Source organism: Nelumbo lutea, chromosome 6 (assembly GCF_056320005.1).
Source record: "Nelumbo lutea isolate HS-2025 chromosome 6, American lotus-T2T, whole genome shotgun sequence".
Classification (NCBI taxonomy): domain Eukaryota; kingdom Viridiplantae; phylum Streptophyta; class Magnoliopsida; order Proteales; family Nelumbonaceae; genus Nelumbo; species Nelumbo lutea.
Window position 1 is genome coordinate 59,777,902 of NC_142689.1, and position 72,089 is coordinate 59,849,990.

General features: G+C 39.9%; 1 protein-coding gene, 1 long non-coding RNA gene and 1 other non-coding gene across 3 annotated transcripts; 2 read left to right on the forward strand and 1 right to left on the reverse strand.

Moving 5' to 3' along the window:
* Window positions 1-628: 628 nt before the first annotated feature.
* Window positions 629-9,707, forward strand: LOC148849117 (uncharacterized). The gene is made up of 3 exons (XR_016100274.1): window positions 629-1,172; window positions 8,921-9,099; window positions 9,211-9,707. It is a non-coding gene; the product is annotated as an uncharacterized LOC148849117 (long non-coding RNA).
* A 13,539-nt stretch (window positions 9,708-23,246) lies between these two features.
* On the forward strand, window positions 23,247-23,759 carry LOC148849118 (uncharacterized). Its single transcript, XM_088951390.1, has one exon. The coding sequence runs from the start codon at window positions 23,247-23,249 to the stop codon at window positions 23,757-23,759; it is 513 nt and encodes a 170-aa protein (XP_088807516.1).
* On the reverse strand, window positions 23,505-23,611 carry LOC148849119 (small nucleolar RNA R71). Its single transcript, XR_016101561.1, has one exon. It is a non-coding gene; the product is annotated as a small nucleolar RNA R71 (small nucleolar RNA).
* Window positions 23,760-72,089: the final 48,330 nt, after the last annotated feature.

Here is a 72,089-nt window from a genome sequence, read left to right on the forward strand (position 1 = left end):
AATTAGTGTTACCATTATTATCACTGTTATTTCTATTATTGTTATATTATTATTCTCGTTGTTAACATAAATATTATTACCAATTTTTGTTTAGAAATAATGTTCTTGTTAACAGTAATATAGGTAACCAAAATATTATTTATTGTTATTTGTTGGTATTATCATTATAGTAAATGATATTATAACTTCGTTAACAATATTGTAATTTGTATTCAATGTCAAAGATTTTATTATTATTATTATTATTATTATTATTATTATTATTATTATTTCTTTGCTATTAATATAAATATGTTGATGACTTTAAAAGGTAGTTTTAAAGTTTGTTGGTAATGGTTAATAGTCAAGGGAAAAGTGGGGGAAGCTCCCACTACAAGAAAAACGGCTTAGGCCGGTGGTTTTCTTCCGGCGGCCTTATCTAATGTTGGAAAAGATAAGCAAATTCGAACAAAAAACGACCCTTTTAGGAGCTGGCAGTCAAATTTTAATTAAAACAGGGATCATGTAACACACCACGCATCCCGGCATTTTTTATTGGCAAATAAAATTAAAAATAATAGCAATTGAGATATAATTTTTAGGGGTCCCGCCAAAACAGTTAAGTTGCGCCAAGAGAGGGGTCGTTAATGCCAAACGACGAATCCCTCGCTGAAAAAATCTTGGGTTCCATGAATCTCAATGCCATTACCTTCTTGGTTTCTTTGAGAATATACATCTTTCTTCAATTCCTCCACCAATTCAGAGAACTAAATCCCTAATCTCATGCCATTATCTTCTTGCTTCTTCGAGCCTATATATCCTCCAATCTTAACCGAATCAGAGAACTACTTCGTGTCCTTCATTCTCAATGCTAGAACTGTGAAGCGATTCGGAGAATTGTGAAGAGAGGAATAGTTGAAACCCTGAACATAGAGGTTGATTTGAATTCTGGACTGATTGAAAGTGGTCGATTTGATCGAAGCCACGAATAGAGAGGTCGATTTGAATACTTGACCGATTCAAAGAGGTCAATTTGAAGCAATGAACTTCTGAATACCCCACCGTTTTGAAGATTTGAAGCCAGAGAGTTTGTAGTGTACACAGAGAGTTCAATCGAATACGCACCGTTTTGAAGAATTAAAGCCAGAGAGTTTGCGGTGAAGACAGAGAGTTCAATCGAAGCTTCATTCCTGGTACTCAATTTGAATTTCTGTCTACTGATGCTTGTGTGAATTGAATACATGTGCTTATTTATTTGGTTAATTAAGGTTGTTTAACCCATAATAGTAAATGTGGATTCTAGAACCCCTGTATATGTTAGTATCTTGCTTTCATGAAGCCATGTTTTAGATATGCTTGCCTTCATTATGTTTTTGAAATTTATCTTGACTTTAAAAATGTATGTTTAGAAATGCATTGCAAAATATTTATTATTGAATAGAGATAGAGCTTAAGAGTTGCACTTTCACCTTTCATTTAATTAAAATAGGGATTGATGGCAAAAAACTACTTAATGCAACTCATTTATTTCTTTGCCCTACAAGTCCAGCTTTTACTTTTAGTGCGATGACTTACCATGTTTGAGTAGATCTGTGTTTAAAACAGGTACTGACTAGCTATAGGATCAATACTACCATGAATAGGCAAGACTGGTCATTTATGATGCAGATAACAGGGAAAAACTATTCCCAAAAACAAATGAAAAATCAATTAGATATAGTAAAAAATGAGTGGAAGATATTTCATAAATTTATATGCACCAATTTGGGTTGGGCCTCTATAAACGAAATATTCATTAGTCGAGATGATTATTTGAAGGTATAATAAATGTTTACTTTAAAAGTCATAAATTAACAATAATATATTTTATTTTAGGTAAAACCCTAAATAATGATGTCATTATGTCATATAGACATGTTTTGATGCGTCGTAGTTTAGGTACAAGGTCTCCCCATGTGGTAGACTTGCATCATATTTGGTGGTATGGTTGCTTATGGTGACTACAATTGGTCACCTGGTGTACTATACCGGAGGTGGGGCCTTTAACTCATCAATCTTTGAATGGTGACCAAATGGATGATTCATTTTTTAATGAATCACATACACAAAGTGGAGGCCTCCAACCAACTCCTACTCACTTGAGTAGGAACCTTCCTAAAGACTCAGGTGAGAGTAGCGCCTCTTCTAAGAAGCAAAGGATCATAGGGGTGCACAGATTGGAAGAAACCTGGAGAGAATTGCATTTTCATTTGAAATTATGGCTACTCAGAGGGTTGCCAGAGAAATGAAAGAAATTCCAAAGGCTGGTCTCTATAGAACAGTGCATGAGGCTGCTAAAATGAAATCCTTGGAATGGAAGAGGGGAATCCTAGCCATTTGAATTTTCGATATTCTTTTTTATTTTTCATCAAACGAATGGCATCTTCTTCTGAAAATCCTAGCTATTTTTAGCATCATATCGGGGAATCTCATTGCTATTACTCAAAACGTATGCTTGCATATTCTTCCATAGGTCAAATCGGATATATAATTATTGGAATAATTGTTGAAAACTCAAATGATGTTTAATTTCTTATTTTTCTCCTTGAACATCTTTGGTCTTATTTTGATTATTTTAGTTTGGAACTGATGTTGATTAATGCACTATTGATATTACCAATTAATGCATGGTGTGCTTTACTTTTCATCTATATTTTATTTTTTGTATTAATTTGCAATATAGTGTTAATGATGGATACCGATAGGAACATTGAAAGGGAGAGTGACTTGGTATCAGATATAGAGAGACAGGAACCGACATGGGTATGTTATGTGATTAGACAACAGATACTGATAAGGGGATGGTGAGACAACATATCTGGTTCACAAGAAATCTAAATACACCATGGACTGCACAATACTTTGAAGGAATGTGGCCTCCTCGAAGATAGCCGAGATGTTACAATTGAACAACAATTAGTCATTTTCCTTCGTATTATTGTACATAATGAGAGTAATCAAATAACGTGTTGATGGAAGTAATTAAACTTTTGTTGACTAACATAAGTCCTTCTAAGTTTTAACTTCAACACTATTCACCCACACATCAAACACAATCCAAAATACTAGCCCTACTTTTAAGGTAACCTGTACACACTATGTTTTTATTTAACAATAAAACAATACATGCCATTCAGCATGCCTCTACTTCCTCTATTCCTCCCTTGCCATTTATCTATTTTCTAGTCTTTCTAGAATTTTTATTTTCAAAATTGGATAAAATTAGTTGAGTAACCAATCAATTTTAAGTTTTTAATACTTTCATCTCTCCTAATTAATTCATCATTAATTCTCTCTTCTCTTTCTGATTAACTCCTTATTAATCATTCCATTAACTCTCTCTTTCTCTCTCTCTCTCTCCAAATAACTCACTCCACTAATTCTCTCTCCTCTCATTTACTCTAATAAATTTCTTAAAATTTATTTACTCTTTTATTTTTCATTTTTCTTAGGGTTGATTTTTAATCTACCCTAGGCTTGAGTCCACCTAGCCCATAAACAAAGAACAATTTAAAAATTAGTTAATTAAAATATCTTAAATAATTTTTTACTTTAAGGGCTACACAACGGGGACTAGTGCATCCCCCAACCCAAGTATAGGCAAGATTCAATCCCGTGTCTCCGCTACGACCAACAGGAGACCTTACCAAACAGCTGATTGGCACCTTGCTCATAAATAATTACATCAAAAAAATAGTGAGAGAGAAATCCTATAGGCCTCTTCCATTATTAGCCTATTGTATACCAATGAAAGAGAGAGAAAGAGAATTTTTATTCTCATCCAAATTCCATTTATCTCTTTCATATCTTGAAATGAAAATGGGGCAAAGACCATATTCTCCATCCCTAACCGTGATCCCTACTAAGGATAAAAATGACCCTCCACCCCTTATTCCTAATAGAGATGGGTACTTCATCAAGGAACCTAACTCCCCAAAATTTTTAAGTTAAAACTATTTTTAAAAAATAGATTCTTAAAATAAGGATTTTTTTAAAATATAAAAATATTTTAATTATATCTATAATCGGGGTTAGTGCATGAAGAATTCACTCCCCCATCTTCGCCTCCATCCTCAGTTGTGTATCAATATTAATCCTCGTCTCCACCAAGATAATCTCCATCCCCAACCTAAGATGGGGTGGAGGAAGCTGAGTTCCTGATGGGATGGGGAACATTGCCATCCCTATTCATATCCAAATCCTATTAATTAGTTAATTTTCACAAAATATATAATTCGAAACCAAATAACTAAAATTAATAAAAAATATTAAATTTTACAATGTTTTTATCTAGCAACTATTAAAAATTAAGAAATTAGTAAAAATAGTAGCTCATAAATTAAAAATTAAAATACATTTGAATTCTATTTAAAAATAAATAATACTGATATGGTAATTAAAATAATAAAAAAGTAAAAAATTATTAAATACAATAAAGCAAACACGTTGCATTCCATATAAAAATTATAAAAATTAATTAAAATAATAAAACTAATAATGACCTAATTATAAATGTCATAAGACTCCTACATAGGGTTATTTTTAACTTAGTCTAAACTCAAATAGACCTACAAATTTTTGAGCTAAAGAAATTATTGTCTTCCAAGCTTCATCTAACTAAGATCTAACCAACTCCACACATAATGCAAACAATAGGACGATAAACATATTGGATTCAGATTAGATCTAGTTGCATCCACATCCACATTCGATTATGAAATCTTTAGATTTGCATTCACATTTGATTATTATGTCGGATTTTGGATCATATTTGGATTTAATTTGCAACCACCTTATTATGTTTAAAATGATAAAAAAATAAAAAAGTTAAAAAATATTTTTAAAATATATATGTATAATAAATGTATAAATCCGACTATTGGATTTTCACTTTAGTTGGATTGGATGGGTTGAAATCCACAATACAATCCAACTATTAATTCGATGCAAGTTCTAACATCTAAGTCCAGGATAATCAAATTTTGAGTCAAATCGTCTATTGGATTTTCATAGTCCATTGACAACCCTGGCAGGCAAGGACTAAGCTAACCCCTAAGCTCAACTTAGAAGCTATATACAATATATTTAGGTAACAAATTTTATACAAATATATAGGTATATCTTATCTATTTATATAATAAACTAAAATTAAATAAACAAATTAATTTATAAAAACATCATAGTTTTACAATTAACACAGGCAAGCATGTCCCTAGACAAATATTATTACACTTGGGGTGTGGGCCATGATGTGCTAGGCAACCTATAAAATTGTTAATACACTATTAAAATATTGCATGCATGGGATCTTTTATATTTTTGGTTCATTAGGCTAAACAATGGGGTAGCCCATCCCCATAGCTCCTTCAGGTTCAATATTAATAATTTTTATGTAAAAATAGTTAAAAACCTAAAAATAATGTGTGCACGTGTTATGCTCAATTTGGTTCAGCCTAAATATGAATGTCACATTACTCTTAGGAGTGAAACTTACAGGGGTGGGTTAAGTTGAGGATCAACTAAAGCTTGAAGTCTTAAACCTTGAGCTCAATCTTAGATTAATTTAAATATGACTATAACTTAATTTTATATTTATTAATATTTAAGTAACATTTACAAAACACTTATAACATTTAATCATCAATAAAGTAAAATAAATAAAATAAAACACTAATGGATAATATAGAAGACAAATATTTTATGGGAAAATTCCAGATAGGTACCCTGTACTTTAAGCATAGTGCCAATTTAGTACCCCAACTCTAAAAAGCAACAATCTAGTACCCAAACTTTTGAAACACGAAATTTAGTACCTAGCATCAGTTATGTATATCATGTGATCTTGTGTGTGATTTAATATTTTAGAAAATATCAAAATTACCCTTAAAATAAAATACTATTCATTATCTTCTTTTTCACGAAAATAAAACACAGATCCCAAACTCTCAACAGTCCAGACGAAAACCCAATCTATTCGTCGCTCGCAATCCTCCAAGAGCCCAAAATAAACGAAGGGAAAAACCCAAACTTCTATCAGAGTCCGGTTCTGCTCCTCTTCTTCTTCTACCTCCTGCACCACCTTTTCTTCTTTCTCTTCTTCTTCTACAATCGCAAATACCTTCATAGAATTCGACCACACCCAAAAGAATTCTAACAGCAGCAACACAGAAAGGATCAAGGAAAGCCCAAGAAGCCGAATGTACCAACTTCTGTGCTAAGTACTGTGTTCATTAAAAAACACATTGCAAGTACTGTTAAAAAACAACGGAGAATGACGGTATAGAGGACTGCTTCAAAGTTAAAACCCCATTTCAATTTATTAATTGGGGTAAGGGGCTAGAAGGTAGAGAGGCAGACCTGACATCTGGCTCAATTGCACAAGACTCTTTGACATCTGATTTGAGCAGCCCCATTAATCCTCTCCATCTGTTAACCCTCGCTCTCTCTCAATTCAAACTTAACCCGAAGCGGAGAGTGGACTGCTTCAAAGTTAAAACCCCATTTTCAATTTATCAATTTATGGATTTATATATCAGTTAACCCCACCCACTGACAGATTGGATGTGCCAACTCAATTTCGGCGAGCAACCATCTCATGAAGCCGACGCCTAAGGCAGGCCTAGCGAACCGGAACCGGAGTTTCTTCCAATCATTCACTACCCATCTCTCACCACCATGTCCGAAGACACCCAAAAATTCTCAGTTTCTCTGTCCACAGATGAAGAGGACAGCCTGTTCTTCAACCTGCCCGACCTATTCCTGGACCTCAGCAGCAATCAAATCGACATGTTTCGCTTCTGTTCGCCTTTGCTTTCACCGGGAGAAGCCGACTTCGGATTCCAAATGGAGGAGCCATTCTTATGGAAGTATTAGGACTACTAGCTAGAAGTAGAAGACGCCCCTAACCCAACTTTTCCCTCTGTCCCTCCCATCCATGTACACTACTTTCTGATTTTTACCACATTTGAGCACCAAAGCTACTCCTCTGTCCAAATCCACAGAAACCCAATTCAGGAAACAGCTCGTTCCATTTAGGAAATTGGAACCTCTGCGTATTGGGTTTGTTGTGCCGTGCTACTCAAGTCCAGATGTCCACTTTTTTTCTGTTTTTTTTTTTTTCAGAAGATTTATTGCAGGGTTTGACAGTGGAGGGGAATTCTCCATGTCTCCATGTCTGATTTGCTAACAAGCGCAGAGGCCATGGAGTAATAGATTCTTACACCATTGCAGTGATCAGACGGCACTGGCCGGCAATCTTTGTTCTGTATACTGACTGGAAGACGTTCTTACCTTCACCAAGTTCTCTGTGATAGTGTGAATATGATCTTCATAGGGTTGATTTTGATTTTAGCGGATAGGTTGATAAAGAAAATTAGATGATACTTCAATCTTTTTCATGTGCCATTTAACGATTCATTAACGGCAGGTATCAGATTGTTGCATTTTGAAAGTTGGGGTACTAGATGTAGTGTTTTAAAGTTCAGTACTAAGTTGGTACTCGATTTAAAGTACAGGATACCTATCGGAAAATTTCTCTTATTTTATTAAATAATTAGTAACAATTTATTATTTTTGTTAAAACTTAATAATATAATTAATCAAAATTACTAAATTACTAAATTATTTTTGTAACAAATTACTAGAATAAAAATTAATTATTTTAAATAACATTGCATGTTTCTTATAATAGTTATTAGTTTCCATTTTCACTTTTCTTTGACAAATCTTGTGCATTGCATGGGTCCTGCTAGTAGGTATATAAAATTGAATGTTTATTTTATAAATGGTATAGGAACCATCAATGGGACACACATGTCTGTGTGCATCTCTACTGATATGTAAACACCGTACCATCACAAGATGGGGCCTTGCAAAACTAATTTATAATTTGAATGTGGATTCATGTGTAAAACTAATTTATAATTTGAATGCTCAAGCAAGTACTACGTTGTGGATTCTGCCTACCCCAATATAATTGGCTACATGGCACCATATGATAATACACAATATCACTTGCCTAATTTTTGAAGGGTGGATGGACCACAACTAAAAAAGAGTACTTTAACAATGCTTATACCTTAGTTAGGAGTGTCATTGAATGGTGTTTTGGTGTGCTAAAGGCTTGGTTTCCTAGTTTGAAGAGTATATGCCATGCTATTCATTGAAGACATAACAATTGATAATTAAGGCTTGGATGGAAATACATACAACTTCATTAATAACAACTAGAACACCAACTCTCTATTTTATGAGTTCAAAAATGATGAAGAGTTTAAGGTATTATCTCCTTCTAGAACAAGTGTGGAAGATTGCAAGGAGGTTCCAATTGCTAGTGTGGCTCAATAACAAGAAATGCAAATGCTTAGGCATCAAATTGTAGATGCATTATATGTTGATAATGCTCAACTACCATCAAGGAGGTGAAGGTCAACATAATGTACATTTACACAAGAAATACCCATTGATTGTTAAACATGATCTTTGTCTATATTTTTTTCTATTCACTATACATTGACTAGGTTTTGTGTTTTATGGAACATAGGTAGGTACACTATTGGAATGATTTTAATATTGTGTTTATTTAATTGATAATGATATATTTTACCTCACTACAGGTGTTTAATGGTTGGTAGAAAGTATTTTGTAGTGTTTGTTGGTCTTAGTACAATACCTAGGCTGAGTGCAATGTACATATAGGTTAATCGATACAATGGTGTAATTTTTTACTCATACAAAACATGCGAGGAAGCAGAGTATCATTTTTGGTGATTCAAGCTAAATGTATCTCCAAATGAGCCACTTTTCGTAGACAAATTTATGTCCAAATTAACCATTTTGTATTGGGCATCTATGTGTGTTATGCTAATTGGTTACTGATGGTGTGCGATTTGGATACTCCTAGCTGGAGGGCGATTCGAACTCTAGATGGACGACGAGCTGGTTCGATCTGCAAAACAATGTATCAGAGAACCCGAGGTAGCTAATCCGACGAGGTTGCTCCAATGCTTAAGTCAGTAATTATGCTGTGAATGCGAGCTGAATGCTTGAGAGCTTGAGTACTAGTGAGTAGAGTAATCACAGGTATCTTTGCTTTGAGGTTTTGAGTCTTTATATACTATAGTAGCCGTGGGTTTTACGAAAGAGCTCTGAGTTCTCTGGGCTGTAGAGATAATGTTGGTTCCGTTTTTGAAGGATAGCAGTATGTGGATGAGGCTTACCGTTTACCTCCGATTCAGGCGGGACCGGGATGAGTTCTTATCGTGATCTCGGGAGATTCAGGATCTGTTGGCTCATCATGACCCCAAGAGATTCGGGATCTGTTGGGGAGACCATTGGAATTGGTTATACGACGCTTTGGCTTTTTAGCTCCAAGTTGGAATTTCGATTCTTTAGTCCCGAATTGGATCGTATGTCGAGGTGCCTCTACGCAAGGCGGATTTTGGGCCGAGGTGGCTGGGTACCCAAACTATCAATGTTACGAATTGAGCTTGCCTAGCTGAGTTGTCATCCTTCAATCAGATTGTGCCTACGTGTCCCCTTCTTGTTAGGTTGTGCCAAATCACCCTTTATCAGTTACATTGGGTGAGATGTACATGTCTAAGTAAGATACAATTTTATGAAATTGACAACAAACATCCGTAGTATTATGTTATTGGAATGCTTTATATTGGGAAATATGTTTTAGTTATTTTCCTCATGTTTCATTGATTTTGCAATTATATTTTGTAGATTTACAGCTTTGAAAGTACTTTTGTAAAAGTACTTTTTTGAAAGTAGCTTTTTGAAAATTACTTTTTGAGAGTAATTTTATGTAAGTACTTATTGATTGTATTTTCGTAAAAGTGTTTTGTGAAATTACTCTTGGGAAGTACTTACAATTAAAAGTATTTTTAAAAGTAATTTCATAAAAGTACTTTTAAAGAAGTACTTTTGTGAAATTACTTTTTTGAAGTACTTTGGAAAATTACTTTTTATGAAACTAATTCAATGAAGTACGTTTTATAGTAATTTTCTAAAAGTACTTTCTAAAAGTAATTTTACAAAAGTACTTTATTAAAATAATTCTGTGAAATTATTATTATTATTATTATTATTATTATTATTATTATTATTATTATTATTATTAGTGACATGTGGGCCCATGTCACTAAGCAGGGGAGTGGTTCACTAAGCAGTGTAACAACTTTTTCTTTTTGATTAAACTGAAAGGTGCTAAACACGCTTGGTGGTAGCACATCCCCAAAGATCACAAAAACATAGTCGAACTAGGAACTCAAGAGCACACACTCAGCAATGATGTTACTTAATCTGCACGACGGATCCACTGTTTTCTTTAGCCAATCGATGATGAGCTTCAAATCTCCTTCAATAATGGGGAATCCTTGAAGTTGATGGCAATATTCAGCTCTTCCCAAGCCACCCAAGCTTTAGCAATGTTGACGGAGGCAAAACCGGTGCAATTCACCTTCAGGTCATGCACCAACCCACACTGATCTCTAGCAATACAAGAAAAGGAGCACCAACCTTCCGAGATACATGAGGCATTGAAGTTGATTTTAATGGCCTCTTTTTTGGGGCTTTCCACACAATAGTTCTCCACCCTTTATGGGGTTTAATCGATTCATCATTAAGATAACAGAAGATTATTTTTATTCTTCCATATATACCACCAGAGAATTTCAAATTTTTGTTTGCCTAGAGGGTCAAGAGTAGGGGTGATCATGGACCCGAATCGGGCTTTGCACTTATGATAAGGGCTATAATTTAGGCCCGGGCCTGGCCTGGCCTGGGGTTTTGGGCCTAGAATATAAACCCTATTTCAGGCCTATACGGGCCCAGGCTGGGCCGGACTTGATTCTAGGCCAATGTCTTTTATATATAAAACATTACATGTCTATCATATTTTATATTAAATAAGATAATATGCATATAAACTTATTTTATATATTATATAATATAAATTATTATATATAATATAAATTATACATGTAATGTTATAATATTTATATATAAAATATATAATATAATGTAAAATAACATGTACACATTATACACAAAAATGTGTAAGTTTAAATATATGCAGACTGGGCCAGGCCCGGACTGAACTTCCTAAGCTTAAAGTATTAAGCCCAAACCCGGACCTAAAATTTGCGGCCTAATGTGGGCCTAGGCCCAGGTCAAGCCTGAACACAAAACCCAAACCCAAACCCAAAATTTTCTAACTGAACTAAAATGATCACCCCTAATCAAAAGCATCCTCAATACTGGAACTGAAAAGTCCGGGTTTGCACCCATCCAAATTTATTTAGAGTATCTATAGTTTAAAAATAGATGATTTAAGTCTTCTTCATCCCTATAGTGATAACAAGCACCATCGATACTAAACCCCTTTAAGAATAAGATTATTTTTCGTAGGTAGTTTATCACTGAGGACCATAAAAAGAAAAACTTTAATTCTGGGGGGAATGCACAATCTCCAAATTTTATTTAGCATTTTATTTCCAATGCCAGTACCTCCATTGAATTGGCATTTCTCTTTATAAGCAGATTTGGTCAACAAATAGTCATCAAGAGAAAATCTCCACAAAATCTTATCCTCCTCTACGTACAACGGAAGGAATCAATATATGTTTAATTCTATGCCAAGCCGAATCAGGAACCAACAATATAATAAGATCTCATTCCAAATATTCCTGCCTTTGTCAAACATTGGCAACCTTCATCTCATTATTTTCTATACTACATTACTACCAAGATTAATTTCATCAATAAGAAGGGAATTCCAGGTCCAAGTATCATTAAGTTAATACTTTCATCATTGCCACCCCACACCCCGCTTAATGAGGTCTCGGGCCAGAAGAATGCCTCTCCAAGCCCACCAGATACTTTTATTTGGAGAGACCTCCCACAAAATTTTCTTTCTCAAGTATATGGTTGTAACCACTTTAACCCACAAATTGTTTTTATCTATCAGAATTTTCCAGCGAAGTTTAGCTAGAAAAACTTTATTAACCCATTTGAGATTCCACCCCATGCATTTGGGGTACAAACTCTTTTCCAGTTTAAGAGGTAAATAGGCTTTCTCCCATTGGAACTAGACCAAATAAAATTTCTCTGAATTTTCTCAATGTTTCCAATAACAGTGTTGGGGAATTTAAAAGATCTAATAACAAACTAGGGGATCATGCCTATAGCCAGGTTAACCAAAGTAAGCTTCCCCACTAGTGATAGGGAATTTTTCTTCCACTCCATAAGTTTATTAGAAACTTTACCAATGAGAGTTTTAAATAAATCCTTAGAGACCCTCCCATCAATGGATGGATAATTGATTATGGATGGAATGTGGAGTTTCCACTTGAATTTTTCGGAAATGGGAATTTCAGAAAATCTGGGATTTAAAAACAAAAAAAAAAAAACATTTTGATTTTCTTGGTGACTCGTTTCCAGTGGGGATGAGATTCTTAGGGTCTGGGAACAAAGGTAAAGTGTGGGAAAGTGTTAGGCACCCCACATGCACCCCGCCGTTAAACTGACTTCTACTTTACCAAATTTCCAAGGATGATTTAGTAATTCTGGGGCCTCCTTTTAGTTTACCGAAACTAATACACATTCACTAAACATGGTAAATTAAATAAGCGGGAAACACAAAGTTAAACAAAATTGAACGAGAAACTAACTTTAAGGCAAGCTAACAATTGCAACAAATAATTAAATGATTGTCTAGAATCTAAATGGTGTGAATGAATATTTATGCAAAAGAGATAATTGACAGACTAAATAAAATAAACCTAGCTAAGTGATGAGCAAGAATCTAACTATTCAATTTTAATTAAAATATGCAAGGGAAGACAAGCTACCTAAAAAGGGGTTACGCTAGATAAAGAGAGAGTAAATGAATGTAAACTAAGATAATGTTTTATGAAAATAACAAGAGGATGAAAAGGAAGTAATGAACTAACTAAGACAGATCATCTATGCCATTCAGGTGATTTAAACAATAAAGTAATGAAGGTTGTAACCTAAAAATTCTAATGGTGCTAACTAAATTGATGTGCATGAAAGGAAATTAAACCAAGAGAAGCTGAACAAGTGAACTAAAAAAAATGGATATTAAATGTTGTATGAGGGCTGTCCTAATTAAATTAACGGGATGGAAACCTATTTAAGCACATAAGACAATAAGAGATAGGTGGAAGTGATGAGGATCCCTATGGCTATACCATAGAATACACATGCTAATCTAAATGAGAGACAAAAACAAAAACTTTTACGCTAAAAGGGATAGTTAAAAAAAAATAAAGACATAGCTATAGACCAATTGAAGCACTTTTAATGAACTAAAGATTGAAATGCGTTAAGACACTAGCACTTACTAATATTTACTGAAACAAAGAAACAACAAAGAATTAAAAAGAAGTCGTAGCACTAAACAAACTAATGGCTAACATATATTGGAGACAAGAAATGAATAAACTATAACTAGAAACCGAGGTTTGTCTGTATGAAATAAGAAAGTACAACAATCAACTATTCAGCTGCTTGATTACTTAAGAAAGGAGAAATGACAAAGCAAAAAAATAAAATAAAACAAAAACAAAATAGAAACTAGAAAACACCATGCATGATTGTAAGAAAAAAGGACTCTACTTCTAATATTAAGACATAACAGATCCTATAATCAATAAAGAATACCTACTTGGGTGGTAAAAAGAAAGGAGGGCCGTGTACAAGCCCATTCATGCAATAAGAGATATAAGAGAATGAGTTTAACGTCTTCGCCCTTACTACAATACTCGGAAAGGCTCTTCAACCATTCTTGGACCGTTCTTGGGTGTGATATGTGGCCCAAGTTTTGGAAAACATGTTGAATGATGATCACTTTTCTGCTGCACTGTTGTTGCTTCAAGAGAGCTTCAAGTTTTCCTTCTTGAATAGAGGCATGACTTCTTTTTTGGCTTCAAACTGATATGGGGAGATTGTAGGAACGTTGGAGAGTGAGTGGGGAGGCTTTGGGACATGAAGAGGGGTATTCTCTAAGATAATGGAGGTAGACTTCTCTCCCTAAGCTAGATTTTGTGTCTTGAGTGTGAGAAAGGGGATTATTTATAGAATTTTTAAGAGGGGAATGGAGGACTGAGATAAGAGATCAATTGATGATGTTTAAAGGATTTTTAGAGGGAGATTGATTGAGAGAATGGACTATTAAGACAGCTTTGATAGATATCCTCTCAATCAATCAAGACAATGAATGTAAGATTTTACCAATTTATCGGAGGATCTTAGCTGGTTAAAATTTAGATTTTAACATGATTCTAGAAGTGGGAGAAAGGTTTAATTGTGGGATGCCCTAGGTTTGAAGTTAGTGTGAAGAGGATTCTAGACAAAAGGCTCAGATCGAGTCTAGCTTCAGGTCTCAAGATGGAGGGGTTAATAGTGTCAAAATTGGACAATCTTAATACCGTTGGACTCAAAATTTTGAGTTCTATTCATCTACAAGGTTGGATTTCAAATTTCATATGTGATATGATTCAAGATAAAAAATGATCTTGATTAGATGATCGGAATCAGTTCTAGCTTCGGGTCTTGAGATGAAGGTATTAATAGTGTTGGATTTAGGTGATCTTGGTGTTATTGGATTTAGATTTTTGGGCTCTCTGTACCTATGCTTTTGGATTTTTGATTTGACGTGAAATGAGGTTCAGGATCAAAATGACTCTGATCGGACGATCGAAATCAGTTCCAATTTTGGATTTCTAATTTGACATGAGATTAGGTTTATGATCAAAATGACTGATTGGATGACCGGAATCGATTCCGTCTTCGGGTTGTTGGATGAAGGGGTAAATGGTGTCAAATTCGAGTGATCTTGGTGTCCTCTAATTTAGGGTTTTGGGATCTATGTATCTATGGTCATAGATGCCCCAACTTTTGTAAAATTTCAAAAATGCCCCTAGATCGATTGGGAGGTTAGCTGAAGCATGCTTGAATCTCGAAGTACTATAAAAAAAAAATTGAAGGGTGCAAAAATGAAGTGTCCACAGTTGCCATAATTTTTATAGTTTGAGGGGGATATTTTTAGAAAAGCTAATGGCTGATTTAGTAAAATTTGGAGATTGACCAGAAGCCAATGCAAACTTATCCATAATTTCTTTAATTTTTAAGCATGCATTAATTGAGGTTCTTGCAAAAATAATGTAATCATCAACAAACTAGAGGATAGGGATTGGTGGACTATCCTTCGAAATTCTACACCTAATAAGTTTATCTCCATAATTAGCTTCCTTTTCAAGATTACAAGCAAGGGCTTCAGCACAAAGGATAAAGATGTAGAGAGATAAGGGATCTCCCTTTCTAATACCTCTAGAAGCTTTAATAATTTTGAGCAGAGATCCATTAATGAATGGTTGGAAGGAAACGAATCTAATGCATTCCATAACCCAAGTCACCCATTGTTTATGAAAGCCAAATTTAACTAAAACTATCTCTATGAAATTCCATTGCAAACGATGATAGGCTTTTCCCATATCAATTTTATAGGTTATAATCCCTGTTTTACCTTTTTCTTTTCATAAAGTGCATCATCTCATGAGCAATAAGAATATTGTTTGTGATTTGTCTATTCGGGACTAAAGCACTCTAGTATGAGGGAAATGATTTCATCTAAATATGATTTATTCTGTTGAATAAGACTTTGGAAATAATCTTGTAGATCACATTACATTAGTGTATTCAACCCGTTGTTGATCCAACCAGTTGAACCACTCAAACCATCACTCGGTTAAGATTCCGGGTCTGGTTTGAACAAAACCCAGAAAAGGTCAAAAAAATCGTCTGACCTAAATGGTTGAACCGTTGACCCATTTGACCTAGTAATCGAGCTGCGGGTTGTATACTAACTGCATTTGCAAACTTTAATAGGCCATAACTTTGCACTCCAATGTTCGATTGATGTGATTTTTTTATTTTGGGTAACTTTTTGAGATCTATGCGTAGGTGCCTTGCCTCCTTATTTTTTCCAAGATAATCCTTTTTTGGCCTTAAATTACAATTTTTAATATTTTTTACAAATAAAAAATTTAAAACTGAATTAAAAAACATATATTAAATATAAGACATTTCATATATTATATGTAAAACATAATTATATATTATTTATTGATAAAATACTTGTTTATACATACCTGTACACATATATGTACATGTATATACATATACAGATACATACATACATACATACATACATACATACATATATATATATATATATTTCCATATGGCTGATGTGGCATGGTGTGACCCGTTTGAGTTGGCCAGTCGAACTAGTGACCCGGCGACCCAAAGGAAAAAACACTTTGGCCTCTAGATCGGTTTTTGAAACATTGCATTACACAAACTGATTGGTCAATAGCTAGTTATTCACAGTTTTAGGATTCTCAGTTCTGGGAATCAAGGTGATGAAAGTTCAATTTAGAAATCTATTCATCTTCCCTGAGTGGAAGAAAGCCTTAATAGCATAACAAATTGAGTCCCCAATCACATTCCAATTTTTTTTTTTTTTTGAAAAAGAGAGCATTGAGGCGATCCGGCCCGTGGGCTTTCATGTCATTAATTATTATAAGGTTTCTATAAATTTCTTCATCAGTGACCTCCCTAGTAATCTCGAGATTAATCTCATCAATCACACAACATAACCCTTATTATTTATGGAGTGACATGGCATAGTAGTATTTGAATCTTGCCACATGGCATGCTGACATGGTAATATTAAAAAAGCCATAGACATTGAAAATATAATATATTCATAGTATTTAAGTTGACAAAAGTAGCTCCCAAAGTCATACATTATCATGCCACATGGAGTTCTTTTAATGCCTTCACCTATGAGTTAGTATCCTTTATATAGGGTGTTGGGTATTGGATCTAAATTGTGTTGGTACCATTGTAATTGAAATACAACTTCTTCATAGGTGTTATATGAGCAAAAAATAAATAAATAATTGCTCTGTTAAATCTATGCATTTGGGCATTGCACTCTGCCCATGTAAAATAAGTTCTTGGTTGGCACCGTTTGATTACAACACAATATTTTTCCATTTTAGTACCTATAAACACACAAACACATATTCCATCAAAATGGGATGGAGGTTTTAAGTAAAGCTAGGACCCAGGTTCTCAAAACGTCAATGAAGCATTAGCTGAGAGGAAGGGTAAAAAATCAAGATAAAGTTGTGTGTCATGGCTAGCAATTGCATTCATCTAGTCATGAGTATCATAAACTCTAAGGCTGCGTTTGTTTGCGATACAAACGCCAAACCAGGGTATTTATGTATTCTGATTCATGTTAGTGAGCGTTTGTTTGGCATACATAACTGCATCGATTAAGAGGGTAAAATTGTTTTTTTCTGACAGCTTTGTTTCATTTCAAGAATGCATTATTGCATCGACTTTTTAGATGCAAACTTGCTCTCTCTGACTGATGATGTAAATAGGGTATATGTTTGTGCTGTTGTTTGATGAAACGAAAATAGTTGTTCGAAGGAGAGGAGATTTGCTGCATTATGTTCCCCCCAATGGTAACTTTCTCACCCCATCTCCGACCATGGCATGGTCGTCGCTGGTCGGAGATGGGGGTGAGATGTTCAGCTCCTCTTGTGTTTTGATATGCACGGATTGGCCATAGATGTCAGTCATCTTCTGCAGTAGTTCTTGAAAACATAAATCTCTCTTCACGCCAATTATCCTAGTTTGACCTCCGACATAGCTCAACATCCCATCTCTTGGTCTCGACAAAATCTTACCTCCGAAACTGCACAAAAACTTAACTTTCTTCCCCTACACCGATTCTTTGCCACCCTCATTGCTCGCCCGATCGGCCCCATTACCTCCAACCCGATTTCCAACATTTGGAAATTTAGTATACCCAACAGGCACACCACTAGCGATGCCAATGAGCACAAGCGGACGAGAACACCAAGCCATCATCGGATTCGCAAACCCTAACCCCACATACCCAATATCGGGAACCGTCGCCGCATAATACAGTGGTTGTCTAGACCCAGGACTACCAACATCACGAGCCGAATTAGGGAAAAATCCCTCGGCGTTCCTCCCTGTTGCCAAACCAATGGCATCATGTGACTCTTTGGCGACTGTCCGAGCAACATCTAACTGTCGGAGGTCTTTCTGGGTGGAGCTCTAATCAAACGCCATCAACAACAACAAAAACGGTAGGCACCAATTAAATGTAAGCCAAATTGAGTCGTTGAAGAAAAAAAATGCAGTGTTTTGCGGGTCCTAGGCTGGAATAATACTAGAGTCCCGGGTTCTTGGCTTCCATTTATTTAACATTCAAAGAGAGAGAGAGAGAGAGAGAGAGAGCACTGGATTGATTGATCAGAGAGAAAGGAAGAAGAATAAGAAGTGGAGTTCCGAAAAGGAGTGCACGATCCTCTTATGATGTGATCTTGGTTAGAATGGACAGTCCAAATTTCATCGAAGCTGGTTTGATGGTTATTTAACCGAAAGTTCAACACAGTGGAGAGTAGGCAGTTAGCGCATTTATGTATGCTCTCATAGATTGCATCGATGTCAACCAAATGTCAGCAAATTTGTACACTCATTTACCTCAATTCCTAACAAACAAGAAGAGTACAAAAAACGGATTAAGCTGTGAACCGACTTTACATTCATGAAGCAAGATGAAGGGCGTTTGCATTGGAAACAAACGCAGCTAAGGTACATTTTCTTGTAAAAGTGGTGCTACCCATAATATCTATAATTGTTAGTTGACCAATTAAAATGATAAATCAGTGTACAATATGAGTTAATGAACTTCATATTAGCATGGTAATTAATGAAACTGGGCCATCAACATAACCAAGGCAACTATAATTAAGAAAAGAAACTTGTATTAGTATAAAAAAAATGATAATTGTGAGTCTCAACTCACATTATTCTGTAGTGGAATGAGAAAAGCTTCTACCAGATAAACTCTAATCTAATCTTGTTATAATATTTAGTTTTAATTGGCTATAAAGTCTAAAGATCACCCTCTCCTAATTCTATATTTTGGGTTCAAACAGGAGGACTATTTGATCCATTTGACTTCTTGGGTTCAAAATACATGGATGTAAAGTACAGATGATCTAAGCTCTAACCTCATTCACCACCAAATATAGCTTATATAAATGCTTCTGACTTACTTCACTATATTTTTCCTATTAAAACGGAGAAGATTTGATGTGAATTCCATTTCATCCTCTTTGTTTTTTTCCTTCCTCCATGAAAAGAATTATACTAATATCTAGTTTTCCTTTTGTTTATTGCAAGTTGGTGGTTATATGTTGTGTACCAAGGTGGACTAGCATTTGCTACAGTGAGAGGAGCATGTACGAGGTCCCAGAGCACCAACTGTCCAGATCACTTGCACTTATATCAATTATTTCCTAGCTACCCATCCCCTTCCTAAATCAATGGGTTAACTTTTCTTCTTGCAAATTGAGTCTGAGCCAAAAGGATCTAGATTAAAATAATCTCTTTGATATTTTAAAACAATAGAGAATCAATTTTAGGCTACAAGAAAAAATTTAGTTACTTGTAACATCTGCAATATAATTCATTTTTCAAATCCTATGGACTTGGTGAGGCTTTCCCTACGAATATGAATATTTTGTTTGCCTCATTAGCAATACTAAGTGAAACAAATTCTTGAATTCTGATTTTGTTTTGAGGAACCAAAAACAAAAAAGACATTGGCTTAATTTTAAATAACAATAATTCATCTCTTTAAAACCACCAAAACAATGGTTTTCAAAACAAAATTAGAGAAATTCTGAAGATATGAATATCTATGGACTTTTTTTCTTATCCTTATCCTCAACATTTACGAATATTATTTATCCCATAATGAGTATTTTGCTATTTATGAGTATTCTTTGTCTCATAATCATTTTCTTCTTCTTATCCTTATCCCCATCTTTCTTTACAACTTCTGACAATATTCCATTTACCAGCTCTCATTTCTCACCATTTGAAGTTAGGATATTCTATTGGTAATAAGGAGACACTTGAACTAAGTTGTAATTAAATCTTATTATTTTTTATGCAAGCATATAAACACAATGTCCATTAGCATATAATGTTTGACCAGAAAATAACTAAACCAATCTACTTGAGAAGCAAAGAAGATATCTCAACTGGTTAAAAAGAAAAGATTTAAATATCTAAAGTCCTCCTAGAAAAGAGGATAAATGTACAAGTACCTGTCAAAAGATTCGTTCACACATAGAAACTGAAATCAAAGATTCAATAAGTTGAATAGATATGTACATCTACAAGTTTTTATGCACCAAAAAAAAAAAAAATCAAACATGTCAATCGAGTAAGCATCACAACGCATAAAACGGCATAAAAATCGGATGCATGTCCACAAACATGTTTAATCAAATAAGTAACAATCAAGAAAAAAAAAACAAAAAATAACACACAAATCTGGAACATTGATGTTAATGGGAGGAAAGTAGTGGAAGCCATGTTTAATCTGATGAAACCATGGGAAATACAATAGATTTGGAACAAACACATATCTCTTGCTAGATCTATAAACCAATGTTGGAGGGGTAAGATGATGGGATGTGAAAGGAGAAGAAATCAATGAAACACTATGAAAATGCTGCAAAAATAAAAGTAAAACGTGAAAGGATGTTGGGTTTGTACTTACCATTGCACGAAACCACCGGAAACGTCGCTAGAGAAATAACTTTTCGAGGATGTGTAGGCAGAGGACGAAGACCTAAGTCTGGTGTTCTAATAGCTTCGATAAAATTTTCTCACTTTACACACTTATTTTCTCTTCTCAGCAAGGCCTCACTATTTTGGTGTGACTCCGCATTCTCGCTTCTCGGATTCCACGTCCCTTTCCTTTCTATTCTAATCATAGTGTTGTTTCATGCAAAACAAACACCAGAAAAGTGGAATGTTCCACCAATATGCTTCCCATCCTTTTCCTTTCTCAGCAACCAAACATACCATTACGAAAGCTAGGTTATTATTGGTTGTGGACTGCTTCGAAGGTATGGCCAAGAGGAGAGGGGTGGAGTATATAGAAACCCTCTTGCCTAATTGGTGTCCGAGAACCCACACATTTTTGGATGCTTTCAAGGAGTTTGGAATCTCCTGGATGGCTGTATAAGTTGCCCTATTTGTTTATGCTTCTTAGGTATCCATGTGATTGGTTCGACGAAACCATTCATCAAATATTGGACCGGTATCAAGTGTTTTCCTACATTTGCACCCCCTTTTGTCTTTATGTGGTTTGTCAAGCGTTTTCCTACATTAGCTAGTTTTCGTAGAAATCTCAATTGTTCAGGTGGAGGAGTTGGCGTCATTGGTGTAGCAATACCAAACCTTGATTCAGTTTATTGTGCTAACACCAAGACGTAGTCATGGCATGGCTGCACCACAGGTCAAGGAGGAAGTGGAATAGCCAAGGAAAGGAGAGAGTATGGTTGGGGAAGGCAGAAAAGAGGCTCCAACACAGCCAAGGAAGGTTGCCAAGAGAAAGCCTCTGACGCAGGACACGAGGCAAGTGAAAAAGAAGGTATCCAACACTGTGGAGAGTCAACCTTCAAAGAAGAAAGCATCGTCTCCCCAGCTATTAGAATTGGCACTAATTCTTCCCTATCCCACCAAGTGTCTGTGGTCATGGGTCATGACGTGAGGAGTTGATCCTGCCCCTGTGGAAGTGGCATCTTCTAGTGAGGAGGAGAGAGTTGGTGCTATCAGCGCCCCCCCCCCCCCCCCCAGCCAAAGTCTACACAAGAGCAAGCCAACCTTTGTAGGGACCTAGCTTGTGGTCCAAGGTGGTAGAATGAAGAAGATGACCTCACGGCCATGAATTCCAAAGGTACATTGTGGTTTTGTTCAAACTTATATGTATTGTTTCATTTTATACATTGCCAACTAAGCTTTTGTTCTATGTAGAGTATTACTCTAGCATGCAGTGATGTTGCAATGAAGAGTACTACTCCCCTCTTATTTCATCTAGGGTGTCCAGCCTGTTACAAGCCATTTGGTTCATCTCCTTCATGCTGAAATTCTTTCCCATTGCATATGCTACCCACACTAAAACTATTTGTATTTCAGCGGATAGTACTATCTTGTGTCCAGATACTAGGGAATATGAACTCACTTTTTCTCCCCTCCTAATTGAAGTTTTGTATGCCCATAGTGTGATAGATAACCTTTAGAGGGTAGGTTTGTACTAGTTTGTGAAGTAGTCAGTGGAAATTATTATGAATTAGTAGTAACCTTTAGAGGGTAGAGGGTAGGTTTGTTTTGCCTACTACATCTTCACCCAACACGTATTTGATAGATATAGCACATTTTCACATGTTTGGATGTGTTGTCAAGAATTGTTGCCCGGTAGAACATTAGATGTAGTATGTGGTTGCACAAGATATTTTGACCCCGGTGCATCGTTGAATTTCAGGAAATTGGGAATTTGGGACAATTTAAAGTTAAGAGAACATAATACATGGTGATATGGCACCAAGGGGAGAACTTTGGCCCACCAAGGAGAGAGGCCCAACCGCAGCCCTATGGGAGGCTCCAAAAGGCGGCTGACTTTAGTAGAATTAAAAAGAAGGAGGACTCTAAACAAAAGGCTGAAAAGAAAAGTATAAAAGAAAAAAGAGAGAGAGAAAATTAGGGTTCGACCCCTTGACACAAGAGCGAAGAGGAAAGTTCTAGGAGGAGGATCACAAGGCTGCTGAATGCGAATTGAAGAGGAGATTGAAGATTGATGCAGAAATCCTAAGTTGTCTTCTTCTTTGATTCTGCGAATTTGGTAACCTAGATTCAATTAGGGTTTAATGGTTTTTCTTTGTTGAATTTTTCTTTCTTTCTATTATGCGAACCATGATGGATGTTAATTCTGATTTTGTACAATATATTCATGATATGTGTGTATTAGTATCTTTATTACTTTGACTTGTTCAGTTTATAACACACAGAAGTGAAAAGGAGACCATCATCTACGATCTAGAGATTGAACAAACTCTCTGCCGCTACCTTAGAGCTTCTAAGCAAGAGAAAGCTGAAAGTACAAAGATGGCCGAGCAAAGGACTATGATGGACTATGCCAAACGACCCTCACCGGGGCAGCCTCGAGCATTGTGAGACCAGCAATAGCTGCTAACAACTTTGAGATCAAACCAGCAATCATTCAGATGATCCAGAACACAATTCAATTCTATGGCTTGGCTAGTGAAGATCCGAACACTCATATCGCCAATTTCTTGGAGATATGTGACATATTCAAGCATAATGGAGTTAGTGACGATGTTGTAAGGCTCAGATTATTCTCCTTTTCATTGAAGGACAAGGCTAAGACTTGGCTGAACTCTCTACCAGCTAGATCAATCGCATCTTTGGACGAAATGGCCAACCACTTCCTATCCAAGTATTTTCCTCCGTCCAGGACTGCAAAGATGCGGAATGATATAACTACTTTCTCTCGGCAGGACGGGGAATCATTGTATGAGTCATGGGAGCGTTACAAGGAATTACTGAGGAAGGTCCCTCATCATGGACTTCCCGTATGGCTCCAAGTTCAGACGTTCTACAACGGATTGACTGAAGCAAACAATACCATTATGGATGCTGCAGTTGGGGGATCCATTAATAGTAAGACCCCTGAAGTCACCCATGCACTTGAGGAAATGGCTGCAAATAATTATTAGTGGCATTCCGAGAAAGCCCAAGTTAGAAGACAACCTGGCCTTCACAATGTAGACACCTATACAATACTATCTGCACAAATCGGCACCCTCAGCAAGAAGATTGATGAGATGCAGTTGGCAGCCATGCATGTTCAAGCCATAGCCTGTAAATGGTGTGGGGGAGGTCATATCAACACCGAATTCCAAGTTGGAAATCAATTCATGCAATTCTCTAAGCAAGTAGATATCATAGGGAATTTGCAAAGGCAGTAAGGCAATCACTATCCTCGTGCCTTTAACCCCAGATGGAGGAATCACCCCAATCTGTCTTGGTCAAATCAAAATGCAGGGAAACCCTTCCCTCAAAACTTCACTCAGCCAGAAAAGAAATCTAATCTAGAGGAGCTGATGACCAAGTTCATATCAAGTGCGAAAATGAGATTTCAGAATCAAGAGGCATCAATCCAGAATTTAGAGACTCAAGTGGGGCAATTGGCACAAATGATATCCTCTAGAGTCCAAGGTACCTTGCCCAGAAATACAAAAGCAAATCCAAGGGAACAAGTGCAAGCCATTACCTTGATGAGTGGTAAGGAGATGCAAGAGGTGGAGAAGAAAGCAAAGGAAGAAGGAAAGATGGGCGCAACCTTAGGGACCGAAAAGAAGGAGGAAGAGCAGTTGGATTCAAGGAAAGAGACAAGTCAAAAGCCACAAGTGCCATTTCCCAATAGGCTTAAGCGACACAAAATGGAAAAGGAATTCGTAAGTTCCTTGAAATTTTCAAGAGTTTATATATTAACATTCTTTTTGTAGATGCCTTAGCCCAAATGTCACATTATGCAAAGATCCTTAAGGAAATCTTGGTGAAAAAAAGGAAACTGGAAAACGTGGCTACATTTGCATTGAATGAAGAATGCTCAGCAATCCTCCTTAACAAGCTGCCTCAGAAACTGAAAGATCCAGGGAGTTTTACTATTCCTTGCACTATAGGCAGTTAAAAGATTAATAAGGCATTGTGTGATTTGAGAGCAACTATAAATATGATGCCCTATTCAGTTTTTAAGAAATTAGGATTGGGTGAACCTCAACCCACTAGAGTTGCATTGCAATTAGCTGATAAGTCCATCAAACATCCTAGGGGAATCATAGAAGATGTGCTTGTTAAGGTTGACAAATTCATTTATCCCATAGATTTCATAGTGTTAGACATATAAGAGGACCTTGATGTCCCTCTTATCCTAGGGCGGTGAAAGAATGGTAGGATCCATCGTATGGATGCCATAAAGATTGTAGAATGGGAGGGCGAATTTCAAAAATTTTCCTACCTTCTTCCAACTGGGAATCGTATTCCCTAATTTAAGAATACAGTATTCAAGGATCCTACTTGAACCATAATCGAACCAGATCTAAACCAAAGATAAGGGAGGAATTATACCTGATCCAGAGAATAGTATCTCCCAAAGTTGGTGTTCATGCCCAAAGAGGACACCAAGATCCGCTCCTGCTGAAGATGACACAGTTGTATGTGGAGCGGAACCAGCAGAGTGCGTCCTACACACTGAATCATTCGCAAGAATCCTCTGGAAACTCTGAGCACCAAATCTTTTTAGTTCTTTCTGCAAAACCAATATCAAGAACTGCTATTTTGATTTCTTTCCTTCAAAGATCGAATCTTGTCAGAAAATGGCAGTGGCTGGAGGAGAACTCCTGAGATGAAGATGACTGAAATTGCTTCTCTTCTCTCTGGAGTGTGTATGAGATCCAATCTCAATTCGCAGGATGATTTCCTGCACACAAACCCAATGTTCGAATTTTGATCTTGTTCTCTCAGGGTTTCTCCTCTTTTCTTCTTAATTAAGAAACCTCCTAAGGAGGAGTTATCCCAATCCAAATCAGTATTTGGATAGGGGATGATCTTAATCCTATCTGCAGATTAAGTTAGCTTACTCCTAATCTTAACAAGAAGTTACCAGATTCAAATCTGATTTGAATTTGGTCTCCCAGAGTGGATAAGGTTAAAGGCCCAATCATTTTGCTAACTTTAATCTCAGATCTGCCCCATAAATGGGTGATCATATCAGCCCAGTTCGAAAGGGGCTTTTGGCCCATTAAGTGTTCAGTGCTTAACTTGTTTCCAATCTACTGCCCAGTTGGGCTTCTTTGTATGGCATGAGACCGAAGCATTGATCTACACAATAGCCACATGGGTTCAACCCAGCCTTTATTACAAGGCCTAGCCGAATTCACTGAGAAGCCCAGTGAACCCCTGAGCCTATCACATGGACCCTATGGGCCCAACACTTACATTAAGTGGTCCCTGGTCAAGCCATCTTATAGAAACCCAGGGACCGTGGGCAGGTGTAAGATTAGCCCATAAGGTATTATCCTAAATGGCCTTACACTTAACCTCTCAGCCCATAATGATCAAGCACTGCCCGACAAGAGAGGGCCTCTCCCTCGGCTACAAGGAACAGTGTTGCACTCTCCACTCACATGGATCCCGAGAATTAAAACCATTTGCAAACATTTTGAAACCGTACAAATATATATATATATATATATATATATATAAATTTTGAAAAAACAGAATTTCAATGATTGAAATCAACTGTCGGCAGTTTGGTTTCCATCAGAGAGAGTGCATTCCCGATCATTACCTTTGTCCGACAAAGGGGCTGATCCTATCACTATGATCACCCACTCAAATGAATTCTCAGACTGCCCCAACATGCCCAGGTTTTGACCCCTGCTAAGGATCTCACTAATTGGCATATCAAAGACAGCCCGATCCGACACCTAGTGAAGTGCCATAATCGAGTCTAGGGGTCGGGTGTAACTTTCCAGTTTTGCCCATCTGTCTCCAAGGTCCAGGGCAATACTGGAAATCTAGTTCCGTTCAAGGATTCGAGTAATCCCATTCTGCATGTGCCTTGGGTCTTACCCTGGTGGCCGAGACAGACCATCCCAACACTTAGCGGCACACCAGTACCAGCCTTGGCAGGATAAATCTCCACAAACTTATCCAATGGCTGTGAACATTTAAAACTAACACGAGTCTCAATAAGTGTCCAGTTTTAGGGTCTTACACAGAATTATACCAAACAACATGAATCAAACATGCACTTTATTTATTTACACTAAATATCAAAAATACATCAATTCAGATTGAAGCTAAGGGCATACAAAACTGTCTAACAACTCCCACTTGCACTTAGGTCCAATCTAGTACAAGCCAGAGTCCCACACTTTCCACATGTTTCTCAAAAACTTCTGTGTCAGTGGCTTAGTCAATGGGTCTGCCACATTATCCACTGATGCTACCTTCTGAATTAGGACGTCCCCTCTACCAATGATCTCCTATAGTACGTGGTACTTCCTCTCGATGTGCTTTGACTTCGAGTAGACCCGATGCTCTTTAGCTTGGGCGATCACTCCATTGTTGTCACACAACAACGGGATGGGTGTTGTGCTGGACAAAATCACTCCCAATTCATGTATGAATTTCTTCATCCACACGGCTTCCTTGGCAGCTTCACTTGCAGCAATGTACTCGGCCTCGGTTGTGGAATCTATAGTGGACCCTTATTTGTTGCTTTTCCAGCAAACAGCACACGATCCTATCATAAAAACATACCCAGATGTAGACTTCCTATCATTTGGATCCGACTGGAAATCGGCATCAGTATACCCTAGAACTTGAAGTGAACTACCATCGAATACCAGACAAAACTCTTTTGTCCTTCAAAGGTATTTGAGTATGTTCTTCACAGCAGTCCAATGCTCCTGCACTGGGTTGGCCTGGAATCTGCTTACCACACTCACCGCTTGAGCAATGTCTGGGTGAGTCCACAACATGACATACATGATGCTCCCTATGGATGAGGCATAGGGAACGTCTCTCATGCCCTCAATCTCCTCAGAAGTCTTGGGAGACATCTTCTTGGAGAGAGTGACTCCGTGCCTGAAAGGAATGTTTCCTTTCTTGGAGTTCTCCATGCTGTATCTTTTGACAATTTTGTCAATGTAAGCAGTCTGGGATAATCCAATTATCTGCTTCGATCTATCTTTCATGGAGAACTGCTGTGATAGCCATACCTTGACCGAAGTCAACATTCCTACATCATTCCCAATGAGTAGGATATCGTCCACGTACAACACCGAAAAGGTGATCTTATCCCCACTAGACTTCCTGTAAACATAGGGCTCATCCGGATTCTTCTCAAAGTCAAACACTTTGACGGTAGAATCAAAATGGATGTTCCAACTCCTAGAAGCTTGCTTAAGTCCATATATGGATCTATTAAGTTTATATACCATGTGTTCCTAACCAACAGCAATGAAGCCTTGCGGCTGCTGCATGTAGATATCTTCACTAAGATCTCCATTCAAGAACACGGTTTTGACATCCATCTGCCAAATCTCATATTCATGGTATGCTGCTACAGCTAGCAGGATCCTAATGGATTTAAGCATGGCCACGGGCGAAAAGGTTTCCTCATAATCGATGCCTTCTTTCTGAGTATACCCTTTCGCCACCAAACGAGCTTTGTAGGTCTCAATCCTGCCATCGGGGCCCTTTTTCCTCTTGTAGATCCATTTGCAACCAATTGCTTTTACCCCGGAGGATGGATCTACTAGAGTCCATACCCCATTGGTTTCCATCGAGTCCATCTCAGCTCTCATAGCCTCCACCCACTTTTGGGAATCTATGTCTAACATAGCTTCCGCGTAAGTTACGGGATCCTCCTCACTAGTCAAGGCTTCCACCAGGTAACTATCCTGGTCATAACCTTATCGGACTGGTGGCCTAGATACCCGAGTGGATCTTCTAGGTTGGTCACTACCTAGAACTTATGGGACGTCTCCCACTGCTCCTGAGCTCTTCTCATCAAGAACTATTTCCTGACGATGGGTGTCCAGGATGTATTCAATTTCTAAGAATTGGGCGTTTCGACTGCAGAACACTTTCTGCTCACTTGGGTCATAGAATAGATAACCCATCAAATCTTTTGGTTAGCCTATAAATAGGCACCGACTGGTTTTGGATTCTAACTTGTCCTTACTCGTTCTTTTAGGACAACCCCAAATCTTCAAGTGTCTTACACTTGGCTTCCTTCTGGTCCATAGTTCATGTAGAGTTTTCGGAACCGATTTGGTTAGAACCTGATTCAGCACGTAGATAGCAGTCTCTAATGCATATCCCTAAAAGGATGTGGGTAATTCTGAGCGTACAAGAAGTGACCGGACCATGTCCAACAATGTCCTATTCCTCCTCTCTGAAACACCGTTGAGTTGAGGTGTAGTAGGAGGAGCTAATTGTGACACTATTCCGTTGACCTTCAAGTAGTCCCTAAATTCGTCAAAGAGATACTCGCCACCTCGATCCGATCAAAGGGCCTTAATTTGTCTCCCTAACTATTTCTCGACTTCTTGTCTGAACTCTTTGAACTTTTCAAAGGATTCTGACTTGTGTCTCATTGGGTACACGTAACCATATCGTGAAAAATCATCTGTAAAGGTGATGACGTACACGTGTTGATTCCGTGTCCTAACACTCAGGGGACTACATACATCAGTATGAATTAGGTCAAGTGTGCCTTCACATTTTTCAGGATAACCATCAAATGGTCGCTTAGTCATTTTACCTTCGAGGCAAGGCTCACAAGTAGGAAGATTTTCTACAGTTAGAAAATCCAAAGGACCATCCTTTACCAGCCTTGTGATTCGGTCAACACCAATGTGGCCAAGTCGGTAATGCCAGAGGCACGTGGGATTTACTGTATCACGAGTTCTCTTCTTGGGATTTTTGACCGACGTAGTTTCGGTTAAGTTTGTTTCCAAAGAAGGATGTAGAACATAGAGACTGTTCTCCAGTTCCCTGCATGTGATGAATTTGTTATTCCGTTTAACAGTAATCATATTACTAAAATAAACAATATATCCATCAGCACATAGTTTAGAAACAGAAATTAAATTTCTTCTCAAGTTCTATACATAAAGACAATCTTTAAGTACAAGCACTCCTTCTCTAAAGACTAATTCTATGGTTCCTATTGCCGTAGCTACAACACTTGCAGTCATTCCCAAGAACAGTGTCACTTCTCCTTCACTCAATCTTCTGCTAACTTTGAACCCCTGCAGTGAGTTATACACATGAGTTGAAGCCCCGGAGTCAACACATCAGGACACAGAAGTAACTAACATATTAGTTTCTATGACACAAGTTTCGACGTTACCTTTCTTAGATTTCAGGAAGGTAGGACAGTTCCTCTTCCAGTGGCTAGTCTACTTGCAGAAGTGATAGACATCAGATACCATGTTCTTCTTCTGCTTCTTGGGCTTGGCAGCTTTCTTCTAGGGCTTCTTTGTCTTTCTCTTTTTCTTGCCCGATTTGTTAGCTTCAACAAGCATAACCACAGGCTCATCCTTCTTAAGTAGATCCTCAGCCCTCTGCAACATATTACTGAGTTCCTGGACGCTGACATTCAGCTTGTTCATGTTGTAGTTCATTGTGAACGCATTGAAGGAATAGCGCAAAGAATTCAGGATGGCATCCACTTGCGTGCCAAGATCTAGGCCGGATCCAAGGGCTTCGAGTTCGTTAATGTAGCCCATCATCCGAAGACAATGGTCATGAACTTTCTGCCCTTTGGACATCTGCGCGGTCATGAACAGTTTCTAGACCTTCTATTGAATAGAACAATTCTGCTCTTCATACATTGTCTTTAGACTATCCAATATGTCCTTGGCTAGTTCGATATGATCAAACTACCTCTGTATTGAGTTGTCTAGTGAGGAAATGACAAAGCAACGGGCTAGGGAGTTCTTATCCTCCCAATCTTGGTAGTCCCTCCTACGGGCCTCAGAAGCCCTATCACCCGGACGCTCCGGGGCAGGATTTTTCACCACCTTATCTAACTTTTCGGAAGTTAGGACCAACATAAGATTTTTGTACCAGTCGGCATAGTTTGGGCCCTTAAGCTTGTTATCATCTAGAATCTTTGCGAATTGATTGTTTGCTATTTTTTGATAAAATAGCAAAGACATTAGTCCACAACCTTAGTTTGATTGATGTTACCTACACAAATATGGTTTTTAATCTATGTTCCATTCCCTTTTGTTCATCTCTGAGATTTCCCTCCTTTCTTAGTGACGAAGACGGTGAAATGTCTTTGGAAATGTGGGAAATCACATAGGGTGCGTGAAGTCAATTGTTTCAGCTGCATAACCCCACCACCTTTCTATGACGGATCATATCCATTCATCAAATGAGTTTCCCTTTGGCCTCTGTCAAACAAGGTTCAGAGCTATTTTTTGGTAAACCTTTCTATCCAGTGAGCGCTCACCCATCATATTCAGGTTACGCCAAGGTACCATGAAAGAGTTCTCATTTTCTAGTGAAGCCCCTCCCACATCGGTCTATGACGCCCCTATCATCTTATGAAACACTCTGACAAATCCAACAGCAAATGGATAGCCCAATTTTATGGTGTGTTTCCTCATTACTGAAGGACCCATCATTGTGCTAATGACGGAAGGCCTTTAGAGAGTCCATCATATGAATCTCCCTATCACATGCACTCATATTTTCTAGAGGGAACAAATTTACGTCCTAATTCTAATTTAGGTCAAACCAGAGTAGCTCCCACTGACTTTCATAAAGTTAGATTTCTGGTGGGCCTTAATCGGTTAGGGTTTCCACACGTGTCCCTTTTCAGGGTTGTGGGGCCCACCAAGTAAAGAGGGGTCATCCAATGACATCAAGGGACACCATGGCAATGATGTGCATTCAGCCATGGTGTGCGCAAGAGCCACTACCGAGTCATCATGGGCCAAGTCCTTATGGCCCATGGTCATAGCACATCAAACATCCAAACATCACATGTAAAGGAAGAATTGATCCAATCAATTAACTGCTGTAAAGCCCATTGGATAGCCCATTTAAAATCTATAACATTAACAATTAACGTCGACTAGGTATATGGGCTGAATCACAGTTAGCAGTTCGGCCCATACAGCATTTCTCACAAGAGTGGGCTTTTGCAGGTGGGCCAAATTAATCCATGCAATTGAACATAAGGTTTGGAACTACAAGAGGGAGAAAATGGACTGAAAACCATCCCCTTCAAACCCTAGATTCAGTCCAAACAGTTTTGGTCCAATCTAGTATGAAATTGTCCGAAACTAATTTTTAATTCAAGAATTAATTCATGAAAGATCTGAAATTAATAATTTTGATTTTAAATAATTACAAACCAAATATGGACTATTCGCACCACCTGCAAAATAGAGGTTAATCACTAGGATTGTAGTTTCACAAACTACAAATCGTAGAAAGCGATCTCTCCATCTGCAAATCTCTAGCGCCGCCTTCATCTTCCTCCTTCTTCTTCAATCAAGAAAATAAAAGGAACAGAAATCCTATTTCTATTAATTAATTACATTCTTGATCAAATCCCATACATTCAGTCTAGAAAATAAATAAAAAAATTATTTACAGACCAAATTAAATGAATAATAAATAAATAAAAAAAAGGGTGCGCAGACCATCTACGCCAAATCTGCACTGCGATCTCTTGGTTCGAACAACCCATTAAATCAAAATAAATAAAGAACAGTTCTAAATAAATTTTTGATTTAACAGAAATTAATTTCAGATCAATCGCCCTTAACAAGAAACAATTTCTTGAAATAAAGAAAACAATCTACGCAAATCTTGGCAGAACATCTTCTGTCCATCTGCGCAGGTTCAGATCTGATATTCTGTTTGGTTCAAGATTCGAACCTATGGCTCTGAAACCACTGAAAGAATTGTAGGATCCATTGTATAGACACCATAAAGATTGCGGAATGGGTGGGTGAATTTTAAAAATTTTCCTACCTTCTTCCAACTGGGAATCGTATTCCCTAATTTAAGAATAGAATATTCAAGGATCCTACTTGAACCATAATCGAACTAGATCTAAACCAAAGACATGAGAGGAATTATACCTGATCCAAAGAAGCAGTATATCCCAAAGTTGGTGTTCACGCCCAAAGAGGACACCCAGATCTGCTCCTGCTGAAGATGACACAGCTGTATGTGGAGCAGAACCAACAGAGTGCATCCTACACACTGAATTCTTCACAAGAATCCTCTGGAAACTATGAACACCAAATCTTTTCAGTTCTTTCTACAAAATTGATATCAAGAACTGTTTTCTTGATTTCTTTCCTTCAAAGATTGAATCTTGTTAGAAAAATAGCGGCGACTGGAGGAGAACTCCTGAGATGAAGATGACTGAAACTGCTTCTCTTCTCTCTAGAGTGTGTATTAGATCCAATCTCAATTCGCAAGATGATTTCTTGCACACAAACCCTATGTTCGAATTCTGATCTTGTTCTCTCAGGGTTTCTCCTCTTTTCTTCTTGATTAAGAAACCTCCTAAGGAGGAGTTATCACAATCCAAATCAGTATTTGGATAGGGGATGATCTTAATCCTATCTGCAGATTAAGTTAGCTTACTCCTAATCTTAACAAGAGGTTACCAGATTCAAATCTGATTTGAATTTGGTCTCCCAGAGTGGATAAGGTTAAAGGCCCAATCCTTTTGCTAACTTTAATCTCAAATCATCCCCATAAATGGGTGATCATATCAGCCCAGTTCGAAATGGGCTTTTGGCCCATTAAGTGTTCAGTGCTTAACTTGTTTCCAATCTGCTGCCCAGTTGGGCTTCTTTGTATGGTGTGGGACCCAAGCATTGATCTACACACCAACCACATGGGTTCGGCCCAGCCTTTATTACAAGGCCTAGCCGAATTCACTCAGAAGCCCAGTGAACACCTTAGTCCATCACATGGACCCTATGGGCCCAACACTTACATTAAGTGGTCCCTGGTCAAGCCATCTTATAGAAACCCAGGGACCGTGGGCAGGTGTAAGATTAGCCCATAAGGTATTATCCTAAATGGCCTTACACTTAACCTCTCAGCCCATAATGATCAAGCACTGCCCGACAAGAGAGGACCTCTCCCTCGGCTGCAAGGAACAGTGTTGCACTCTCCACTCACATGGATCCCGAGAATTAAAACCATTTGCAAACATTTTGAAACCGTACAAATATATATATATATATATGTATAAATTTTGCAAAACAAAATTCCAACGATTGAAATCAACTGCCAGTAGTTTGGTTTCAATCAGAGAGAGTGCATTCCCGATCATTACCTTTGTCCGACAAAGGGGCTGATCCTGTCACTATGATCACCCACTCAGATGAATTCTCAGACTGCCCCAACATGCCCAGGTTTTGACCCCCGCTAAGGATCTCACTAATTGGCATATCAAAGATAACCCGATCCGACACCTAGTGAAGTGCCATAATCAAGTCTAGGGGTCGGGTGTAACTTTCCAGTTTTGCCCATCTGTCTCCAAAGTCCAGGGAAATACTGGAAATCTGGTCTGGTTCAAGGATTCGAGTAATCCCATACTGCATGTGCCTTGGGTCTTACCCTGGTGGCCGAGACAGGCCATCCCGACACTTGGCGGCACACCAGTACCAGCCTTGGCAGGATAAATCTCCACAAACTTATCCAATGGTTGTGAACATTTAAAACTAACACTAGTCTCAATAAGTGTCTAGTTTTAGGGTCTTACACAGAATTATACCAAACAACGTGAATAAAACATGCACTTTATTTATTTACATTAAATATCAAAAGTACATCAAATCAGTTTGAAGCTAAGGGCATACAAAATTGTCTAACAGGCGGCCCTTCCTAGCTATGGGAAAGGCAATGATTGATATCCAACAAGGGCAACTCAGCCTTAGGATTCAAGATGAGGAAGTAAATTTTAAAATGTCTGATGCTATGAAACATGCGCCTTCTAGTGATGATTTATGTTATATGATAGATGTCATTGATTATGTGGTTGGTGGGTGCTTTCAAGTTAACAGGTCGGCCGGTCCCCTTGAGCTATGCATACAAGAAGGAGAAGCCATAATGGGAGAAAATGAAGAAATTCAAAGAATGTTGGCATACCTGAATGCAAATCCTCAGTTTCAAGGAAAGGGGTTAATCAAGTTGGAGAGCTTGGGCAGACCCTTGTTGCCAAAAGACAAGTCTTCAATCGAAAAGGCGCTCACCCTTGAGTTGAAACAACTCCCACCGCATCTAGAGTATGCCTTCTTAGAAGCACCATCAGCCCTACCAGTGATCATATCATCAACCTTAAACCCTTTGTAGAAGGAAAAACTATTACGGGTTCTACGGGAACACAAGACAGCTCTAGCTTGGAGGATAGCAGATATCAAGGGTATCAACCCGTCCATATGCACTCACAAAATTCTGATGGAGGATGGAAGCAAGGCCACGGTTCAGCCCCAAAGACGCCTGAACCCGAACATGAAGGATGTGGTGAAGGCAGAAGTTATCAAGCTGTTAGATGTAGGTATTATCTATCAAATCTCCGACAGCTCATGGGTGAGCCCCATCCAAGTAGTGCCAAAGAAAGGAGGCATGACTGTGGTACCGAATGTGAAGAATGAACTCATACCGACTAGGACGGTTACTGGGTGGCAAGTGTGCATTGATTACAGAAAACTAAACAAAGCCACATGTAAGGATCATTTCCCTCTACCCTTCATCGATCAAATGCTAGAGAGGCTAGCCAGACATGAGTTCTATTGTTTCTTAAATGGGTACTCGAGTTATAATCAGATTCCGATTTCATTGGAAGATTAGAAGAAGACCACCTTCACATGTCCCTATGGTACCTTTGCTTATAGGAGGATACCATTTGGTTTATGCAATGCTCCAGCAACATTCCAGAGGTGCATGATGGCTATATTTTCTGATATGGTTGAGAAGTTTATGGAGATTTTCATGGATGACTTTTCAGTCTTTGGCTCTTCCTTCAATGCATGTCTACATAACTTGGAAAAGGTACTCAAGCGTTGCAAGGAAACCCATCTAGTGCTGAACTGGGAGAAATGCCACTTTATGGTGCAAGAAGGTATTGTGCTTGGACATAAGGTTTAACAGAGAGGGATTGAGGTCGATAGAGCCAAGGTGGAGACAATTGAGAAGTTGCCACTACCAACATCCGTCCAGTTTGTGAGAAGCTTCTTGGGACAGGCAAGATTCTACAGAAGGCTCATCAAGGATTTCTCCAAGATAGCTAAGCCATTGTCTAATTTGCTGTAGAAGGATGTGCCCTTCAATTTTACAAGGTAATGAGTAGAAGCGTTCAACATCTTGAAGGACAAGTTGATTAATGCCCCGATCATAATAGCATCGGATTGGACACTCCCTTTTAAGTTGATGTTTGATGCAAGTGATTCAGCAGTTGGAGTCGTTCTAGGACAAAGAGTAAACAAACATTTCCAGCTGATTTACTATGCAGCAGGACCTTGAATGGAGCTCAACAGAATTACACCATGACGGGAAAGGAACTACTAGTGGTAATTTTTGCTTTTGATAAATTTTGTTCGTATCTAATCTTGTCCAAGGTTATTATGTGTTCAGATCACTCAGCACTCAGACATCTACTTGCAAAGAAGAATGCAAAGCCAAGGCTGATCAAGTGGATTCTGTTGCCACAAGAGTTTGATGTGGAAATCCGTGACAAAAAGGGTACCGAGAACCTTGTCGCAGACCATCTCTTCTGGTTAGAGGATTCAGATTTGGGAGGGAAGACAACCAGCACCCTCCGAGATGAGTTTCCAAACGAGCAGCTCTGTTCCATTCAGGTAGATACATCTCCTTGGTATGCTGATTTTGCCAACTATCTTGCTGGAAACGTCCTCCCTCCTAATCTTTCATATCAGCAAAGGAAGAAAATCTTCTTTGATGTGATACACTATTTGTGAGAGGACCCCTTTTTGTATAAGCTCTGTGCAGATCAGGTCATTCGGAGGTGTGTCCCCGACGAGGAGATGGAGTCGATACTCTGATATTGCCATGACCTAGAAGCGAGAGGCCATTTTGGAGCCAACCGCACAGCAGCCAAAGTGTTACAATCAGGTTTCTATTGGCCCACCTTGTTCAAGGATGCTCACAGGTATGTGTCCGCATGTGACCAATGCCAAAGGATAGGTAACATCTCTCGACAGAATGAAATGCCTCTTACCAACATATTAATATGTAAAATCTTTGATATGGAGTATTGACTTCATGGGACCTTTCCCAAATTCTTTTGGAAATAAATACATCCTAGTTGTTGTTGACTATGTGTCCAAATGGGTGGAAGCCATGGCTTTACCCACAAATGACTCTAGGAGAGTAGTCCAATTCCTTAAAAAGTTATTCACTCGATTCGGCACACCCCGCGCCATAATTAGTGACAGGGGAACTCATTTTTACAACACCCAATTTGAGTGGCTAATGTGAAAATATTGTGTTACGGATAAATTAGCAACCCCATATATTTTGGAGAATACGGTATCCTCTTCCAGAAAGGACTACTCTGTTAAGTTAGATGATGCGTTGTGGGCATATAGGACTCCATACAAAACACCTATTGGCATGTCCCCATATAGGCTGGTATTTGGCAAACCATGTAATTTACCTATTGAACTTGAGCATAAAGCGTATTGGTCCCTGAAATTATTAAATTTTGATTTACAGGCCACAGGTGCACAGAGATGAATGCAACTGAATGAGATGGATGAATTCAAACTTCCAGCCTGTGAGAATGCCAAGATCTATAAGGAAAGAACCAAACGATGGCATGGCAAGAATTTACTAAGGCGTGACTTTCAGGTAGGACAGCAAGTACTATTATATAATTCACACCTTCAGTTGTTCCCAGGTAAGCTGAAATTGAGGTGGTCCGGACCGTTCACCATATCACAAGTTTTCCCTCATGGAGCTGTAGAGGTCACTCACCCAACACAAGGCACGTTTAAGGTCAATGGTCAGTGCCTAAAACCATATATAGTGGATGGAACGTTGCCTACCCCATCAACTGTATACTTAGACTATCATTAATCACACTGCAATGTCGAGCTTTAGACAGAAAACAAGTGCTTATTGGGAGGCAACCCAATGTTGATAAGTAATTCTTTATTTATTTATTTATTTGTTTTTTTGTTTTCTTTTTCGTATCATTCGAATTTTTTTTAGGGTCTTAACTTCATAGATTGCTAATCACCCCTAGTGTTTCTCATTCTCTCCTCCTAGTTTCTTTTGAACCTTAGTGGCTAGAGGGTCCAAACAACAGAGCCATTCCAGATTCAGAACGCTCTTCAAGAAAGTTCTCTAAATCCCCTCAAATGCTTGAAGTCACACTGCCCACATTGCTGAAACCATCTTCACACTCTATCTATATGAACATTGAGGGGGAGGCTATAGCTATGCACCTCAATCACCCCAATACATAAATGCATTGATAGGCAACATAAACTGGTAATCCCCTCAAAATTATTGTTGTCTATAAGGTGAATCCTAAGAGAGAATACGATGAAGTTGGAGGAAAATCACTTGTAAGTGCTAGAATTTGTTCTTGTGATTTATCCAATTTTGTTACAATACATGAGGATGAGGAAGTCAAATAGGACTTTCATTATAACCAGCACCAACTCTATTCATGTGTATAGTGCACTTGATTGAAGTCTTAATGAACACTTGAGCCATTAGTGAACATCATGAACTGTTAATGCATGAATTTCAACAATTGCAAAAGAAAAAAAAAAGAAGAGAAGAAGAGAAAGGGAGAAAGTCTGACTTACTCCGCTGTCATGAATTGAATAGTAAGACTAGCAGTTCATGATATGAGTTCAGTCCCAACTCTGCTATCTCAAGTTGAATAGTAAAATTAGCAACTTGGAATATGAGTATTGTTATCTACCTCCAGCCTGTGACCCGTGCGAAATGGAGAATAAAATGCACTTACATCCGAGAAAAAAAATTAAATAAATATTTTGGTGGCGCTTGAGGTTCAAGGGGACAAAAATATAGTTGGACATACAATTTAGTGTATTGACAGGATTTGAGACCAAGCTCGGGGTGATGGTTGGTTATGGCAATCAAGGAGCTGCTATATATATCGAACGAAGTTGAGTGCTGGAGCATGAAGAATCTCATGTTCTCCCCTTTCTTTGCTCTTATGTATGTGGTAAGAGTGGCCAATCATGGGGATGAATCAGAATGCTTATGTAGGATTTCCGATCACTTAACGCTTTCTCAACCTAATATTCATGCCATAGATGGAAAAAATCTAGGGAATGATTAGTTTATGAGTATTATCTTTGCTTTAGAACAAGTAAAAGCTTAAGTGTGGGGGTGTTTGATGTGTGTGCATGCTACACATTATTTTTATTGCTTTATATATGGTTTTGATGATGATTCTTAATGGTTTTTACACTAATTGAGCTGAATTTCAGGAAATTGGGAATTTGGGACAATTTAGAGTTAAGAGAACATAATACATGGTGATATGGCACCAAGGGGAGGACTTTGGCCCACCAAGGAGAGAGGCCCAACCGCAACCCTATGGGAGGCTCCAAAAGGCAGCTGACTTTAGTAGAATTAAAAAGGAGGAGGACTCTAAACAAAAGGCTGAAAAGAAAAGTATAAAAGAAAAAAGATAGAGAAAATTAGGGTTCGACCCTTTGACACAAGAACGAAGAGGAAAGTGCTAGGAGGAGGATCATAAGGCTGCTGAATGCGAATTGAAGAGGAGATCAAAGATTGGTGCATAAATCCTAAGTTGTCTTCTTCTTTGATTCTACGAATTCGGTAACCTAGATTCAATTAGGGTTTAATGGTTTTTCTTTGTTGAATCTTTCTTTCTTTCTATTATGCGAACCATGATGAATAATTCAGATTTGTAATTAATATTTTAAGCTGATCCGATTGATAGTGATTCAGTCTTGGGATATTTTATTAGGGTTTTCGATTATAAGAGTAGTTTTGGCTGAATTATTCTTGTTTCTTGGATTACTTGAATTGCTTGAGAAAGGGTTTAGGTAATCAGATCAACTGATCAAGAAAACAGATTGAATGTATCTTAGAGATAATATGCATTATTCATTTGGCATTCATTCAGCAAGAATTGATTTCCTTTGAATTCTTTATCCTTAATGCATCTATGGCGATTAAATTTTTGATAGAAATATAGGAATTGTTGCTCATAGATAGAGTGGGTTGTGCTCAAAAGAGGTTGCTCATACAATTAGAAATTAGCCTACCCATGACTGAATTCAACTTCGGTTGGATAGCTCAATGGTATAATCGTTGAACCGATTCTGCTAATATTTTCGTGAAGCACTTCCTCTCATTAATTAAGGCGGTTTGATCCGAGAACCCTTAGGATAATTTGCTAATTAGGAGTTAGGTTTTTTTTCCTTATTTAACCTTTCGGATCATCAAATAACAAAAAGTTGATTCAGTACTAGTAGTTGTTGGATTAATCCCTATGGGAACGATACTCTACTCATCAGTATATTACTTGATCGACTAGTGCACTTGCTAGTGTAATCTAAACGCATCATATATCTCCTAGTATCTCCCTTGAAATTTCTAAGGCATCTTTAGATGGAAAGGCTATAAAGAGGTCTTCTATTGCCTAGCATTTGATTATTTTTGGATGCATTTATTCAATTGTGTATTCGTTGAGTTACATCAGCTACTTCACCAGTCTTCCTAAGAGAAGGGGTATGTCTACAAAGTATTTGATGGATCATTCTTTGCAATTAGGATCACATTTTGGCCTCAGATATAATGTTTGAACTTCTATGCCACAACACTGAGGCTAGACATTGTTGCTCCATGCACAAGTAATTCTTTTCTACCTATCTCAAGGTTCTACTAGCATAGTATGTAGGACACTCCTGACCTTTTGAATTGTCTTGCACAATTAGGTATCCTATGGCTTTCTAATTAGATGCAATGTATAGTTTGAAATCCTTATCACTTTGAGGAGGGGACATGGTTGGCATTTTGGCTAGGGCTAGCTTTATTTGTTTGAAGGCTCTACTATGCCCGTCTAACCACTAGAAGTTATTGGTTTTCTTTGTTAAGGAGGGAAGCTACTGTTGGAATTAGGCCAAGGATAAATTTGTGCAGATAGGAAACTTTTCCTTGGAAGGTTTCCAACTACGACTCATTCTTTGGTGGAGGGATCTCTAAGACTATCTTGACTTTTACATCATCTTGGTGAGTGCCTACTTGGTCAACTTTGTTCCCCTAAGAATTCTCTTGATTCTACTCCAAAAGTGCATTTGAGTGAGTTCAGCCTCAGTTTTATTATTTGCACCTCGTAAATATTTTCCTAAGGACTTTTATGTGATTATCTTTCTTCTTTTCTTTCACCACAATGTCATTAACATAGCACTTTATCTCCTTTTGCATCATATCATGGAAATTACAATTCATCACCCTTTGACAAGTTTACCTAAAATTCTTTAATCCAAAAGACAACACTTGGTAGTAAAAATTCCTTATAAGTGTCCTAAGGGCTATATGAGGAACATCTAAAGGATCCATAAAGATATGGTTGTAGCCACTGTAAGTGATGAGGGGTTGGTCCTCCAAATCGTATAACGAAATATGGCTTCCAGATGACACCTCAACTCCAAGTCAGCGAACTAGCTCAGTGAAACTATTTCAGAGCATCTCAACCAGGCTGAAACGGACAAGCCGAATTGGCTATGAGAGTAGACCAAGTTGAATCGGCGGTCGAAGCAAGCCGACCCAAAATGCCCCAAAGAGCTTCTACTCTCTTCGTCTACTAAGTAGTGACTCAAGAGTGGGGCAATTGATGAGGGGCATTTTGGTCACCCCACACAATTATCGACATGTGGATGCTGGTCATAACACAACGTCCAGCATAGCAAAGCAGCTCGCTAAAGTGACACGTGGTAGTCAGCATTAGGTATGCAGCCGAGCTAGAGCGACGTCGGCCCACAACGTCCAACTTAGCTGAGCAGCTTGCCAAAGTGACACATGGCAGTCAGCATCAGGTATGCGGCCGAGCTAGAGCGAGCTCGGCCCAAAGTGTCCAGCAGAGATGAGCAGCTCACCAAAGTGATATGTGGCAGTCAGCATCAGGTACGCAGCCAAACTGGAGTGAGCTTGCCCCACTAGCTCGCCCAAAATCATCCCGCATATCGTGCCCACTCAAACACCATTACTGCCACTACAGGAATAGCTCACTGAATCATATGCCACAGGACTCGCGGGCGACCTGTAACTGCTGCGCAAATCTAGCAACTAACACCTTAATGCGACTGAAAATAAGGAAACAGCTCCACAAAGAGCTCAAGACAGTTACCTAAGTCCAGGAGCCAATATAAAATGTCTAGATCCACCTAGAAAGGTATGCACACTGATACTCCCAAGCTCCCATACATTCTCAGAGATTACTCCTACACATTCGCTGACTTAAGCATCGGAGTGCCCTCCCCGAGTAAAAGCTACCCGGGCACTCTCACCTTCTTCTCCTTTTACAAATTTCTTCAACTCGAATACCCAGCTCGCAGTTCGTCCACACAGCTCAGCCCAACCAGGTTGCTGCCAGTTGGAGTCCGAGTCGCAACACACGAGGGAGCATCCAAATTGTGCATCATCTATTAGTGGCCCTATTTTGCACTTCATTAGTAAACATCTACGAAAGAGAACAACTCATTGTTTATCGCTGCATCTATGAGTATTTCCATATTAGGTAGGGGAAATTCACAGTTCATCACCCTTTGATAAGTTTTAATCCAAATCACTTGGTAGTAAAAATTCCCCTACAAGTGTCCTGAAGGCCATATGAGGAGCATCTAAAGGATCCATGAAGATATGATTGTAGTCACTGTAAACATCTACGAAGGAGAACAACTCATTATTTATTATTGCATCTACGAGTAAATCCATATTAGGCAAGGGAAATTCATTATTGGGGTAGGCTTTATCAAGATCCATGAAGCCAATGCAACACTTTTGGGGTGCTTACGAATCTAGGGTTAGTCGCAATATGGTGTGACTCAGAAAGAGTATATCTAATGTTTGCAAACTAACCTAAGTTGGCCCTTCTTTTTCTTTACAAGGACTATATTATCCAACCACTTAGGGTGTATTAACCCCACTTTTAGCCTTTTTTCTACGACTTCCTTCATTTTTAGTGCTATTTTTTCATTGGGGCTTCTTTACTAGCTTGTAGTTGGGATCAATGTACAAAGTATTTGACCAGGCTATGGTCCAAGCTGGGCATTTAGTCGTACAACCAAGCAAAGACATCTTAGAATTGTGTGATGGAAGAAATTTTAATTTAGTACAAGTGCCAGAATTAAACTACAGGTGTGATAGTGGAACTAACCTTTCAATAGTGTTAAGAGGCTTGTCTTGTAATTGTCCTATAATTTTTCAAAAATGAATAGGGATCTTTTATCCATGTCTGAGTCTACGTTGTTGATTTCCTCTAAGGTTTCCTCTACCTTGTTGTTGGAATCTTGCAATTATTTGGGTGCGAGACTGGTTTTATCACAACACTCAACTAATTCATTTGTTCAACCTATGCATAGAGAGAGTTTTAGTTTATCTACCTAATGCCTTTAATGTGTTTCTTTGTGGCTAATTTACATTAAATATGATGTTTTTCTCCAGTTGGATCGGCATTGTACATTCTTTGTTTTGAAAGGTATACTTGCTCATAGTGAATGTCATGTGTGAGTTATGTGATGAAAGGTATACAATAAAAGTAATTACCAAGTGTGTAATGGAAGGATATGCCATAGTTGATTCAAACATGAAGACTAACGCACAAAGCAAAATAGATGTATTAAAGTATTACATTCGGTTAGGGTATATGCATTACAGTTATTTAAATTGACTCTATACTATACATACCTCTTCTGCTTTCACCTTCTTGGGTCCACTCTAGGTTGACTCATCATTTTCCTCTACTCTGTGGCCATCAAGATCACTAATCTTGGTGCAATTTTGTTTTTTCTTTGCTTGTAGCATTGGTGTTGCATCTTACTTTTCTTTGCATAAGGGTAGGCTCATGCCCTTTATCTTTTCTATACATGCTTCACCATCATCCTCCAGGTCGGTATAGTAAATCACATCATGTAAGTGTGCTTCCAATCTCTCAAATGGCGTTTTTGTTGCTAGAGTGCTTACTATCTTCCTGTTGTGCTTGGATTTGATGCACTAGTGGTAGGTGATGGATTAAGGGTTTGCTTAACAAGACATGACACAATGTGTGGCCTGGGACAACACAGAATTCCTAGGTCACAAAGAATGGCTCCATGTGTAGAGGAAGGTAGATGAAGCCTTTAATGGAAGAGGTGTTCCCATTAAAGTCAGTTACTACCTTTGGAAATCTTTTAATGTTATCCTCATTCACACTCATCAATTGTAAGGTGTGAATGTAGATTAGATTTATAGTGCTGCCTTGGTCCACCAGCACTCTTTTCATTTCGTATCTCCCCACTTTTGTTGTTACATAAAATAGTCGGTTATGCTTCGAGTCAGCATTGTGGAGGTTTGAAAATGTTGACCAACACTCTTAAGTGTCACCAATTTTATCACTTCATTGGCATCCTTTTTCTTGAAAAAGTAATTTAGCTCGATGCTCCACTGAACTAGCGTGTCAAAGGCGGTAGTGGGGTGGTTAACTACTCCAACCACATTGATGTTTCCTCCCTGATGATTAGGGAGCCAGCCTCCTCTTAAGAAAGTCATCGAACTTGACTTTGGTTGTGAAAATTCTTCATAAGTGAAATAATCCATCAGGCCATGGGTGGTATTTTAATGACAGTGGTATTTTAATGATATTCATATCATTGTTCGCCACACTTATCTCTCTTCGGATCAACAGGAGGTGGTGAAGCCTTAACGACAATTTCTTCAGTTAACTTATTCATAACCAAAATTACCTCATTCAAACTATAACATGTACGTATATACTGTTCACTCAGATCCTCAGAGAATATCAAACATCAAAACTAACACCACAAAGTCGTGTGAAAGCAATCCACAGCCAATCCTCTTGTTGTGATGAACCCGCAATACACTACAAACCTTGCGATGAACTCACAACACGTATTGCAAAACTGCGATAAACCCGTGATGAGGCCCATATGTGCCCAAAGACATGTGGAAGCTACAACATCAAAAGACGTAAAGAGATGCCATGTGGGGTCAACAAGACACCACCCACCAAGCGGTGACATCATTAACACCACGTCAATTAAGATAAACTGCACAAGAGGTAGTAGCACACGTGAGTAATGATGGATCTTGAGGAGAAGGAAAGCTGATCTTCAAGAAAATCCTCATGAGACACGTGGCGAAACCTCAATGACGCACTTAACGATTGACAACAAAATCCAATATTCCCTTTCCTAATACGTCACAAGTACCCTTATCTCCCACCTTTTAGGATCTCGGGATCTCCCGCATAAATAGAAATCCTCCCCGTATTGGGACTCACTCAACATTCTACATCCAGCACCCGAGCACTCTTTTGCTTTCGCTCCCTACCCTAGTATCCTTAGCCTAAAAGCCAATTTCCTTACTCACCAGCCTCTTTCTATGTTTCAAAGAGACCACTCCTATCTAAGCCTTACCCCCCACCTAAAGTAGAACCTCTGGTTCATTTTTTATCACAAAGAATGGCCTCAAGAAGAATCAACCTCACCACCATCCCTGAAGAGCAAAACAATGTCCCGGAGAACACCAATTCGGGAGCAAAAAACTAACCATAGATGGAAACACCTATCCAATCCGACATCGAGATATTGTCGAACAAAGTTTACGAGTTTGAGGCACTTTTCAAAAATAGATTCAAGAGGCTAGAACAAATGCAGGAGGAGACGAGAAGAACCCTCCAAATTCTACTCAACCGTTCGGCCCAAGCTGAATAAACCCCTACAGTAGCTTCGGCGTCCCAAACACCAATCCCAACCCCAACCACTACGCTTCCAACCAAACGTCCGCCATGCCTGAGCAGCCCAACAAAGTCAACCCAACCCCGACCCAAATAGGCCACCAACCCACCCACCAATCTCATGCCTTTCCCTGCACTGACCCGACAGTAGAGGCCCCTCTCAGTTGGGACAAACTAAGGGAATACTTCCAAGGGCTGGTAGTTGAAAGCCGCAACCGGGCCCAGGATTCAGCTGTCCTGCAAAAGACTTACTTTGACCATATCCTATACAAGCCCTATCTTGTCGGGTACACCCCTCCTCAAAAGTGGTTGTAGTATGATGGGTAGAGAGGCAGCCCGCAGGAGCACATCAGCAAGTTCGAGGACATCCTTGGTTCCTTTGCTCTCGACAGGGATCTCAAAGTATGAGAACTCTCAAAGTTATTGACTAGCCCAGTGTACACATGGTTCTTGAGTTTCACCCCAGGGAGCATTGATTCATGGGGCGAACTAGCCAAAAAGTTCTTATCAAAATGGTTCACCCTGGAAAGAAAGTTAACAATGGCTAATCTACGGAATGTAGAGTAAGGACCAGGGGAGGATCTTTTGGCTTACGTCATGAGGTTCCAAAAACTTACACACTCTATCTTCGATGAACATGCCACTGAGAGAAGTTTCATCAAGCAATGCATACAAGGCATGCTCCCTACCTACAGGATCGACATCAAAAACATCAAAGTCGAGACCTTTAGCCAGCTCTGGAGGTGTGCCAAGAGGATGGCATGAACCGTCAAGGAAACCCCTCCATACAATAGAAACGAGGTGTATATAGTCGACAGGAAGCCCAAAAACAATGGAAGAGTCAAACAGGGGCCATACCAATGCTATAATGCCCTAGGATGAAGGAGTGCCCCTCCCCCCTTCCCTTGCACAAGGGAGGAGGTTATAATGATATTAAACAAGTTGGTTGAAGACAGGGCCATCAGCCTACCGCCACCACTAGTAGGAGTGGACCCAAAGAAAGGCAAGCACGGCGGGAGGTGGTGCAACTTCCATCAAATGCCACATCATGACCTGATGGATTGCTTCATCGTAAGAAGACTATTCGTATAGAAGGTAAAGCTGGACCAGTTCGTCAAAAAAGACCTAGCACGTGTAGAAACTAACCCCCTCCCATCCCATACCCAGGGGGAAGTATCAATGTAGTTGGACCAGCCGATCAGTACCAATCTGATGCTCTCATAGAAAAACTAGAGTAGAGCGAGGAGCAGCAACAATTTTTCACCAAGCAAGGGGCCAACACAACAACACAGAAACTTGCCATCAAAGCACTAGTGGAAGTCCTTTGGTACCTGCTACAGCCCTATAGTCGTGACTGCAGCAATGTGGAACTCATGGCGGAAGAGAGGTTGGCCGCTGACCCCCACCATAACAGACCCCTGTACATCATGGTGAAAATAGGGGGTTTCAAAATGAGAAGATAAATGTTTGACCTACGAAGCTCGGTCAATCTTATTTCCATCCACACGCTAGAGTTGATGAACGTCTGGAAGGAGGACATCAAGGGATTACCACTAGAAGTGATAGACTTCAATGGGAATCCATCCATCACAGAAGGATCCATCAAGCTAAAGGTAGCAATAGGCCCATTCAGCATCACGCAAGAGTTCCAGGTAATCCCAAGGAGGACTTCTTACCATGCTCTCTTGGGATGCCCATTGATACATGACTTGGCCCTTATCCCATCGACATATCACTAGTGCATTAAAGCTAGATACCGGGGGCAATGAATAAGGATCCTATCCACCAGGGTCCCCTTCGACAAGTAAGAGACACACCTAGAGGATGCCATTTACTTAATAGAACTGGCGGACGACGGTGAGGACGAGGATAGCCAAGGTCAAAGGGACAAAGTTGCCTCATTCGCCAGTGAGCAAGCCTACGAGGACCGCCAAATGCAAGAAAAGAAGTGGATGCATCTGGATGACAGGGAGTGACAAGAAAGACTACTACACTATCATCAAGGAGCGCAAAGACGATGAACCACCCGCAGCCAAGAAGGCCATTCCCAAGGTATGATTTTTTTATGATATATCTTGTTTAACGTAGCCTTATCACAACTTGTACTAATGGTAAAAATATTTTTTAAAAGGTTCATCCCTAATGCATGATCTATTATTGACGTTTTCCCAAATCAAATACACATCTATTTGTCAAAAAGTCACTATAATCGTCTAACGGAAGACTTTAAGTAATGTTTCAACCAGCACCGTTTCACCGCATTGCAAATCAATGTCGTTGTAGTAGTATCATCGAACAATAATTTAGTCATTGAGAATGATACAAAGGTACAACATTTAACCACAAACTTATTAGACACAAAACCCCTAGAATTTGAGAAAAATAATAATGTGGGCCACGATAGGAGATGAAGGAGAATGCCCTAGAATACTGCAATAAAGTTTGTGTGTCCGTAAGCACATCATTAAACACCCCCGAACACCAGTTTAAACACTTATAATTTTTACTATTTCTCAAACAACTACTAACATAGTAAATAGGTGAGAACGGGTTGTATCCACAGGGAAGCGAGGGAAAAAATAATATACACTCAAATTCGAACAAGAGAACACAAGAGGGAAGTGTAGAAATACAAAAATTAATTAATTAAACTAAGAAAAAAATAGAATTGAAACATTACTAAAAGTTAAAAGTGCAGAAACATAAATAAATACAAAAATTAACAAAAGAAACGAAATAAAAATCTGTAATTCGATCAGAGGTAGTAGTCTCCAGATCACTCCTTTGACCCTCGAACTTCTCGAGCTAGGCCTTCCGTCTTACCTGGCCTAATTGCAAATCTATAGAAAATAAAATGAAGATCAAACAAAATGAAAATAAATTGCAGAAAATAAATAACAAAATTGGAATTGAAAGAACAAAAATTAAAACTAAAATAAAGTAAAAGTGGTTGGGGTCCGATTCTAGAGGTGGCAATAATGGTGTTGGCGAACTGCAAGTAGGAACCCCTCCTCTTACCTCCTCTTCCTCTACCCTTGAATTTCTCAAGATCAACCTTCTGTCTTACTTGGGGGCAGAATCCAACCCTTTCTCAGGAGCCTTTAGGTCCTTTTTATAGAGAATGGTGGATACAATTGGGATTAGAGAGAAAGAGGGAGCGGCAATTGGGTTTAGCAAAAATATAGGTGCCCTAGGGTTTAGAATGAAGGGTTAGGATGGTTCCAGGGTGATCCTAAGGCTGAGAAGAAAAGGAGAAGGCAACCAATATTATGTAAGGCTGAGATTTAATGGCTAAAGGTTGAATGGTAAAGATTAGAAGTTAGGTGGCTCCTAGGGTTAGAATGCTAAAAAGAGAGTGCCCTAGAATGGATGGTAGAGAATAGAAGGGATGGAAGGTGAGGATTTAGTAGTTAGGGGTAGCTAGGTTTGTTAAGAGTGAAAAGAATGGGTTAAAAGGCGCCCTAAGGTTTGCTAAGGCATGGGGAGCATGCTAATACAGAAAGAGCGGCAATTGGGTTTTAGCAAAAATATAGGTGCCCTAGGGTTTAGAATGAAGGGTTAGGATGGTTCCAGGGTGATCCTAAGGCTGAGAAGAAAAGGAGAAGGCAACCAATATTATGTAAGGCTGAGATTTAATGGCTAAAGGCTGAATGGTGATGATTAGAAGTTAGGTGGCTCCTAGGGTTAGAATGCTAAAAAGAGAGTGCCCTAGAATGGATGGTAGAGAATAGAAGGGATGGAAGGTGAGGATTTAGTAGTTAGGGGTAGCTAGGTTTGTTAAGAGTGAAAAGAATGGGTTAAAATGCGCCCTAAGGTTTGCTAAGGCGTGGGGAGCATGCTAATACAGAAAGAGGGGTGTCAAACTAGGTTTAGTAGCCAAGAGGCACCCTCTTTCTTTCAGCTTTTCACAAAAACATCCCCTCTCTTAGCTTGACTTCACACCAGCTTCGAAAAATCTGCATTTCAGCCATGAAAACTTCCCAATTTTCCCCAAAATTTGCATAGACACCCTCATAGGTCACAACATTAAATTTGACTGGGAAATGGGTATACTTTGACTATTCTAAGGCCGAAAATACCGCTGAATTGATGCCCTTCAGGCATCAAAATGCAAGGTTATCACACCCCCAACTTAACCATTGCTAGTCCCTTAGCAATACAGCCTTAAAATTACACTGATCATAGAGATCCTTCCCATCTCAAGATCATCCCTAACAGAATTAGTCAAGCACCTTGGTTCCACAATTCTCAAACTCTACATAGATCGATATTGGGCTTAAGGGGTAAAACTGTCTTGCTTTGAATATTACAGAAACTTGGCTTAAAAATCTTATATACCCTTCCATTTGTAGACTATCTTGATAAGTTGAGATTGATTTTAAAATTAGACAGGTATTCTTCTTATCAATTTTGACAATGGATTTCTACCCCTGAACTTGTTATGCATACTTAGTTTTTGTTACCTTCCACCATTTGGCATGAATCTCGACACTTGCCTTAGGTGAAGAAACCCGGTAAATAAGTGTTAGGTGATTGTCTTTGGCATTCCCATTTCCGTTTAACGTTAATCTCAACACTTGACTTAGGTGAAGAGACTCGGTTACTATGTCAAGGGTGTCTATTGACCTTTTATTCTTTTATTCTTTTTTCTTTTTTCATTTTTCATTTTTCATTTTTCATTTTTCATTTTTCTTTTTTCTTTTTTCTTTTTTATTTATTTATTTTTTTGCAATACTGTGGTCAGGGTAGTCCACTATTTCTAATAGTTTAAAGAATTTGTGTCTAATTTCTCCATCTTCTCTTCTTATCTTGGCAAGGGCAAACTTGGGAGTATTTTCCAATTTCTAAATGGTTTCGACAATATTCAAATAAGACCAATTTTGACTCCTATCACTTTCTACCAATTTCTACAAAATTCAATATTCTTTTATCAATTTCCTCAACTTTTTCTATTTGGGAATCTCTTTTAATGGAAAATAATAAAAAAAATTTAGTGAAATTTTAATTCTACATATTTAAAGGCTTAGCTTGTCATTTTTTTTTCAAAAAAAAAATTCTCTCTCTTTCCTCACCCCCTAACTTAAATGTCATTGTCCCCAATGGCATGACTATACTAATGTAAAGAGGATTTGGGCCAACGGGAACAATGAATAGGGTTTTCTTGAGGGGTTCAAGGTAAGCCACATGGTCTTGAATCAAGAAAAAAAAAAACTCCAATTCTAAAATTAACTGAAAAAATTATGTTGGGTTGCCTCCCAACCAGCGCTAAGTTTAATGTCTTCAACCGGACACATTCAAGCACTTTTTCCGTCTACACTCTCTGACTCACTTTCATCTTCCAATAGACAAGGCTCAAACTGGGCTAACCAAGGGGTAAACAGGTCATTTAAAAAGTTATCCACTATATCTACCTTGAACTCATCTTCCCCTAGGTTTGGATACTTAGAAGCACTACAAATGTTTAACTAGACTTTCTGCTCCCCTAATGAAGTGTTCATTTCTCCCAATTTACAATTGATGTTTGTATTGGCCATTTCTAGAAACAGACATCTTAAGATTATCGGGTTATGGTTCAACTCCTCGATTAGGGTCATGTCTAGGATAAAATCCAATGGGAAGTGACAACCCTCTACCCTGACCATGACATCCTCAATAACACTTCGAGGAGTGTTAACTGACCAATCAGCGAGTTACAGAATTATCGAGGTTGATTTTAACTCGCTGATCCTGAACCTATCATAAATGGATGGAACCGGAGTTATACTGGCCCTAAGATCCACTACTTCCCAACCAAAGGTGATTCCAATGATGACACAGCTTATGCAAGGAGCACTAAGGTCTTTCATATTCTGGGGGAGTTGATTTAGGAGAGTTGCACTAACTTCTGCCAAGAGCATCATTTTTTATGGGGCCGACTGTGGCTCCATCATTTGAGTACATAGCTCTTTCAACTACTTGGCATAGACCAGGACATGTTGTATTGCATTGAGGAGAGGGATGTTAATATGGACTTCCTAGCTCTTCTTGTTGTGAGTTTCTTTGTTCTTTAGCACCGGCCTGACTGTGACTACAATTGGAGAGGAAACTACGGTTTGGTTTGCTATAGGCTCTTCTTCTAAAGTTTCATTTCCTTATTATCCCCCCAATTTAGGGTCTTCCTTCTCCTTTTCTTCTTCAATTTTCTTTTCCTCACACAGATCCTCAAAAATCCTCTCACTCCTTAAGGTTATAATAGTCTTGGTATTTTCACATTGAGGATTCTTAGGAGGTGGTTGAATCTTCTGTGGAGGAAAACTCGGTGGTTGATTCCTAGGGTTCACAACTGGTTGACTCTATAGTTTCCCTATTCCTCTTCTCACCTTGTCTTCGGCTAGTTGTCATATTTGGCTCTCTAATTTATCCTTGAACTTCTCAAGATCAGCCTTCCGTCTTACCTGGGGGCAGAATCCAACCCTTTCTCAAGAGCCTTTAGGTTTTTTTTATAGAGAATGGTGGATACAATTGGGATTAGAGAGAAAGAAGGGAGCGGTAGCTAGGTTTTAGCAAAAATATGGGTGCCCTAGGGTTTAGAATGAAGGGTTAGGATGTTTTAGGGTGATCCTAAGGCTGAGAAGAAAAGGAGAAGGCACGCAATTTTATGTAAGGCTGAGATTTAATGGCTAAAAGCTGAATGGAAAAGATTAGAAGTTAGTTGGCTCCTAGGGTTAGAATGCTAAAAAGAGAGTGCCCTAGAATGGGTGGTGGAGATTAGAAGGGATGGAAGGTGAGGATTTAGCAGTTATGTGCGGCTAGGGTTTGTTAAGAGTGAAAAGAATGGGTTAAAAGGCGCCCTAGGGTTTGCTAAGGCGTGGGGAGCATGCTAATATAGTAGGAGGGGCGCCAAACTGGGTTTAGCAGCTAGGAGGCGCCCTCCTGCTTTTAGCTTTTCATAAAAACACCCCCTCTCTCAACTGGACTTCACACCAACTTCCTAAAATCTGCATTTCAGCCATGAAAACTTTCCAATTTTCCCTAGAATTTGCACAGAGACCCTCAGAGGTCACAGCATTGAATTTAACTGGGAAAATAGCATACTTTGACTATTCTAAGGCCGAAAATACTCCTGAATTGATGTCCTTAAGGCATCAAAATGCAGAGTTATCAAAAGTCAAAGCGCCTTCGGGCTACATGACGAATTCCATTGACACACTAGAAGAGCCATTAGAAGAAATCAACCTAGTGGCTGACGAAACAGACAAAAGACCATAATATATATCCGCCAAGCAGGTAGCTAAAGACAAAGAAAATCTTACCACACTCCTAAAAGGTAAGGAACTATCCTTATCGCAAAAACCTGAACCAGAAAACAGTCTAACCTGTGTATTCTCATAGAGTTTCAGGATGTATTCGCTTGGTCATACGACCAGATGTTGGTATTAGACTTAGACCTCATCAAACACTCCTTGTGTATAGACCCAAAATTCTATCCAATAAAGAAGTCGTAGAGGGTTTTCAAGCCAAAAATAACCCTGAAAATCAAAGAGGAGGTAGAACGTCTTTTGAAGGTGGGTTTTATCAAACTTATGGCACACCCTCAGTGGCTTGCCAATGTGGTTCTAGTAAAGAAAAAGAACAGACAAATAAGGTTAGTGTTCTCCCACCTCGTCCTTTAGCAATAGTATATCACCCAAATACTAACCCCACCTTATCATAGATGTTGTATTGATTTTAGGAACCTAAAAAAGGCTTGCCAAAAGGATGAATTCCCTCTACCCAACATGGAGGTGTTGATAGACTCTACTGCAGGGCATGAGCTCTTCTCCTTCCTAGACACCTACAGTGGATACAACCAAATATTTATGGATCCAGTAGACGCACCCCACACAACCTTCACGATACCGATAGGGAATTTCTACTATAAGATGATGCCCTTTAGCCTAAAGAATGCGGGGGCAACTTACCAAAGAGCGATGACTAGCATCTTCCACGATATGATACACAAAGAAATCGAACGCAATGTGGAAGACATAGTTGTCAAAGCAAAGGATGACCACTATGAGGTTTTAAGGAAAGTCTTCACCCGATGTAGGGAATTCAAGCTAAGGTTAAACCCACTAAAATGTGCAATCGTTGTGCACTCAAGGAAATTCTTAGGCTAAAGAGTAGATTAGATAGGGATACACCCAGATGAGAGTAAAGTCAAAGCCATCCTAGACCTCCTGCCTGGTGTGTCCGAAAGCGTGTCATTAACCACTTCGGAACACCCATTTTAATATTTATAGTTTTTCTTTGACTCTCAAACAATTACAAACACAGTAAAATGGTGAAAACAGTTCATATCCACAGGGAAGCAAGGGAAAAACCGTTATGTACTTAGATCCGGGAAAGAGAACACAAGTGGGAGTTATAAAAATATAGAAATTAATTAATTATACTAGAAAACTAGAATCTAAACATTGCTAAAAGTTAAAAGTGTAGAAAAATAAATAAATGAAGGAAACAAAAGTGAAAAAAGAAAATTTGTAATCCAATCAGAGGTAGTAGTCTCTGGATCTCTCCTTCGACCCTCGACCTTCTCGAGCTAGGCCTTCCGTCTTACCTGGCTAAATTCTAGATCTATAGAAATGAAAACGATGATCAAATGGAATGAAAATAAATTGCAAAAAGAAAATAACGAAACTGGAAATGATAGAACAAAAGTTAAAACTAAAGCTAATGGTTGGGATCCGAATCCAGAGGTGGCAGTAGTGTCTTTGGTGAACTGCAAGTAGGAACCCTCCTCTTGCCTAGGTGTCCTCCTCTTCCTCTATGCTTGAACTTCTCAATATTAACCTTCCGTCATAATTGGGGGCAAAATCCAACTGGTATAAAAAGAAAAAGGGGGTGGTAGCTAGGTTTTAGCAAAGATATGGATGCCCAAGTGTTTCTAATGAAGGATTAGGATGGTTTTGGGGTGATCCTAGGGCTGAAAAGAGAAAGAGAGGGTGCCCTAGTGTGGATGGCTGAGATCTAGTGGTTAGGGGATGAATGGTGAGGATTAGAAGTTACATGGCACCCTAGGGTTTAAAAGATACAAAGAGAGTGCCCTAGAATGAATTGTAGAGATTAGAAGAGGTGGAGGTGGAGATTAAACAGCTAGGGGTGGCTAGGGTTTGCTAAGGATGAAAAGAATGGGTTAAAAGGCACCCTAGGATTTGCTAAGAAAGGAGCATGCTGATACAGTAGGAGGGGTGCCATTTTGGATTTATTAGATAGGAGATGCCCTCCTATTCTCAGTTTTTCACAAAAACATCCCCTCTCTCAGCTGGACTTCACACCAGCTTCCCAAAAACTGCAATTCAGCCATAAAACCTTCTCAGTTTTGCATAGAATTTGTACAGAGACCCTCAGAACTCACAACATTGAACTTAAATGGGAAATGGGCATACTTTGACTATTCTAAGGCTGAAAAGACCCTTGAAATGATGCCCTTGAGGCATCAAAATACAAACTTATCACCGCCTGCAACCAATGAGTCTTAGTTAAAGACTTTCTTAGGAAAGATTTCATACCTAAGGAGGTTCATCCCTGGCTTGGCACATGCAACGCTGCCACTCATGAAGCTAATCAAGAAGTCTTCTGAGTTTAAATGGACCTAGGAGACACGCTCATGATCGTTGTGGCTGAAAGCAACGAGTGGGTCTTAGACTTTGACAGGAGTAACACTAGCACCTCAGCTGGCGCCGAGGTAACCTATCCTCACCCGATGGACAAACATCCGCTTACTCCTTCAAACTCTAATTCCCCTATTCACACAACATAGCCGAGTACGAGGCCCTAGTCCTTGATCTAATCAAAGAAATAGAAGTCGGTGCAAAAAAGATAAAGGTGATTGGTGATGCTAAACTAGTAATCGGGCAGCTTGGTGGAAGTACAACAATAAAGGAGGTAACTATCCTGCCATATAGGACCCCGATCCAGAGGTTTGTCCGCAACCTGGGTGTAGATTTCAAACACCAAAATAGAGCCAAAAACAGGTTTACTGACGTGCTAACCACTTTAGGGTCCAAGATACAAGCTAGCACGAAGCCAATAGAAATCACCATCTAGTCAGTCAATAAAAAATCAATCTTCACCTTGAGGGATTGGGTAGAAGAGGAGCAAGAAATAACAACGGATGATTAGAGGTACGAAATAATCCAGAAGCTGAAAAGTCAGACCATAGGGATACAGGATATCAAGTTGATCACAAAATTCAGCTTGTGAATGTGGTACTGTACCGTAGAGAGTTAGATGGAGTAAGAACGAGAAGCCTAGGGAAATTAGAGGCTAAAGCAGTGCTGAATGAAGTGCACAAAATCAATTGTGGGAATATTACAAGTACCCTATTCCGAAGACTACAAAGGTTAGGGTATTACTGGCTTGCAATGAAGTATGACTCTACCAAGGTGCAGCGGGGATGCAGTAAGTGCATCCCACAAGTGGACAGCAAAGAATGCCTCATGGTCTATGAGGAGGATTGGAGGAGGATGTATATAGAATATCTGAAAGACCACACATTGACCATTGACACTACATTGAGGAGGAGGCTATATCTAAAGCTTGGTGGTTTTACCTCCAAGATGGAATGTTATACAGAAAATCACACATAGGAAAGCCTTTGTGATGCCTAGTTGGTGACGAGATCAATGAGGTACTATAGGTAGTTGATAGCTTCGAACCTACAACCCATCAAGGATAACTAGCACTACTCAACTATATCCTACACTTAGGCTTCTACTGGCCAACCATGGTGGAGGATACGCAGCGACATGTACATAGATGTCATAAGTGCCAAGTTCACGGCGAAAGAATCCATAAACCTGCCAATAGTGTCCACCCAGTCATCACACCCTGGCCATTCTATACTTGGGGGGTAGACCTCATAGGAAAGATACACCCGCCTTTCAAAGGGTACTACTTCATTATAGTGGCAACAAATTACTTCACCAAATGGGTAGAGACCATACCCTTGCGATGAATTTGTGCAAAGAACATAGCCAATTTCCTAAGACAAAACATAGTCCATAAATTCAGAGTCCCAATGCAGATACTAACAGACAATAGCCTATCCATCAAAAACCAAGAAGTCCATGACCTCCTAGGGCAGTACAGTGCAAGATTAGGAACATCCAAAACATATTACCCACAAGGAAACGGACAGGCAGAAGCCACAAACAAAACTTTACTCAAGATGTTAAGTAAAATAGTGGTCAATAACCCAAAGGATTGGGTAGAGAAGTTGTCAGAAACCCTTTGTGTCTATCGCACCTCTATCAAAAAGAGTACACAGGTGATGCCCTACTCATTAGTGTACGGTCAAGAAGTAGTACTCCTAGTAGAGATACAAGCTATATCCGCCAGAGTAGCATTTGCGATGGGCAAGAAAATCAGGCCAGAGGAGATGGATTAGCTATTTGCAGACAAGCTCGAGGTAATCGATGAGATTAGAAACATAGCTTTACAAAAATAGAGAAAGTATAAATAGGCCCTAGCCATGAACTTCAACAGACATCCGAGATCCATAAGCTTCAAAGGAGATAAAGTACTAAAGACAGCGATCAATGTTAGGCAAGGAAAGTCTGTAGGAAAATTCGCCCCAACATGGGAAGGGCCATATTTGATAAAAAAAGTCCATACTTCAGGTTACTAAGTATTAAAAACTTTAGACACGGAAGAAGAGGACGGAACAATCAACAGTAATTGGTTGAAACCCTACTTCGGGTAATTCTATATTCCTGTAACTCCACCATTACATTTACCCATTTTATGAATAAATGTGCAATGTTTCAGTATACCTGCTTCCTTATTGAACTCTATTACTAATGTATGTATCAACAACACGCACATTTTGTGATAAAGTTTATTTCCTTTCATATGGTTTTGATTGTGATAAAGTTTCTTTATCACACTTGCATTCACTCCCGGCAACCCTGGGCAAGCCTTGGCAATCCCAAGCACTCTCAAAACCCTAGAAGTCCCAAATACTATCAAAGCCTTGGCAGATCCAAGCACTCTCAAAACCCTAGTAGTCTCAGGCACTCTCCAAGACTAGCAACCCCTGTCACAGTCGAAGCCCTTGCAGTCCCAGGCACTATCAAAGATCTGGTAGTACAAGGCACTCTCAAATCCCTGGCAGTCCCAGGCACAATCAAAGCCCTGACAGTTGATGTGTATAGCTTACACTAGCAAGTGCACTAGCCGATCAAGTAATATAATGATGAGTAGAGTATCATTCCCATAAGGATTGATCCAACAACTACTAGTACTGAATCAGCCGTATGTTATCTAATAAACCAAAATACTAAGCAAAGAAAACCCTAACTACTAACTAGCAAACTACCCTAAACAGTTTCGGATCAGACCACTTTTAATGATAAGAAGAATTACTGCATGCAAGAACGAACAAAACCGATTTAGCAATTAAATTCTTAAGTTGTCCAACCGAAGTGAATTCAGTCTTGGGTTGGCGAAACCCTAATTTTATGAGCAGCCTCTCTTGAACGCAGCCCACCCTATCTATAGGTGACAATTCCTATATCCCTATCAGAAATTTAATCACCATAGATGCATTAAGAACAAAAAATTTGCAGGTCATCAATTCAGGTATGAATGATTACCAACCGAACCATGCAAATTATCTCTAAGATGCATTCAGTCCGTTTTCTTGATTAGATTATCTAATTACCTAAATTCTTTCTCAAGCAATTCAAGTAATCCAAGATACAAGAATAATTCGGCCAAGATTATTCTTAAATCGAAAACCCTAATCAAGAATCCCAAGAATAAATCACAATCAATCAGATCTACTTAAAATTAATTACAAATCAGAATTAAAATTCATCATGGTTCGCATAAAAGAAAGAAAGAAGAAAGATTCAATAAAGAAACATCAAGAAACCCTAATCGAATCTAGGTTACCAAATTGCATAATCGAAGAAGAAGACGACCTAAGAAATCTGCATCAATCTTCAATCTTTTCCTCTTCAATTCGCATTCAGCCGCCTTCTTCCTCTCTAGAAGTTCTCTTCTTCTTTGGTTTTCTCTTCAAGGGTCCGAACCCTAATTCTGGTTAATTCCCGGATGAAAACATCCAGGCTAAGGAATGGCTCCAGCACGTCAGCAATGCGGTTGCAGATAATTCGGGCCCGATTTTGACCTCGACGTAGTCCGTTTCTATCAAAGCTCAAAACATAAAAGTTGCAGAAATTTTTCATAGCTTTCCAACTCATCTTGAATCATCTCAATCTGAGTCCAGATGAAAGAGTTATGCCCAAATTATGACACAGTGCCGAAACTGTCCAGAATTACCTGATTAGCCTTGTTTTTCACTTAACACCTCATTTCGTGTCCTAAATCAAAATATAATAATAATGGGTTCATTTAGACACTAAATAAGTATAAAAGACTAAATATTAAGGGATAAAAGTATGATACTTTTCATTCTCATCAACAGTCTCAGGCACTCTAAAATCCCTAGCAGCCCTAAGCACAATCAAAACCCTAGCAATCCTAAGCACTCTCAAAGCCCTAGCAATCCCAAACACTCTCAAAGCGCTATCAGCCCCAGGCACAGTCAAAGCCCTGGCAGCTCTAGACACAGTTAAAGCCCTAGCAATCCCAAACACTCTCATATCGTGGTTGGTTCCACGATGCCGCATGCCCATGCGAAGGCCCTGTCAACCTCAGGTACAGTCAGAGACTTGACAACCCCAGGCGCAACCACACCTCCATGTAACCTTTGGGGGGCATTACCGATAATAGGTATAATCTCTATCCAATTTGAAATGACAAACACCCTTTATAAACCGTGAATACAATGCTCGAATGGGGAGTAATAGCACCCTACATAACTCTACATAACCCGACAACACCTCAGCACAGCTTAACTTTTTTAATGCAATGCGATAAAGCTGACCACACCTATATCGATACTTGACTGCGCTAAGGGCGAATGAGCGCATCCACTAGAAACAGTCGGACAATATTGCCCATAAATGTTTCCTATAAAATTCATGCAACACTACGCAATTTTTGAAATGGTCTCTCCTTGCCACATCCAACACACTCGCACAAGGAGCCCAACATTATGGGATACATGCAATTCCCTTCCTTTAGACTCCATTTATGATGTTTCTAATTTGCGATTAACGGCAGGAGGAATAATGATAGGATTTTATTTTCAAAGCACTATACACTACAAGATCTTAGATCCATATTAAGCTCAAATTATTTTTGCGAAAAGCCAACAATTAACTCGCCTTGCCGTCGCAACGAAAAGAGACTATTACACACGAAAATGTATAAACAGGAACTTGAACCGACAATCACATCAAGATTAAAATCACTAATCAAACATTCATATTCTATTACAAGACATCCCAGAAGGATCAATTACAATCTAGGGAAATTTAACATTCAGAACAAGCACTAATTATTTGGCCCACTCTTCCCGCATGGCAACAATGGTCTCCAACACCAAGCTAGTCTCCTCGAATTTTCTCAAATCCTCCAGCTCTGCTTCATACTCTACAAGGATCTTCTGCATTGCACATTCCTCCATAAGACCCTTGAGCTTCCCCATGACTTTCACAATGTTTGCCTCGATCACCTTCCGGCAAAGACGCACGTCCCTCATCGAACGGAATAGGTTAGACTACAATACACCGCAACCAGCCTTCCAAAAAACATGGGCTAATATAACAACATGCTTTTCAATCTGTGTCATGAAGAAGCCCATCGACCAAAACCCCCGACAAGCCTCCAACCAGTGGGCAAACTCGAACCATGACAACTGCTCCACCGGGTGGGTCATCACATGACTCATCAGCATGGCGATAGTGTTCAACACAAGACCCACGACCTCGGGATGCATATTCTCCTCTTGCAACCACCCAGCACGTATGGCGGTTGAAGCAAATTGTGCCATTATACTAGACGCCCTTACGGTCGCCCTGAACCGAAACTGGATCTACAACTGGGAAGTGTAGAGACAGGACATCATGATTATCACAATATTCCATAAGCTCCCACTGTATTTGAACCAGCTCCTCCTCGTAAGTCAACACATTAGGAGGAAAGACAATCCCAAGCTCCATGTCTCCATCCCCCGACTGATGCTCCAAGCCACCAGAAACACAAAATTCCCCAATCGGGACCTCAGACTCAACAGAGTCATTAACCTCAGGCCCCGCATCAGTGTCTCCAAATTGGTCATTCACGTCTTCAGGGACCCCAACCATTATGATGGAAGACTCCAACTCAACCGAAGCCCTACTCTCTGCATCTACAGGGGCTTCAGAGTCGACAATAGAGGCAACAGATGGCTCTGCACAACGCACTACCGTGTCCACGTCCACAGCCAGCTGACCTGCCTGATCCGCCTTTTGCACTACAAAACCAGAAACGTCGTCGTCACCCGCAATGTCCTCAACAACCCTCGAACGAAGAATGGGGGCTGCATTGATTGTAACTCCTTAGCCAAATGCCTAAAGAAGTACGCCAGGAGGATACACAGTGGAAGGTACCTACGATAAAGTCAGATACAAATGGTTAGTCATGATAAGTTTGGATACGCCCAAGCCGATAAAGCAGCCAACGAAGGACAAATAACGCTTACTTCTCGGCCCGACTGACAGACCCCCGAAACATCCTTGTTGGGTTGAGCCTCATCGAAGTCCACCCGCTTAAAAAAAAAAAAAAGACTGTTTAACAGTTAGTCCTCACAATGCATAACGAACATAAGAATTCAAAAATAAACGTACGTACAAAGCTACTCACCAAATTCACCTTATTAGGGGAGTTACCTGCTGATCGCTCCAAAGGAACCACCGAAACCTCCGTGTCTAGTTGAGCACCATCACTCTCCACAGACTGTAAGGATGACAAGCAAACAGTGTTAGTTCAGTCTTATTGCAGTGATACAATTTAAAAAAAAAAAAAAATAGAATGTAGTAGCAGAAGTCACATACCGAATCATCATCCCCAAAGCCCTGCTTTGGCCGGGGAGGGGCCATCCTCTTCATATGCCCACTCAAAAACCTAACACAGTTAATCTTACCAACCGGCGCTATCACTACTAGTTGCGCAGGCCCCACCACCAGCGAAGCTACCCTGTTTGGAGGAGGTACTGGAGACTCCCGACCAACCTCCACTTGACACTCTTGAGCCCGTAATTAAGTCTCGCCCGAGCCAATAGAGTGTGTTGCAGACCTTGGCGGATTTAATTGGGGTGCCCTCGCCGTCCTTTGCCTCTTTACAAGGGAGGATGAACACTCTCTTCCTCCTCCAAAACAAACCCCTCTCTGTCGCGCTTAGCATTCTTCTTGTCCGGTGAATGCGACAAAATGGGAGACAGCCCCCTATCCAGGTTAGCAGCGTGATCCTTTGGGTGTGCCAACACATGACGGAGGCAGGGGGTTCACCCAAATAAGCTCTTGAAAACCTCCAAAGAGAGCACAAGGATAAGCCAGCCGAAGTGACTGACACCCCTCAACCCTGAAATAGCTAGGAGTGTCCATGGTTCAGTTAACCGAACCATGGCCCCTTTTTGTAAACCGAACTGGTAGTACCAACTGAAACCGAATCGGTACCACCGGTTAATTGGTCCTCTGATTTCGGTTTTTGATGGGTTTGATTCTTCTGTTTTTCGATTTTTTATATTTATAATATATATTATATAAATATATGTATAATATTATATTATAGATAATAAATGATATATAATATATTATAAATATTTTAAAAATATATAATATATTTGTAAATAGATCATTATAAATATAATATAAGTATATATTTATATATAATGAATATATATTTGTATAAAATATATAGAAAATATGTCATATATTAAAAGTATTTATAAAATATACATATAAATATATATACCGATCGGTTCAGTTAACCATCGGTATTTTTATAAGTTAACCAAAAACCGAACCGGTCCTTTGGTTTTTAAAAAATTCCGAACCGAAACGGAATCGACCGATTCGGTTAACCGCATTTTTCAATTCAGTTTTCTCAGTTCAATTCGGTTTTTTGGTTTTTCATGGACACCCCTAGAAATAGCCCACAATGGGGAGCCTTGATATGGCAAGAATATGCCGAATCCAGAAAACATCTTCCTCCAAAGCCTTCAAAAACTGGGCACCAATATCATCGTACCTGAATTGGTGCAGCACTCGATCTAGACGGTACACAACCAACTGTGTTTCGCTAGAGCGATCAAGGTAGGCTACCACACAGGGCCAAACTACCAACCGCGTTATACCCGTATAGGCACTCTTGATGTGCACAGCACAATGCTGGTCACCACCCTCTGGAACAAACATGCCAAAACAGAATGGCATAGCATGTGGAACAGCCTAAACATAGGGCCGCCAGGTGAAACTGTTGACTGAAGCAAGTCTTACATCGATGTTGCTCATCTTGAAGTCCTTATGTCTGTTAGCTTGCAGCCAACACTTCGTGTGGCACACATCGAACACCTTCTCTTCAAATGCGTCCCCTACCATGGTTTCCACGGTGACGCGCAGGGGAGAAAGCTCCCGAGGTGTGACACTAAGACTAAAACGTTCGTACAAATACATCCACAAAAAGGGGGTGCAAATATAACTGGTATGGCGCTTGCAGATGGGATCCATCATCTGGTGAATGGTATTGTCCAATTGCTCATACAAATACCCCAGAAACATAGATGCTAAAGGTAGTTGATGACCACTGACAGCCAAAATAGCAAGAGGGACCAGAACAGTACGCAATCCATAATCAGGGAGACTGGGAAAATGAAACCAAGAGGCCAAGCATAGAATATAGATGGCAAGGTGGCACTGGCTATTTGCTCCACGAACCATCACGTCCCTCCCACCACAGCATTCAAACGAACACTCCATCCAGTGTTCCAATGGCACTTTCTCGAGGGCAGTAGTCTTGTCTGTTTAGACCTTAAACAATGCAACCTCCGCAAGAAGCTGGTCACAGAGCTCCTTAAGATCATGAGGGACAATCTCAATATGCTAGAGGTGATGAGCGGACATAGAACCCCTGACAGACAATGCTAGCAATGCAACCACGTCTTCCACTATGACTGTAAACCCCCCGAACGCACCAACAAAATTATGAGTATGGCAGCACCTAGAGGGACTTTACATACTTTACACCCTTCCAACCCCTCAACCAGGTATAGCAATCCACAAAACGAAGATGATCGACATCCTGTAGCATCCTACAGTACATAAGGTTTTCCAGCACGAATTGTGTCCAAGCACTATAACTGTTCGAGGACCTCGAGCTATCAGTCCTAGGCTCTTGGCACTTGTAGGGCACCAACAAATTCATTCGGCCGCAAAGACACATCAACTTAGTGGCATTAATGACATCGAACGAACCACCTTCGACCCTATAAACCGGCATTGGGGGCCAAAAACCCTTCCCTGCCATCATAGTTGCCTCCCTCTCCATCAAAAGTTCTATGGTATCGACTTCCCTGATAAAATTAGGGAAGGGACATTCGATCTTCTTTTTCACCTTCTTCTTAGTTTTCTTCTCTGATCTTTGTGGGCGAGAAGCCATTACAAGAAAAAAAAACAAAGATGGCACTGAGATAGAATTGAAAATGCACCTAAAGCAACAAAGATACGGATACAGAAGCAACTAGAATATAGACCCGATGCGTTGCGCCGTACACAACACTTATAGGCAGTCACACACGCTCGGAATACTAAACAGCACCGAAGAAGACAAACAGAGACCAACATGAGTCCTAAATGATGCTTAGTGAAAAAGCAATCAAAAGAATTTTACCGATATACCCCCTGAAGGCGGGATAGAACGACGCATTAATTTAAACACAAACCACATCAGCATTCATCACTCTAAATAATGTCACACGCGTGACATTTATTACGATAAGAAAAACAAGAAAAATAATAACCATAACCCCTACGCGGTCATCACCTAATTACCCTTCTGAACCCTATCAACAACAAAAGACAACGGCAGTCAAATCACTCGCCACCAATGGCATCACCTCTTGCCATCCCCCCCCTTCTAACCAATGGTCAAGGGGGCCATTACCAAAAATGCCAGCACACACTACAATCCCATACACTCTCTCACTACCCCTCCTTGTCGGCAGCCATACGAGAATTCAACACTATCTTTCCAAGAGGGAGCATCTCACACAGTAATTCCTAGTGTCTTTTGCTAATTTTCTTCCTGTCACTAGTCAAGGGGGTTGAAATATACAAACAAGGCGTAGTAATAGCATTGACCATTGATGGGAAGCAAATTACCAAAAGACTGGGGGTCAAAGCCATGGAACAAAAGACATCACCACCAAAAACATAGTGCATGCAAGATCCATACAAAGCTACAAAATAGGGAAAACCCCCAGACCTAATGCACACAAGTGAGCTCATTACAAAATCTGAAAACGGGAGGACAAGGTGCTTATCGATAAGCTCCCACTTACCAATAACTAGGAGGGCTAATGTAGGTATACAGTGTTCGCTCATACCCTCAGAGAATATCAAATATCAAAACTAACACCACAAAGTCGCATGTGAGCAACCCACAGTCAACCCCCATGTTGTGATGAACCCGCAATGCACCACAAACCCTGTGATGAACTCACAACTCGTATTGCAAAACTACAATAAACCCATGGTTCACTGACCCACTCGTAACCCAAACCGAGAGAAGCCCGAGCTGAGCCCATGGCGAGGCCCCGTGTGCCTATAGCCACATGGACCTACAACATCAAAAGACGTAGCGAGATGCCACATGGGGTCAACAAGACGTCGCTCTGCCAAGTGGTGATGTCATTAACACCATATCAATTAAGATAAACCATGCAAGAGGTAGTAGCACACATGACTAATGAGGGGTCTTGAGGAGAAGGAAAGCCGATCTTCAGGAAAATCCTCATGAGACACGTGGCAAAACCCCAATGGTGCACTTAATGATTGACAACAAAATCCAATATTCTCTTTCCTGATACGTCACAAGTACCCTTATTTCCTACCTTTTAGGATCTCAGGATCTCCCCCATAAATAGAGATCCTCCCTGTACTAGGACTCACTCAACATTCTGCATCCAGCACCCGAGCACTCTTTCGCTTTAACTCCTTACCCTAACATCCTTAGCCTAAAAGTTAATTTCCTTACCGGCCTCTCTCTATCTTTCAAAGAGACTGCTCCCACCCCCACCTACACAACCAATAGATGATGGTAGGGGAGGTGGTGCTCCCTCATCTCTTCTTCTAGGGCCAAATCCATGCCTATGTTTCTTCTAGTGGTGTGTTACTTCTTCTCTAGTGCATAACTCTCCTACTGCTAGTGCTAGAATTGCTTTACCATGCTTGCTTGCTATGTTGAAGGGAGAGTATCCATGGTGCTAATCATCCTCATTTTGATGTTGATCTTGAAGGCCAACCTCATTTCGCGTAAGCATGCTCTACAAGTTCTTTCTCTATTACTCTCTCATTCAACATGGAATGCATCGCCCTCTAAAATCACATAACATAGTCAAATATGTTCAAGTTATGGTTGAGCTAGCCACAGACGCCATCTGCCACGTCCATGATCATCTTATATCTCCAACCACGTCGGCACCACGTGGAATAGATAAGCGTGACCAAGAAGGAGAGTCCAGCATGGACAGGAAAGGTAACAACGTTGGGGAAGAGGACTTATCCCAAAGACCTCAGTAGGCTACCTCATCCCAACAACCCCGGAAGCCCCATCTAAATAGGACATGGATCTTTGGCTATAAATAGGTAACCTTCACTCAGGGTAAGGGACTTTTGGATCCTTAGACTTTTACTTTGCCTCTTCTGCTCAGACCAGCGTTGTTCTTACCTACTCGGTCTGACCTCATACACTTCTTTTCACTGACTTGAGTGTCGGAGTGTCTGCCCGGGGAGCAACTCCTCGAGCCTCTGATCTTCTTTCTTGATTTTAGATCTTGGTGAACAACTTCGTCCTTCCACCTCAAGTTCACCAGTTGGTAGGATTATCTTATTGTGATCTTGGTTCGAGACACCTTAGGTCAGATAGCATCAGATTGGCGTCGTCTGTGGGGACCTTACTAGTATAGTAGATCGGCCTCTGTGTTTGACCGTCCTCCTTTACCAAGACCGAGCTAACCACTTCGTCTCCAACGAACAGGTAGAGTAGGAGTAAATATCCTAGGCTTGGCTTTGTGAGTAGAGGTGGCAAACTCAAGTACCGTTTTAGCTCCTGGAAGAACCATTAACATTCCTCAATCCACTAGAAGTCTTTGACCTTTTTTAGCGCTTTAAAGAAGGGCAAGCACCGGTCCACAGACTTCAACATGAATCTAATGAGGATGACTATCCGTTTGGTGAGGTGCTGCACTTCTTTGTAAGTCCGTAGTAACTACATATTGACGATGGCTTGAATCTTCTTTGGGTTAGCCTCAACCACCCACTACATGACCATGAACCCTAGGAATTTTCTAGAATCGACGTTGAAAGTGCACTTCGTTGGGTTCAACTTCATCTGATACTTCCTGAGGGTGTCGAAGACTTCCTTAAGGTCAGCCAAGTGTTGTCTGTCTTTCTTACTCTTCACTAGCATATCGTCCACGTAAGCCTCCACATTTCAGTCGAGATGATCCTTGAAATCTGATTCACTAGTCATTGGTAGGTAGTACCAATGTTCTTTACACCAAAGGGCATTACCTTGTAGCAAAATAGTCCTCAATCAGTGATGAATGTTGTTTTCTCCTAGTAGTTTGGGTGCATCTAGATTTGGTTATAGCCTAAGAATGTGTCCATCAAGCTTTGGACTTCATGCCCCATCGTTGCATCGACGAGCTGGTCAATTCTCGAAAGGGGGAAGCTATATTTAGGACATGCCCTGTACAAGTCGATGAAGTCAATACAAATCATCCATTTTCCATTTGTCTTCTTGACCATCACCACATTCACCAGCCAGTTCGGATAGGTTACTTCTCGGATGAAGCTAACGTCGAACAGTTTCTAGACTTCCTTATTGATCACCTACCACCATTCTAAGGTGAAGCTCCTCTTCTTCTACCTGATGGATCGGTAGTGTGGGTCGGCGTTTTGGCAGTGGGTGATGAATTTTGTGTCAATCCCTAGCATATCTACCACCGACCAAGCAAACACGTTGGTGTTGTCCTTTAGTAGCTACATTATGCCATCCCGAAGAAGGTCTTCCAGAAGGGATCCAACCTAGACCGTTTTCTCAGGGTCTTCATCAGAGAGAGTTACTTGGATGAGGTCTTCCTCGGGCTGGTCGAGTTGTGTTCGCAGCTTGTCTCTTTAGTCCATGTTCTCTATGCTAAGTGTCTCGACAGTGTGGGGCCTTCCTCGGTAGGCTGTCAGGTAGCATTGCCTAGTAGTCCTTTGGTTCCCACGAGCTACGCCCACTCTATATGGGGTTGGGAACTTCATGGCCAAGTGGTACGTGGAAACTAAATCCCATAGAGCATTCAAGGTCAACCAACCGAGGATGGCATTATAGGTAAAGAGGACTCAAATGACAATGAAGTTGACCATTGTTGTGGTGGTGATGTCATCGTCGCCTATCAGCAATGGTAGAGTGATCTTCCCCCAGGGCATAAGGGAGTCCTTGGAGAAGCCCACCAAAGGAGTTTTTGACCGGAGTGAGACCTGATGTAGAGTTGTTCAAAGGCTTCTTCGAAGAGGATATCAGTCGAGCTCCATGTGTCTACCAAAATGCGCCAGACTTTGAAGTTAGCCATTTCGATAGTTATCATGAGGGCATCATCATGTGGAGTTTGGACCCCCCTAAGATCGTCTTTGGTGAAGGTGATCGAATCATCCTGCCGCCATCTTTTATGTTCCCTATCTTCAACTTGATGTAATCGTGCATATGCCTTGCGAGTCGAGCTGCTCTCCCCTAGTAGCCATTCTGCTTGAGATGCCCGCAATGACTCCTGTTGGGGGAGCTCGAGCTGGTGGTGCATCGGGCTGATGTGCTTCCTCCTTTAACTTATGCTCCTTGATGTCTACGAACCCATTGAGGTATCCATGTCGGACAAGGTCCTCCAAGTGGTGGCATAGGTTGCGGCAACTCTCCGTCTTATGGTTGTGGTCTCGATGGAAGTCACAATATTTGTTTCAACTTCTTTTGTTGTTTTGGGGCTTCATCTTCTTGGGCCATCTAACGAAGCTGCAATCACAGATCTGTATAAGTATCTCAGACCGAGGTGCACTCAGGGGAGTGAGGTTCCTATACATTGGAGGCGAGGTCCTCGGTCTTCGATTAGATCATCGGTCTTGTCTTTTGCTTTCTCAGTCTAGCCTACGCTCATCGTTGTCCATTCTCTTCCGGTCTTTTTGCTCTTCCTCGCTCCTTTGCAATGCTTGCGCTTCCTCTGCATTCATGTATTTTTGTGCATGCTTCATGAGTGTCGTCAGGTTGGGAGGAGGGTTGTTCTGTAACGAGAAGCTGAACACAGAGGAGCGTAAGCTGCTCATGATGGCTGTCATAGCTACAGACTGGTCCAGGCCTCAAACTTGTAGGGCCTCAGCATTAGACCTTACCAAGCACTCTCTGAGTGTTTCTCCCTTCCTCTGACACACCTGCATGAGGCTTGTCAAAGTCTTCTAATGTCTCTGGTTGGCTGTGAACTATGCCAAGAATTGGGTGTCCAGTTGTTCCCAAGAAGATATGGACCGCAGAGGAAGGGAGGCATACCGGTTCCTAGCGACTCCGTGGAGGGTGGCGACGAAGGCCTTGCACATCAATCCTTCAAACAAGTCGTGTAGCATCATCACGGCCTTGAACCCTTCAACATAATCATTAGGATTCGGCTGTCGAGATCGGTGGTTGTGGTGAATGTTGGATTCGACTAGCGAATCCGTAGACCTTTCTCCTTTTGGTATTGCTAGCTGATCTTAGACCAAGCTGGATTCAGCTATCGAGATCGGTGGTTGTGGCAAACGCTGGTTGAGCCATTTTTTTACTGGAATCTGGGTGTAACGGTGTAATTTGCTGTGTACATCATGTGTGTGGGACCGGACTGGAGAGTCTGGCCTTCTTGATCATTGTTGACTTTCTTGGTCAGACCAAACCCTCTACCTATTTGGGTGGCGCTTTTTGGGGTCCTTAGTGCAAGGATCAGCCATAGTAAGCGCCTATGCGGCAGGGTGAATGGTTTGGGGGGATTGGGTTGGCTGTTCCAACATCTCCATCATCGCAAGAATTCGGTCGACCTTCTATTGCATCGCTTGAAATTGCGCAAGATCGACCATGGCTTGCCATTGGGGCTCCCGAGGTGGAAAGCTACAGTGAGAATAGGATCCCCAAGATGGGGATCTGGCTCCAAAGCAGTTGGATGTGTTTCTTGATTGCGTAGAAAAGGGGTTTGGAAAATGGCTTGTTGTACATATCCCATAGTCATGGTTTTCTTCTCCAGCTCTTTGTTCTATATTGCATAGGTCTACCAAAGTCATGCACCTCTCTAGGGTGAACCACTTGGTAAGAAAATTTTCCACCGGATCATTCTAGGAATCAATCCCTCCTATGTTAGACTCATAAACCAAGAGTAGGTTGGGGATGTTAGAGACTTGGAGAACTCTCTTACTTTGATATCTTTGTCCAAAGCAAAGGCACCCATAGAGTCTTTGAATTTGCTGATGTGTTCACAAGGGTTGCTACCCTGTTTATCGTCAGGGTTCACTATTGAGGAGGCGTATAGCCAACCGGGTGGGGTTTATTCAAGATATGGTTGGAGAAGGGCTTTTTAAGGAGTATGAAGGTTTTGGCTCAGGTCTAGTTAGCTTTGATAAGGCTTTGAACATATTCATGAAGCTTGGTCCGATTTACTAGAGATTCAGAGGGGTCATTGGGTTTCTTGGCCATGTAGGGGTGTTGTACTGGGGTAGGAACGACAAACAGTGGCTCTTCGGCATACAGGGGTTTGTAGCATGGTTTTTAAAAACAAACTGGTGACCGAACCAGTCCTAAATGGCCGACTCATTCTGACAAAAAAATTAAAAAAAGTAAAAAAATAAAAAATTGGAAAATGATCAAAATCGTTTGAACGGTTCAAACGGTTAACCTACCAATTCTACGGTTTGCTGACTAAAATTAACAGTTTTGGGTGAAAAAGCGATTTTGGAGGAAAACAAAATCGTGGTTTGTAGGGTGGTGGGGTTTGATAAGTTGGGTTAGGGAAAGCAATTGTAGGACCTTGTGGTGCCAATGCTAATCTAGTGTGCCTCTGAGGAGGTATCTAGGCAGAAAACTGAGGTTGGTGGTGGCTGATGGTGAATAGGTGGAGGTAGGTTTTGAGGGCGGCCGAGTTGAGGGCTTATATCAATATCTCTTTAATTTCCACTTGCTATAGTTCTAGGGTGTCGATGTCTTCTAGAGGCTGGCCAGTATGATGTCCAGCCTATTCTCAACCCCAGCAACACAATCATTAAGATTGTAGATTTTGTGAGCAAGGATCTCTAGTTCTCTATAACTCTTGTAGCCTTCCTGTTTTTGCTCTTGTTTGGTTGGACCATCTCTTTGTTCTCAATAGGATTTTTATGAATGAAAGTGAGGTTAATTCTTCTAGTTGCCATTTCTGTGATCAGGAAAGAACCAATGATTCTAATATAAACAGGGAGGTAAGGCAACAGTGTAGGTCTTCTTCAAGGATGATGGATGATGGATAGCTTTGTGAGGGAGGAAGGATGGTAGAGTTGAAGCTAGAAGAGAGAAACAAAGTTGGGCAAGGCTCTTGTAAGGGATTGGTATTGGATACCTAAGGAGAGTTTTCGATCTCCTCTATTTTAGAGGACAACTTTTCTTGATAGAAGATGAGAAAAGAGATTTTCTTCAAATAGGAAAGTCTATTCGTTTGTTAATTTTAGGGCATAAGGTTCATGAGTAGGGTTTCGTCCTGTGTCATCGTGAAGATTACAGGATCAGAGCTCCTGTCCTTTTCCATGGGCTAAATCCATGTACTTATACATTGATTTTTATCTTGATTTTGTTTCTGATTTTATTTTACTTCAAACAGAATTTGCACTGCTGTACTCCCATCTTTTTGCATCAGTACAAGTGAAATTTCACTGCAATTTTTTTTTTTTTATGAAAACATCTTTAATCTATCTAGGGCTAGATGTGGTCTATCACCACAATAATGTAGACGTCTCCATATCCAGCATCTTGTAGTCGTAACCATGGTTTTCAAAACCGGACTGGACCGAACGGTTGGACCGGTCTTGACCGGTTCCATTTTTCCCCAAAACCATTTTTTTTTCTCAAAACCATTGATTTTGGACAATAAATCGCTGAACCGGCTGGTTAATCATTCGAATCGTTTGAACGATTTTGACCGTTTTTTAATTCTTTTTTAATTTTTTTGTCAAAACGGGCTAACCGTTTGGGTTGAACGATCGGCCCATTCGACCCAATAACCAGCCTGACCGGTTCGGTCGCCAGGTCAGTTTTAAAAACTATGGTCGTAACAGCTGGA

Excerpts from the sequence above, each read along its gene's own strand:
- LOC148849118 (XM_088951390.1), top strand. The coding sequence starts at position 23,247 with ATGATCCAGAACACAATTCAATTCTATGGCTTGGCTAGTGAAGATCCG.